The 63,459-nt window shown below is 47.9% G+C and overlaps 6 protein-coding genes across 6 annotated transcripts in view; 3 read left to right on the top strand and 3 right to left on the bottom strand.

Annotated features, from left to right (window-relative positions):
* Positions 1–5,227: 5,227 nt before the first annotated feature.
* Positions 5,228–6,373, bottom strand: LOC101756957 (BTB/POZ and MATH domain-containing protein 2). Its single transcript, XM_004974258.1, has one exon. The coding sequence runs from the start codon at positions 6,371–6,373 to the stop codon at positions 5,228–5,230; it is 1,146 nt and encodes a 381-aa protein (XP_004974315.1).
* Positions 6,374–10,435: 4,062 nt separating this feature from the next.
* On the bottom strand, positions 10,436–12,986 carry LOC101761268 (G-type lectin S-receptor-like serine/threonine-protein kinase At2g19130). Its single transcript, XM_012846719.3, has one exon. It carries the CDS (start codon positions 12,942–12,944, stop codon positions 10,539–10,541), a length of 2,406 nt encoding a protein of 801 aa, XP_012702173.1. The 5' UTR covers positions 12,945–12,986; the 3' UTR covers positions 10,436–10,538.
* Positions 12,987–16,611: 3,625 nt separating this feature from the next.
* Positions 16,612–20,395, bottom strand: LOC101760448 (putative wall-associated receptor kinase-like 16). Its single transcript, XM_004972472.3, has 5 exons — positions 20,263–20,395; positions 18,557–19,459; positions 18,312–18,455; positions 17,005–18,216; positions 16,612–16,868 (listed from the first exon to the last, which is right to left on the bottom strand). Exons 2-4 carry the CDS (start codon positions 19,440–19,442, stop codon positions 17,027–17,029), a joined length of 2,220 nt encoding a protein of 739 aa, XP_004972529.1. The 5' UTR covers positions 19,443–19,459; positions 20,263–20,395; the 3' UTR covers positions 16,612–16,868; positions 17,005–17,026.
* Positions 20,396–35,401: 15,006 nt separating this feature from the next.
* LOC101756540 lies at positions 35,402–35,968 on the top strand. The gene has a single exon (XM_004974257.1). It carries the CDS (start codon positions 35,402–35,404, stop codon positions 35,966–35,968), a length of 567 nt encoding a protein of 188 aa, XP_004974314.1.
* A 16,160-nt stretch (positions 35,969–52,128) lies between these two features.
* LOC101759914 lies at positions 52,129–56,448 on the top strand. Its single transcript, XM_004972471.3, has 3 exons — positions 52,129–52,701; positions 54,322–54,413; positions 55,883–56,448. Exons 1-2 carry the CDS (start codon positions 52,215–52,217, stop codon positions 54,387–54,389), a joined length of 555 nt encoding a protein of 184 aa, XP_004972528.1. The 5' UTR covers positions 52,129–52,214; the 3' UTR covers positions 54,390–54,413; positions 55,883–56,448.
* A 4,898-nt stretch (positions 56,449–61,346) lies between these two features.
* Positions 61,347–63,459, top strand: part of LOC101759508 (uncharacterized membrane protein At1g16860) — a 4,953-nt gene continuing 2,840 nt past the window's right edge. Inside the window, exon 1 of the mRNA XM_004972470.4 lies at positions 61,347–61,503. The gene's annotated coding sequence lies outside the window, so the exon portion shown is untranslated. The remainder of the gene's footprint in view (positions 61,504–63,459) is intronic.

Here is a 63,459-nt window from a genome sequence, read left to right as displayed (position 1 = left end):
GGATCCGCCGCCCCCGAACCCCGCCGCCCCAGGGATCCGCCAGCCCCCGGCCCTGGATCCGCCGCCCCCCAGCCGCCCCCGGCCCCGGATCCGCCGCCGCCCGAGCAGGAGCAGGTGGTGGCGGTGGCGGTGGCGGCGGCGGTGGCGGCGGCGGCGGAGCAGGAGCAGGTGGTGGCGGTGGCGGTGGCGGCGGCGGTGGCGGCGGCGGCGGCGGCCACGACTACGACTACGGCGGCGGCCACGACCACGACTACGACTACGACTGCGGCGGCGGCCACGACCACGACTACGGCGGCGGCCACGACTGGTGGCGGTGGCGGTGGCGGCGGCCACGACTGCTGGCGGCGGCGGCGGCGGCGGCCACGACTGCTGGCGGCGGCGGCGGCGGCGGCCACGACGCGTCGAGAGCCGAGGTGTGGATGGCGGCGGCGGCGGGTGTGGATGGCGGCGGCGGGTGTGGATGGCGGCGGCGGCGGCGGTGTGGATGGCGGTGGCTGGCGGCGGTGTGGATGGCTGCGGCGGCGGAGCAGGTGGCGGCGGCGGCGGAGCAGGAGCAGGTGGTGGCGGTGGAGATGATTTTTTTTTATTTTTTTCAATAATGTTCGCCGAGTGTTTTCTGGGCACTCGGCAAAGTCTTTGCCGAGTGCCCGACACAAAACACTCGGCGAACCAGTGTTTGCCGACATGAAATTTGCCGAGTGTCGTTTGCCGAGTGTTACACTCGGCAAACGTTTCGCCGAGGGTTTTCTGGCCTTCGCCGAGTGCCCCAGGCACTCGGCGAACTTTCTGTTTCCCGTAGTGAACACCTCCACCAAAATCAAAGATCGTTTGCGGCGAAGTTGCTTGTAGCCTTCACTTGCCATCACTTCCTTCATTTTGTCCAAAGCGACCATAGACTCGATACAAGCATCTATGAACATGCATGCTGCAGTGCTGATCGCCTGCGAAGGCCAGCATATTCGCCACGTTATCCACATTGAGCATCTCGGAGAGTGTGTGTTCGCACATGATCCTTAGCCTCTTCACTTCATATCGGTCCGCAGCCATGAGTAAGCCGCACATCATCTCATTTACATCTTCATCGTCGCCCCCGCCATCTGTGGTAGGCAAAGTATCGGTGTACATGTAACGCAATAGGCCGGGCCCCGAAAACATCATGCCTCATGTCCTTAACCTAGATGAGCTGCGCCATGCTCTCTCCACCGGCAACAACGAACGGCGCGGTCAATAATGAGCTTGTCTCCTGCTGAAACTGGCTGACGTTGATGTCAGCTAGCTCCAACATCCTGTTGCACACGCTGTCCAGGCGCATCCCCGGCCAGTGCGTCAGGATGTGCTCGAGACCCTCCACCTAAAGGTGCTCAGTGTCTCAACATCCATCAACGCCATGGAAGACACTGTAAAGTGCGAATATGATCTCTACACATGGTGAAGTAGATCATAAGGGTTACTTTGGTCCTTTTGATGTGTGTTATATCTCCCAGGTTGGAAATGAGTATTTCAAAGGAAAGAGGTTTCAGAAAATATTAAAACTTTAAACTCATGCAGCACATCATGCTGCTGAGACCGGCTAAGAAAGTATATATTACCTTAGCAATCTCATAGGTCGTCTCATACATTGCTATGTATGATTTTTGCTGATATGGAGGAGAGAGAAAGATGCCGTTGTTTCGCGAAACAATCGCCTCATAGGCTAGATTTTAGGACTATGAGATGACTACTCCACTATTATACAAGTTTTGGTTGCCATGCAACTCATAATATTTTTTTTCTATGCCCAAACTAAGGAAATAAAATTACGTAGTTATCCTAATTCTGATGGATGGACTCAATGCATGGAAAAGCAGCATAGGGCGCACGCAATCCTTCCCCCACCGTGGGGCCCAGCCCACTGCTGCCAACTAAATCGTAGATATCCTGATCGAGTTCCTGACCCATCGTATATACGAGATGCGTATTTGGCTGTCCAAGCTATTTAACCGATCGATCGCGCCGCGAGGAAGTCCGCCGGTTGGCCATCAGGGCACGTACAACGGGCGTCGTCGTAGATATAGGCGAAGGTGTTGCAGCCAATGACAACGAACTTGTTGTGGACCTCTTACGTCGAACGACCAACGATTATCCTCCATCTGACCGGAGGAGTGGTCGTAGCAGTATGTCGAGATGTGGTTGAGCACCCTGATCGTGCCTTGAGCCACGGAAATGTTGAGCACGAACACCCAAGGCTCAGGGCGTGTTCCGCGTCGACATGGATCATGCTTGTGCACAACGCAGCGGCAAGGAGAGGTAAGAGAGGGAGTTCAGGGAGCTCGCCAAGGGTGTAGGCTTCACCGGGTTCAAGGCCACATACATCTTAACATATACGCCAACGCATGGGCAATAATATCCCACGAAGCTGAGAGTAAACTGATCATTTGAAGCAACAATCGGCAAGAAATAAATCAACAACCTTTCATTCTCTACTCCCTCCAAAATTATTTGACTTTTTTCCAAACGGATCAGTTCACAGACAACAATATTCGCCGCCGTTAAGGCTACACCATTTTACTGTGGAGAACAGCAGCAGTACTCCCCATCGCCACCCTTGCCGGGTGGAGGATGCCCACATCGCGCGTCATGATCGGGGTACCCCTGCAGCTTGCAAACTTGGTTGCACACCTGAATGTCGCATGGCTTCCCTTCTGGCGAGGGGTAACAAAGGCTATCTGCACAGTAATAGCAACAACAATAATAATAAGCAATAAAATGATGAGAACAAATACTTTCACATGGCCGAAAAACCCAAGTAAAAAAAAAAGAAGAAAGGCACCAGTAAAACCTTTGTCGGCTTGCGCAAGATAGGGTGATGATAAGAGCACGGCCATTGCTAGGATGGCTGTTAGGAATATAGCGATGTTATTGTTATTTTTGAGAAGCGCCATGAGATGAGCGATGGTGTTTTCTTGTCGGTACTCTGGCTCTTGTTCAGCTGTAGGGCTGGAATGCTACACCTCTGTGACAATGCCTCTTTTTATATATAATAATAGCGAAGGCATATTCTTTGGTCGTATCAAATCAATAATTAATGACCATATCTTACCAGATGATCATAGGATGCTAGCTGTCTACAAAACATTTATATCAGTATAATATCTCATCTTGCTAATAATTAGTACCTAAGATACGATATCTTGGTAGCTGCATTAGGGGATCATCCTCGGATACGCGAGGCCTGGGAAATAGAATTTCTAAGCATCTCTCTGTTGATTCTGTTTTCTATTTTTCACCCAGTTTTTTATGGCTGGGATTGTTTGAAGATGTGTGCTATTTTTGTGTTGTCTACTTCGTTTGTGGGCCGAAATTGTTACTTTGGACCACCATCGTCCTTCAACGCAAGAAACACTTCAGTCGGTTCCATGAGAGGTCATGGTGATGGAAATTTCGGTGATTTCCTTGTTTATTTCATTCAATTTTTTATCTGTGCTATTTCTTCCCATTTTCTATTGAGAAGTCATCTTCCATCATTGAGTTTCTTTCTTTCATTGTCTTTTTCCGTATTTTCTGATATGTCATTTTTTTCATTGGTCTAAAATCTGAGTAAAAACTAAATGCAAAATCATCCGGACGACGAGCAGTCACAGGAAAAAAAGCTCACAAACAAGAAAAGCAAGAAAATAAAACTGGGTCAAAAGAAAACCGGAGCCTAGAGAAAGTAGCCCACGACGTCAGGTGGAGGCTGCAGCAGCCCAGTTCCGGCAGAGACTTTTAGCCCAATTCCATTACCAGAATGCCAGGAGCGAGCCGCGAGCTGACCATTTATGCATCCAACATGCTCTCATGGACATGGAGGTACTGCTTGTTGGATTTAATCTTGGTTTAGTCGTAGGTTTGGGAAGTCAAGTTCGTGTTGGTCGATGAATTAGGAAGTTGAGTCCGTGTGCATGCTGGTTAGTATTACGTTGCACACGTAGGAAGCTAGCTAGGTTAGTTTAGGAAACGGAATTACATTGGTCGGCAAGCCTGATGGAAGCTAGCTAGCTAGGTTAGTTTAGAAACGGAGCGTCAGACGGGTCAGGAAGGGATGACCAGACGGAGCGTCAGACGGGTCAGGAAGGGACCTGACCAGATGGAAAGATGCTCGCCGTACGGTAAAAAAAGAAAGAAAGATGGAAACGGTAAAAAGAAAGAAAGATGCTCGCCGTACCGCTCAGGCTCATGCAGCACATGCATGGGAACGCCACGCAAAGTACATTCTCTTGTGAAAGCTAATTCCTGAATGCATGTCTAATTTGAGTACATGTATGACGTCCGTGATTTTTCCTATGGATTTGCCATACATGAAATTTACAATTTTCAGTGTTATTGAACATTTTCCATCTCAAATGCCTGAATACATGTATCATATATACCTAATTTCCATTAGAATCACTTTTAGTTTGATTACCCAGTAGTAGGTTACAATCGCATACCAAAATAGAGCTGTGTATATGAGCTATCTTTCAAGTTTAATCATGACTTATCATTAACTCTTTTTAATGAATACTGGTTTGTGCCTTTTTTCTGGTCATTATCATAACCATTAGTACAAGGTTGGCTTTTAAATGACCACGGTACGACATTTACACCTCTCGGCAAGTTTTGAGAAAGCACATCACAAGCAAATACTGAAGGAGCTACTACATTAAGTTATTCCTGGTTCTTTTGGACAAACTTTTTTATGGTTTATGACTTCAACACTTCCACTAGAGCATGCTAGCATTGGTCTGGATGTATCTCGTGCATAGTTCTTTTTAGAATCAAATAGCTTTGATTTGTATTCAGTTTGCTTGTGATATTTTTTCGAGGTGGAGTGAAGCTATGTGTTGATAGAATGGATTGCTAAGTGCTAACTCGAAGATGCAATACTGTGAATGAGTACATGATCGATGTGGGCTTTAGACTTTCATATCTCTTTTTTCTTACCATTCAGTCTTCCATTTAATATAAATATGTTCTTTGGTTAAATATTTTTTTACTGTTCATGTTTATTTTCACGTCATTATCTTGTTGAATGCTCCATGGAGTGCACTATAAATATTTTGCTGTTCGTAGCAACACATGGGTACAATCCTAGTCAGAAAACAAAAGCCTACGTATGAGTCTTTTGATAGCAAGAATTAACATGCATCAGTATCAAGAGATCGACACTATAGAATATTCAAATCCCTAAAAAGAAACCTTACTCCCTAATCACTCCTTTTAAGATGTTCTAGTACACATTGTGAAATATCAAAAACTTCTCTAGCACATCCACCAAGATCAAGGGGTGTTTCCTGCGGAGCAGCTGGTAGCCCGGGCTCTCCACCACCTCCTCCATCCTGCCCGAGGTCACCATGAACTCGATGCAGGCGTCCTGGAGCGCGCAGCAGTAGTGATCGTCCGCGAAAGCCAGCATCTTCGCCACGTTCTCCACGTCGACGATCTTGGAGAGCTCCCGCTCGCACAGGAGCTTGAGCCTCTCCAGGTCGTACCGATCTGCGGCTACGAGTAGATCGCACATCATCTGGGTTGCATCATCGTCCTCATCGGATTGACCCTCTGTGTCGGGAAGAGCATCGGTGTAGATGTAGCTCAGAAGGGCCTCGAAAACATCAGGCCGCATGCCGTCGACCTCGATGATGGCCGCCGGTGCTCCGATTGCCTGCTTCTTCTTCATTGCTTCGGACAGCTCCGCCTTGAAAACCGGTGACTGCGCTGCGAGTATGGCCTTGTGGGCGTGGAAAAGCAATCCCCAAACCGAGTATGTCACGTCCGTCGCTGGGACCATGGACAACGGCGCCACATCTGGGACATCGGACATGGGTTCCGGCACCACATCTGCTGTTGGGACCTCGGGCCTTGGCTCCTGTACCGGCGTCAGCTCCGGCTCCAGCATCGGCATCGGCATCAGCTCTGGTACAGGGATCATCAGCTCCGGCTCTGGCACATAAATCACGGTGATTGTCCACTGAAACAAGAGGCCGCTTTGCCCCTGCAGGTACCCGTGGCGTAGGGCCTCTCTCAGCACCCTCTTGGGCACCCAGTGTGTCACCATCCTTCTGTCCTCATCCTCGGAGTCGAACCTCAACGGCGGCGATGGCTTCACCAGATTCAACGGCGGCAGGGTGGCCTTGGGATCGAGGAGGCTGACGCTGGACGATATCGTCACCTCCGTGCCCCTGGACTCGAGCTGCAGGCAGAGGTCGATGCTGTCGCTGTCGTAGAGGCTGTCCGGGTAGTAGCAGATGGACCAGTCGTAGTAGCCGCCGGCGGTGAAGACCGCGGACCGGTGGAAGTGGGGCCATATGACCAAGATCCCGTCGGAGGTAGCTAACCCAGGGACCTTGAAGGTCGTCCTGGATGTTGTTGTAGCCATGGATGATCTATGCGATCGGTGGCTGCTGATCTACGCACGGCGGCGGCGATGACGAGAGCGCGTGGATGGTTGGGAGCCCTGGCGTGGGAACGTGTAGACGGCTAGACGTCGTTGGTCCTTGGTGAGTTGGGCCACGGCCGAGCTGAGTCCCACGTATATATGAAGAGATGAACGTAACCTATATGGACATGGACTCCGATCCATATAAGTTTCTTGGCAAGTATGGTTACAAACTATAACTCTCTACGAATTAAGTTCGATGGAAAGTTGTAATCGTACCAAAGGGAAGCGAAAATATTAATCAAGGAAAATACTTGCTTTTTATTATCCACAAATAATATGCTGATGGGGATCATCAAGAAAAAAAAACTTTCCTCATCGTGCCCTCAGAAGTTTAATGTCATTGCGGGCACGGTCGGTCTATTTTGAGAATTATTTTTGAGTCATTTTAATCTACGATGGCAGCAAATTATTGGGCTCGGCGCAACAAGTTAGGCCCAAATCAATCTATGATGACAGCAATTATTTGGATCGGTCCAATAACAACTAGGCATAATTCAATCTATGATGAAACAGTTCGTCACAACGGTCGTGCCACATGAGACTATGGTCTGATGTAGCATGCAACGCACGAGCCAGTTTATGAAGACTTGTGGGACGAATTTTCATTCATTATTATCTCAGTGACGCACCGAAATAAGGAACGCCACTAGTCACGATTTATGACGCTCGATTAATGACAAATGGTGTGTGAAACTATGAAACTTTTTTCATTAATTTTTTGCTGTGATATGGGCTGAGCGGGCTGGCACACGCCCACGGGCTCACAGGTTGGAACAACATGACCAAGGATATACCTTGTGCTATGGTTGTGTCCTAGTGGAAGCCTATGGGATGTCATGGTATGGCTCGGTAAGTAATCGTGCCTCACCGGTTGGGTAGGTTGACGAGCCGTTTGTTAAGGCTCGACTCATTATTCATCATGGGTTGTTTAATAACGAGGCAAAATAAAGGTGGCATGTCCGTCTGATGCGCTGATAAAAATCTAGATCAAAATGCTTCTGTGTGGGCTGGGCGGTTATCTTAGTTACAGTTGTAGGGGTAATTTAGTCTTTAGCCATGGACCTTATATACAATGGGATGGCTGGTTGATGGGGTAGGTGTAGTGTTCTGGTTGCATGCCTTTTCTTCTTCTCGTTGCTTTTTTCTTTTGGCCGGGCTAGACAGGTGCTTCATGTGAAATCAAGAGTGGGAGGATGAGGGTGGCTTCCTAGCCTTATATTAAGATCTTGACTTATTTGCTTAATCCATGATCTAACTAATTCGTCAAGTCTTGCCTCTCCCATCTTATTCTTAGATATTTCCCTTTTACTCTATTTTCATGAGATTTCCTTGTGTTTTTCTTTCATTGGTTTGGAGCTTGAATCTCGTGAAATTGGTTGAATCTCGTGAAATTGGTTGAAGGAAAATGCTGCTAGGACCTTAGGGAGCATCTTTGATATGATCCCCCTCCAAATCCCTTGAATTTTGAATTTCCCCCAAGATCGTGTTTGAGTTAGGGTATTCGGTTTTCATGTTGTCTTCTTCTCGTTGCTTTTTTCTTTTGGTCAGGCTAGACAGGTGCTTCATGTGAAATCAAGAGTGGGAGGATGAGGGTGGCTTCCTAGCCTTATATCAAGATCTTGACTTATTTGCTTAATCCATGACCTAGTTAATTCGTCAAGTTTTGCCTCTCCCATCTTGTTCCTGGATATTTCCCTTTTACTCTATTTTCAAGAGATTTTCTTGTGTTTTTCTTTCGTTGGTTTTGAGCCTGAATCTCGTGAAATTGGTTGAGGGAAAATGCTGCTTTGATATGATCCCCCTCCAAATCTTTGATATGATCCCCCTCCAAATCCCTTGAATTTTGAATTTCCCCCAAAATCGTGTTTGAGTTAGGGTATTCAATTTTCTCCAAATTTTGTGATGAATACTTGAAATTTTTTTGATTTGTCTCATAGATCTATTTGCCCTTGGGGTATTGCTCCCTTATCTCAAGTTTCATTTTGATCCGTGAAGTATGGAAGGAGTTCTTGTGATTCGAAGTGAAGGGGTTGTTCTTGGTGTTCTTGTATTTCTTCTGTCCGTTCGTGCGCAGGTGGAGGAGGAGAAGCCAGTCGCAGAGTGCATGCGGAGTATGCAGGCTGAATTTTTTTTTATTTTTTATAATTTTGTAAAAATATATAGTCGAATCAAAAATTTGTAAAAATAGGCTTATACCGCCGGCTGAAATGACGGTATGGCCTTACCGCTGTTTCAGCCAGCGGTATGGTGCCGGCCGACGGCTACGTGAGGGGACATTTCAGCTGGCGGTATGGTGTCGATGGCTACGTGAGGGCACGCCTTACTGGCTGAACAGTGGAAGGCTCTTTGCCGCCGTTTCAGCCCGCGGTAAGGAAGCTACCCCTACGTACGGGCGCCGAGCCACCGATGGATCAGCATCTGGCGACCATGCTGAATTGGAGCTGCTGCAGGTCAGCCGATGCAGCGATGTCGTTCTGTTGGCGTCAGTCAGGCACGCCCCGCCTCTGTTTGTCGTATGCCCGTCGGCCCGTGCTAGTGCGTGCAGGAGCATCAGGATAGAGTTGTGCTTGCTGCTGCCTGCTGGCTCCCCTCCGGCCGGTGCGTGATAGACTCTGCTAGTGCTATACGCTGCTTCTGACAAGCGACAACTAACACATACCGCTACTGTACCAGGGCTGCCAAAGACAGTTTCAGAAAAAAAGAACACGTGGGAGGGGGGAAGCAAGGTGCGTACCTGGTCCGTGGCATTATTGATCGATTCCCCAAGTTCTTCATTTCTCTACATTTTCATGCGGTTTCGTGACCAAAGTTGCACCGGATCACACAGCTGCACGACACTTGCATAGCCGCAATAATTGACCGGCCATGAACGAGCACGGTCTTCAGGGTAGGACTGGCTACCACGACACGACACGATGGGCAGAGGGGCTTCGGCTCTCGTCCAACACGATGGGCAGGGACGCGCCCGCGACACTCACGCCTTCCGCGCAGGGCGATGGAGTGGGGAAGCCGGCTGAGCCGGCGGTAAGGATCTTCAAACGGTATGATTTTCTTCGTACACGATCTGGTGGACAGCTGTTTAACGGTAAGGTACTACTAGCTAAAATGGCGGTACGGTGGTAGGGATCCTACCGTCGTTTCAAATGGTGGTAAGGATTCTACTGCTGTTTCAGTCAGCGGCGTAAACCTATTTTTGCAAAAATTTTATTTAACTATATATTTGTGCAAATTCGTAAAAAAAATAAAAAAAAATCCAGCTCAAGTGGACGCGCGGCCCAAGCGAGGTGGCCCAGCAAGCTGACAGGGAAGGCTGGCCAGCTGCTGGTCACGGGCAGGCCACTCTCCCGGCCCAACGCGAGCGATACGAGCGCCAGCAGCAGGCCAAGTCCAGTAGCAGCACGCGTCAGGCGGCCCAGCACAGCACCCGCAGTGGTCCAGGTGACGCAAGGCCTAGGCTGACTCACAGCTCGGTCCAGCAAGCATGCATGCCCAAATCAGCAGGCCAGCTAGCCGGTGGTGACTGATGAGCAGCATCAAGCAATCATGGCCAATGTCATTAGCTTTTGCTTGAGTTCATCACTTGATCTGGCATCCGTGGCCGGCTGGAGTTTTTATTTAGTTAATCTTTATCACCTTGTCTAGCTTAGTTCAGTAGTTTGTCACATGCTAATCTTGGATTCTTGGTTTGTCTTTAATTAATTAAATCAAGCATGCTTAGACAAGCGAAGGTCTAGTCGTATCTTTATTTTGCTCTTGTGCCTCATTTTGCTTTGCTTTTGCGCTATACTTTGAGCATTTGTAATCGTTTATAAGGTGAGCTTATTACGAGTTGACTTCGTGTCATCTCGACGATTCGATGCGAGATGTGTTTGGGGTGGCAATTGGGACGTAGGCCTTGTTCTTCTAGAAGAATTTTAAAGGCTCTCATTCAACACCCCCGGTCGCCGTCCCGGTCCTTCACATGATAATATAAGTCAATAATTTTGGATAATATAGATGTTTAGATAATCAAAATAGACTTAATTAGTATCAAATTTGAATTACAAATTGAATGACCCAAACAAAAAATAAATGGAGACTAAACAAGAACCAAAACTAGACATCATACTATCTTCGAATTTGGCTGCTGACCTGCCATAGCTTGAAGCAATCTTGGCACAGGAGGTGTCTCAACTTCGCACAGACACTCAAGAGACTGCACCACCTCACTCATTGTAGGTCGATCAAGCTCAACATCCTGAATACACCAACATGCGACTTTGCAAAGTCTTTCAACCTCCTCCAGGTTTGCTTCACCCAACAAGTTCGCATCCACCAGACTAGCAATGTCTCCATCGAGAAGACTGCGTGCAACTTGCACCGGGAAATATGCTTGATGGACGACGCTATCAAGGGTAGATTGCTTAGTTGAGTTCCTGCTGCCTGATATGATCTCTAACAAAACCATCCCATAGCTGTAAACATCGACTTTAGATGTGATAGCTGTACCGCTAATCCACTCCGGAGCAAGGTACCCTATGGTTCCTCTCATTGTAGTCACAACATGACTGAAATCCCTTCCCAAAAACTTAGCCATTCCAAAATCAGCAACTTTCGGAGTGAAAGACCCATCAAGAAGTATGTTCTCTGGTTTGATATCACAATGTATAATACAGTCCCGACAACTCGCATGCAAATAGGCTAGTCCTCTAGCAACTCCGACTGCTATTTGGTACCTGGTAGTCCAATCCAATACTGTGCCATTACCCTGGAAGAGATGGGCATCCAGGGAGCCATTGGGCATGTGTTCATACACAAGTAACCTCCTATCACCTTGACAGCAAAAGCCAATCAGTTTAACTAAGTTGACATGCTGAATGACCCCAATTGAGCTCACCTCAGCCCTGAATTGCTTCTCTCCTTGGCGGGCTCCGTCCAGCCTTTTCACAGCTATGTTAGTTGAGTCATTCAACGACCCCTTGAATACTGAACCGAAACTACCGGCCCCCAACTTGTCTGAAAAATTCTTGGTTGCATTCTGTAAATCGACATATCGAAATGCAATTAACCCCATACCACCCTGGACATCGTCACCATACCGCCCCCCTTTTCTCATCCAAATAATCAGTAGAAAGATTAAAACCAAAGTAGCAGTACTTGCACCAACAGCAGCACCAATGATCACTCCCATTCTATTACTACCTTTACTACTTTGTAATTCTTTTGCAGCGAGGCGAAGGAGAAGAACACTGTTACCTTGTTGCCGTACATTGAGCAGCTTATCATGCCAAATGGAGCAACCACCTTGATCGTAGGAATATGCAGTGCAGGAGCAGCTTCCCAGGCAAGCAAGTGAGCATTCTCCTGCACTTGTAGCTGTCCCAACATTTTGGGCATCAGCAGGAAGTTGCACAGAAGACATAGGGTAGAACTTATCTGCCATGCCGGCTGCACTAGTGTTGCCTTCACAGGACAGTGGAGTATTCCTTGCGCATCCACCTGTTCGATCGTCAAGCTCCCAATCTTGAGGCGATTGTATGGAGTAGCCCTTCATGCAGGTGCAGGAGGGGAATGGTACATCGTTGCAGACTGTGAAAGGGCCACAGGAAGCATAGACATCGCACTGAGATTTTGGTGCCGTGAAGATGGCCTGCCAATCTCGCGATCCCTCAAACCACACGAGCACCTTCAGTTGCCCGGAGACATCCATTATGCTGCGTGACAACACTGTTGGATCTTCAATTGTGTACACGACGTACTTCTCTTGCTCGGTGCTAGTGAAATTAACCGAGAGCCAGGTCTGCCCTACCGTCTCTGGCATGTTGCTGAAGTGTCGGCCATCCCAATCCCCACTGGACCAGTATGTTTTGGACGAGTTGAATGTAGAAACCACGGAAGTATAGCCATTGTGACCAAACAACTCGAAATAGTACATGCCGGGAGCTTGGTCAATTGTGTTCTTGCTGGAGACGAGACGGCGGATCAAGCCGGTGGAATTGTTCCAGCCGAACTTTCCACCTTGAAGAAGGGTATCGGTTGGGTGGTCGAAGCTTTGCCAGAAAACAATGGATTCATTGGAAGCGCTGCGTAGGACAAGGTTTCCATTGTCCAGGAGAGCAGCTATGGTGTTGTTGGTTGTGGTGTTGGCTTTGCTGGTCCAAATCATGGATCCGAGGGCCTGGTGGTCGTTGGCTAGGATGACAAGGTTGCCATCATGGGAACTAAGCAAGAGCTTGCACGATGTGAGGTTGGCGATTGGGTTTTCGCGATTGGCAACCCACACGGGAGTGAATTTGGGGATCGTATGGAACCAAATTCCAAGGTACCATTTTGGAACGTTGTTGGAGGAATTACGCTCGGTTTGGAAGAAACCGAGCGCGAACCTGCCGTTGGTGGACATGAGCTTGTCGCCGCTGGCAAGCTCTTGGCCAGGTGAGATGGTGTCCATGGCAGCATGGCATGGGAGAGTGTGTAGGTGCAAGGTGAGGAGAAGGCCGCCCATGATCATGAGAGACTCGGCTGAAAGCATGGCTATTGATGGAACAATGGGAAGGAAGACTACTGCTGTTGAGTGCTGCTTCAACGTTTTGCAAATGGGTATTCCTTTAATAGCACTACTAGCACCCCACTAGGCGTTCAATGATATTGCAATTGGATGAGAAACGACACATCCATCAGTCTAGTGGACACAAAAGGACATAATGCAAACGATTTTGTATTTGGTAGGAGTCTAGTAGACTCTAGACCAACACGCATGCATGTGTATGCATGACCGGGACTTGAGGAGAGATAATGGTGCACATATATTAACAGCATGCATGGATGTGTATGACCGGGTCTTGAGGAGATAATGGCGCTGAGATTTTTTTTCTTTATTTTCTAATTGATTTAATTCACATCTTACCTTACCGTAGCTAGCATTGCCCTCCATTTTATTTTTTTGGAATTTGCTTCCTGCATCCACGAGAGTGTGTAGCTGCAGGGTGAGGAGAAGGCCGCCCATGATCATGAGAGACTCGGCTGAATGCATGGCTATTGATGGAACAATGGGAAGGAAGACTACTGCTGTTTACTGCTGCTTCAACGTTTTGCAAATGGGTATTCCTTTAATAGCACTACTAGCATAGCACTCCACTAGGCGTTCAGTGATATTATATTGCAACTGGATGAGAAACGACACATCCATCAGTCTAGTGCACCCCACTGTCTGGTTTAATTTCTGTGAAGTCGGTCAATGCAACGCCCACAAGCTGCACACACAGGGTGGCCACGCGACGACGTCGAAGTTGGTCAAGGCGTTCCAACGTGGCCACAAGCTGCAGACAAGACGCGGTCTTTTTGCACTAGAAAATGAGAGCAGTCTTGTTCAACGATTGGAACTGGTTCCAGTCATCAGTCCAAGTTCTCGTGGCCCTATGGATCACAGGAAAGACAAAGGTCGGGAGGATAAATTCTGGTTTAGACCGTGTTCGACATGGCTCCAACTCTGGATGGAGCTGCTTCACTCAAAACTTCAGGTGGAGCCAGCTCTGAGTGGAGTTGGAGCTGTCTGATGGAGGTGTTTGGCTGGGAGGGTGTTCCCAGCTCCAAAAGAGGAATTTGAAGGTGAATTGTCATTCTTACCCCCAACTCATGGTCCCACCTATCATCCTAAGCAGCTCGTTGAGGACATGCGGTATTTTCAGAGAACGGCGCAAGCTAAAAGCATGTACCCAGAAAAATGGATTTCAATGCAACAGATAATTTTTCAGACTTTACCCATTGACTTGTTTTTAGTACGACTTCAAGTTGGAATTTCAGTGTCTGCCTGCTTGCCTCTAGCAAAGAGCTTGCCGGTGGATAAATATGTTGGGCAGGATAGCTAATAATGCAAAAACTTAGGTTCTCATTTTTTTCAGATAAAAGGAATGGCATAATTTAGCCACTCATTTTGTGATGACCTTAATAAACACAAGGCAGCAGTTTCTCTGTTTTGTTTTAGGACGCCAGCAGCTTCTGATTTTTAGGACTCTTTTGGTGCGCACTTATTCACAAACTTATTCAGTCATACTAGAAATATAGATGTTTTCAGAGCCAATTCTGTAATGGAACAAAGTTCATCCTGTCTTTTTCTTGTTCATCATAGAGAGTGGATGGCTAATGTTCTATGGACTACCTTTTCCCCACTTGTTTTATTGAGCGCTCTTGCAACGTTTCTACTATTTTCCTGAGGCCATTCCTGTTGTAATAATGCGGGTTACCTTGTATCCATTCGCAGGTTCAGAACTGTCTAATTGCGTTTGACATGACAATGGCTCCGTAAGATTGTACATGTTTAGGAAAACCCCCTGTAGTTTTAAGTAGCTTTGTATGTGGATTCACCCGCTGAAGGCAGTAACTTGTAGGTTCCGGGGTGTACCGCCTAATAAGACTGGGCTTGTTGCTGACACTCCCTGTCACTGTACACCGTTGTTGCTAGGAGTCCCCTGGCTGGCTCAGTAGTCTGTACACTAGCGGCATCTTAGTTTTGTTTAGCTGTGTTGATTGAAGGATGTAGGAAGATGGTTGCTGTCTTGTGCAGAATAGCAGGTAATGCTCAGCTCCAAGTCATTTTGATTGACGTTGCTGTGAATTCGTATGTTGATGCTGGCTGACAGAGTTTGTTGGTGCAGCTGGTGTTAGCATCATGATTTTATTTTGCGGGTGGTGTTGTTAGCATCACGTTCCAGTTTCAAATGTTACGGAGTGGGGTTCTTTTTTCCTTTTTTTTTTCCTTTGCGGGCAAATGCTGCGGAGTTTTTGTTTGAAAGATGATAAGAGATGATGGTTGAGCTTCATGGGTCGGTAACAGGGAGGCTCATTGTGGGCCCTAAACACATGCTGCTCATTGTGCAGTAGCCCAACGTGCAACCCGGGCCAACCGAGCCCATACCACACGGCGCGCACGCTACGCTTCCCATCCAAGCCGGCGGGAAGCCGTCGGCCGCTGCAGACTCGCCGCCCCGGGGCGGAAACATCCCCTTCGCCGCTCTCTGGGATTCTCTCTCAACTCAATTCCACCCCGGGGGCGGCAGAAGCGCACCGCGCCGGTGGGATTCGCTACCACCAAGCGGCATCCTCGGGCTGCAGCTAGCTGCAACAGCAAGCGAATGCCTCAGTGGATTAGTTGAGTCTACGCTGCGCCGGCGCCGGCGGTGTGGGATGGGGAGGATGGTAATGCAGGGGTGATGTTTCGTTTATGGCGGTGGCTCCAACTAACAATGGTACCCGGAGTTCGTTTACCAGTGATGTTTTTTCTTTGAGGTGTTGTGTTGTTTCTTCAATTGTAACGAAGTAGCTTTTGCGAGAGGGGTAGAAGAACGGGGTACTGCAAACGGTAGCCATTCTTTTAGAACCCTCTCGAACAGCAAGGTTCCATGGCATATTCATCCTCTCGGTCTTCCTCCACTTTGATTTTAAATTTCTTCATTTAAATGTTGGGTTTGTCTTGGTGGATGATCCTTTGCTAATTTGCTGCTTGAATTCATCCAGCATCATCATTCCAAATTTAGGGTTTATTTAGCATGGTTGCGGCTGTGGCTAAAATAGTTGTGGCTGTGGCTTCTTCGATGAAGTAGTATTTTTTAGCTTCAGCTTGTCCGGATCCAAAAACGTTTGGCAAAACGGCTTCTCCTAGATGTGTAATATGGATAAAAATATAAAATGTTGATAATACTCTTTTTTTTCTTTTTCTTTTTTCTCCGTTCCTTTTTTTCTCTTTCCTTCATTTCTTTATCTCTCTTTCTTCACGCAACGCCACCCCCTACGCTTGCATCCTTATTTTTCACCGCTTGCCTTATCTGCTCACCCTACGCTCCAGCACGCGCCGCCGGCCACCTCCGCCTCGCGCCCGCCGCCACCGGCCGTCCTCCGCCCCCGCACCAGCGCCGCCACCGACGACGTCCTCCGGCCTCCCTGTGCTCGCACCCGTGCCATTCTCCGACCCCGTGCGCCCATGGCCAAGATGGGAATTTTGGCCCCACGAATGGGACGAAGCTGCAGGGAGCCCCTTTTTTGACTTCTCCTCCCTCTCCTGGCTCCTCTCAGCGAGATTTTCGGGACTTCAGGTATGAAGCCGTTTTGTTCATCACCATTTGGTAGGGCTTCTCAAGCCGGTGGTGAAGCTAGTTGAGAAGCCCTACCAAAGGGGCTTATACTTTCAATTCTGAGAAAGATGGTGCACATCGTCCAGCCAAGCTGCATTTCATTTACTAGTTGCAGATTGTGTTCGTCAAAGCCTACATTCAGTGTCCAAATTATACCACACTGTCGTTTCAAAAAAAAAATTATACCACACTGCACTCGCACTGCCACATGTCATTGCATGAGCAAGCAGGCTAATGAAAACAATTCAGCTGCATTGTCTCAACTCAAGAATACAGAAACGTACATCACTCTGCTTTTTACTCCTTGGTCCTTCCAGGCTTACAGCAGGCTGGGAAAAAAAATAATACCATGTGATGTTCGATTAGCAAACATTAAGCACATCACTACTTTCTGTAGAATATTCATGGAAAGAGCTATGCCAAAATATTTTCAGGACAATTGAGAGCAAAATCATGTAAGCTCACCATTGTTCATGACTGCATAAGTTCATCGGGGGTAGTTTGCTGACAAAACTATTTCGTCTTCCATTGTGTATTGTCTGCTTGCTTCCTTGTTAACCCTTTCAATTGACATGCAGTGAACCAGAGTATTATGCTCATTATATTCCCTTGGTGCCGTAGTATATGGAATCTGCTTCTTCTTAACTAGTATGTTTTCAAGTCTCATCTCAGCTTCTCTCATTGTAGGTCGGTCTTCTCTCCTCAATTTAGTACACATTGCCGCTAGTATTGCTACTTCATAAACTACTGCAACTTCATCCTCCATGATTTGAGGGTCTATGAGGCCAACCAGTTTGCCTTCCTTGAGTAGTGAGACAAAATGTGAAACAAGACCATCCCCATCATCGGTCTGATAGCCAAATGGTTTCTTTCTTGTGAGTAGTTCTACAAGAAGTACACCAAAACTGAAGACATCACTCTTATCAGTTAGTCGGCCACTATAATAGTATTCTGGATCAAGGTAACCGATTGTTCCTTGAACTGCTGTAGTGATTCCTGTATTGTCAAATGGTATATATCGAGAAGCTCCAAAGTCGGATACTTTTGCAACTAAACTTTCATCAAGTAGTATGTTGGAAGACTTAATATCTCTATGAAATATTGGCATTGAAGTAGCTGAATGTAAATAGGATAGTGCTCTGGCAACTTCCATCGCAATCCTCATTCGATCATCCCATGGTAGTGATATAGGTCCTTCAACATGAAGATGATGATAAAGGGTTCCATTTGAAATGAACTCATAAACTAGTAATGGGACTTCTGTCTCAAGGCAGCATCCTAAGAGCTTCACCACATTTCTGTGGTTTACTTGTGAAAGAACTGCAACTTCATTTATGAATTCATCGATTTCTCTTTGTACCACTATCTTAGACTTCTTAATTGCCACAACATGCAGATCTAAAATTCCTTTAAATACAATGCCATGCCCTCCACCACCAATCACATGAGCTTTATCAAAATTATTTGTGGCCTTCTCTAGCTCTTCTAAAGTAATTATCATCCTTTCACCAATGTCTGCCTTATGTGTTAGCAATTGCTGCAATAGTAAGCCATGATTTTGGCTGAAATATTTCTCTTTCATCTTCTTCACCTTCCTCGCCTTGATTTTTCGAATTATGAAGGGACTACCAAATGCTAGAAGCATGCCACTAGAGACTCCTAGCCCGATGCCTAAACCTGTCAGAAAACGTGCTTTAATTTCCTTCTTATATATATTGCCATGTGGTATTTCTCAAATATATTGGTCCAGCAAGCTGATCTCGGCGTCCTACCTATTATTAAGCCAGTATCAAGGTCGCATGTAGTTCTTTTCCCATTAAACTTCCTTCCTGCTCGACAAGAACACCGGTAGCCTCCTTCCGTGTTGTGGCAAACACCGCTTGAAGGGCATGGGCTGCTTCTACACTCATCAACATCTGCAGTAAGATGAGCAAAACCAAGAACTTAACGATAAATTAATACAAGATTAGAGATTGAATATTGTTCAAAGATATTGTTATCTTAGCACACTCCTTACCTTGGCATCCACCTTGAAGATACGGGTTGCCTTGGTACCCTTTGGAGCAGTTGCACAGGTACCCTAGCCCGTTGGCTGAATCCACGCACCCGCTGTTGGTGCTGAGGCATGCATAAGTGCCCGTCATGTTATGTTTGGCGACCTCACATGTCATTGTCCCGTTTCTTATCGCCCAGTCCATCACCACTGGCGCTTGCCCAATTCTTGTGTCATTGAATGTGGTCGTGCTGATGTACTTGGTGCTGAAATTGAACGCCTCCGCCTCCATCAGCACGGCGTAGCTGCAACGGCTGAACCTCCAAACTTTGCTTGTGTTGAAAGCATAATTGAAATAGACGTTGTAGTAGTTCATGTTCCTAGGTATGGCTGTCTGGCAGCAGCCAATTCCGGAGCAGGATCCGTCCACTAGGTCTGACAGATTCTTGCAAGTTGAGACACACCCACTTTGGTAACCGATGCCGGTGTTGTCGTAGATATAGGCGATGGTGTTGCAGCCAATGACGGTAAACTTGTTGTGGATGTCTGAGAATCGGTACGGGCTACCTCCTGTTTCTAATAACCAATGATTATCCTCCATCTGACCGGAGGAGAGGTTATAGCAGTATGTCGAGATGGGGTTGAGCACCCTGATCGTGCCTTGAGCCAAGGAAATGTTGAGCACCTCCATGCCACTGAGCAATGCCTTGTAGACGCCATCGTGGATCTGGCAGCTGAGGTTGAAGCCGCTTGACAATGAGCAATTGTCACCGATGCCGAACGGGTACGGAATCTCAACACCGCCACACTGCGCCAGGCATTGAGAGCTAGGAACCGCAAGACTGGGGTCGTGCTTTGCTGCCAACAGAAGTAGAAGACCAAGGCCAAGTTGCAGAAAGCGCACTTCCATACTACTTGGCTGGATAACTAGAAAGTAGAAACCATGATGTTGCGAAGGTAAGATAAATCAGTGGGCGCATTGTATACCTAATAAGTTCTGCTTTGTGTACTTCTACACTAAAAGAAAAATCTCATTATGCACGCTTAAAAATTATTGATAAAAAATCTTCACATATGCTTTGGGGTGGTAAAAGACCGTCTAATTTAGTCTAGCAAATTTAAGGATCGGGCTCAATAAGGGCCGGACTATAAAATTATATGATTTTGAACTAAAAATAGATATGGCTAAGTTGGATTGTGAAGAAAGTATGAAAGTCATGATCCATTACCACCCCTATACTCCGTGAAAAGAAACAAAAAGATAGCTGAAAAGGTACTTATGGGTTATGGAACCCCAAATAATATCTTCATGTCGAAGAATATTAGGTTCCATGGTCAGAGGAATATAATGTTAGGTAAGGACAAGACAATTCCAACAAATTTCTCGCTAATTAAAAAACCGTGAAATATCTCTCATGCATAATCAGCATGTAACGAGTTCCTGGTGGCCGGATTGGTTTGACTTGCTCAAGGAAATGCTAGTAAAGCATGGTTTTGCAAAGCAGTCATGGTAATTTAAAGCCGGTTTAGTGTCTTGCACTGGGAATATATGAGCGTTCATCTCATTGGCGTAGCATCTAAAAGAATCTAAAATCAACCTTCACATGCAGATAAAAGAACTAAAAGGGAAGAGGGCTGATAACTAAACAGTTGATGAGGATAAACTTAGTAGAAGAATCAGCATGAAACAGCAAGGGAGTACAGCGCTTTCATCGAATTAGTATATGTACCTTAGCTTTGAGGAGAGGTTTTTGAGCCTATCTTCCCCGGAACGCCGAGAGTCGCCAAGAGAACTGATTGACTGAACCTTTGGAGATTGTTTCGGTTATTTGTTCTAACAAGAGCAGACAACCCTATGTGTGTTGGAGTATATAGGAAGTGCACATCCGCGTCACGGTACGGGTCGTCGGGAACGAGTCAATACACAGTGCACAGCACGCAGAAGACAAAGTCGTGGCAGACAGTGCCTGCAATTTATTCCGGCCTCAAGTACCCACCAGCGAGAACGCATCATCAACTAGAAAATGGCATAGTTAGACTTTGAAATTAATCTTTTTCGGTGGATAAAAATGTTGAGAAGGATAACTACTAATGCAAAAACTTAGCTTCTCATTTTTCAGATAAAAGGAAGACATAATTTTAGCCTCTCTCATTTTGTCATGACCTAAACACAAGCCAGCCGCCCATCTCTCTCGCGCGCGCGCGCTGCCACACACAGGATTCCATGAGAAGTGGAGAAATGGTATAAAATTATTCTAATTTTTGCCTGAGTTCTGAAAGAAGTCACGATTCAAACGATCTTGGGAATGTTTTCTGCCTTTTGCCGGACGCCCGGACTCTTGCTTCAGCTGAATAATCCATCTTGGAGTGGTAAAGGTAACCTATATCAAGAATTATTATTCCCACCACACAAGCCACTGCAAGTTGCAAATTAAGTTTGAAATGACAAAATTGAAATCTTCTTTGCTCTGAGGGTGACAGTGCTGGAACTTGGAAACAGTCACGGCTCGCCATGCGAGGCGACAGCGTGTGGTGCATTTCTAACGCTGTTTTCTCTTGGAAAAACGAAACTTCCTCTCGTAGAACAAAATGCCCATCTGGTCATATTGTCACAAGTCCGGAACCTTGTGACGACAACCGGTTGACGCGACGAAAGCCCTGCAGGGGCCGAGGAGCGCATCACAAATTCATACGTCTGCAAGCGACGCGACCTTGTGTAACAGTGATAGTCAGCTGCCCAGGTCTTCGCCCCAAACAATGGGGCTGGTCCCGGTGTCCAGTGGCCAGTGCCTCTTGGAACCAAACCGCGCCGGGTCAGTCAGCTGCGAGCTCCTGCCTGCACCGCAGCGCAGCGGGCACTTCCGAATGGGAGGTTGGATTCGTCACGCCTGCTATTTTTTACTAATTACTTGACTCTGACCAGTAAGGCCGGTAAAATTGGCATTTTGTCATAAATGCGCAACTGTAGCATTTCGTTTGTATTTGTGAATTATTGTCTAAATATTGACTAATTAGGCTCAAAAGATTCGTCTCGCAAAGTACAACAAAACTGTGCAATTAGTTTTTGATTTCGTCAACATTTAGTATTCCATACATGTACCGCAAGTTTGATGTGATGGGGAATCTTCTTTTTGCATAGTACCAAAGTTGGAAATTTGGGGTAACTAAACATGGCCTAAGTCAGCAGAATGCCAGATTGCCAGTCCCAACTTAGGGCCTGTTTGGCTCCAGGGTGTTAAAGTTTAACATCCATCACATCGGATGTTTGGATGCTAATTAGGAGTATTAAACATAGGTTAATTACAAAACTAATTGCACAGATGGAGTGTAATTTGCGAGACGAATCTATTAAGCCTAATTAGTCCATGATTTGACAATGTGGTGCTACCGTAACCATTTGCTAATGATGGATTAATTAGGCTTAATAGATTCATCTCGCGAATTAGCACAGGGTTCTGCAATTAGTTTTATAATTAGCTCATATTTAGTTCTCCTAATTAGCATCCGAACATCCGATGTGACATTGTGAAAGTTTAGCCTGGCAGGCGAATTTGCAGGGTTCCATCCCCTTGGCCTTGGGTTATCGCTCGCCGTCTGGCAGAAGCCCGTGCCAGAGCAGGAGCCAACTCCGACAGCTTGCCGGACGTCGAGACGCACACGCGCTCTTGTACCGCGTGCCGTTGGGGTTGGGGTCGAGGATTATGCCCAGCATGTTGCATCCGAAGACGATGAAAACTTATTGTGGACGTCGGAGAAGTGTACTTTATTGTACCAGAAACTGCCCTTTCTGTACCACGTGCGTGCAGGTATTGACGAACAAGTCAGTACTACGAAGGAGTAATCGTCCACTACAACCTTTCTGTGGGGTTCACATGTCAGGTTTGTTCAACCTTGGATGCCGACCGGAGGGGGAGATTTGGAGGGGCAGTGGTTGTCGGGCATATATCCCTGGGCCTACAAGAAGGCATGTACAGATCCACATACGGAGGAGTACGCCGAAACCTACCAGGACACGCAGACTACGGTATAGGGTGACGTAGTCTACGTGGACTCCAAGGGACTAATCAAAGATAAGAAAACTACTCTACCCAGTTAGAGTAGGACTCTACAGTCGAATCCGACTAGTACTCCTGTAAAGCAACTACCCTGTAACCCTGCTCCCCAGCCATATAAGGGTGGGCAAGGACCTCCTCCAAACAAGTTCAACTCAATACGAACATACAACACACAAGACGTAAGGTATTATGCGATCTAGCAGTCCGAACCTGTCTAAATCGTGTTTCTGCGTCACCATCGAGCTCCTAATTTTGGCGACACCCACCAACCAAAACTCTACCTCGAGTACTCCCTTGGTAGGTTGCCGGTTAAAACACCGACAGCTGGCACGCCAGATAGAGGAAGTCGCCAAAATTCGCCACGCGAGTTTGATGGCTCAAGTCATCATCAAGCCCGCGGTCGTGCTCGAAGCTGGCACAACGTTCGTTTTTGGCTCCTGGATCTGCATCGCTGACGGTGCCGGAAACTTCCACCGCTATATTGTGGAGGCTTTGAAGAAGAAGCAACTCGACATCGTCCTGCGTCAACAAGCTATGGAGGATTTTGTCAAGAGATTCAACAAAATTTTCATTCTATCCAACTCCAGGATTGAGTCCAACTCGAACTCCACCCACACTCGGATGGACCCCATGAGTAGGCAACGCAGCCATCATGCGAACTATTTTGAACTCCAAGTCAATTCCCGTTCGGACTCCAAAACACGGCCCTGGTCCATCAAGCAGCTTTATCCAAACTACAATCCAGATCGGAAGTGATTGAGGACCACGACCTCGACATCAACTTGGATTCCATCGAGGAGACTCCTTTATCAGGCCCTCAACAAGACCTAGTCATCACTTCAACACCCCAAGGCAAATTCGTCTACTGGCCAGGCATGAAGCCATCTTTCCTTGACCAAGATGATGAATCACGCCTCATCGCCCACCTAGAGATCCTACCATATCAAGAGGGAACGCCATTGTCACCAATTTATGAAGAAGGTGGTTCTACAAAAGTCATTATGTCCAGCTCTGGCAGCTACTCACCTGACAGAGAACTCTTCACTATCATTGTGGACGGAACAGAGGGTGATTAGCACCAGCTAGAAAGAACTCCCCAACAACACCTACGTCACGCAGCTAAAGTCTCGCAAGATGAATTATCTGCCAACATCACTGGGAATGAAACCAATAGCCAGAGAGTTCAACGATGAGCGAGAAGCGCACAAAGAGAAAATCGACGTCAACTACTCGAAGCCCAATTCCCAGTTGCCAACTTGGAAAGAGCTTTCGAAGCAGTCCTAGGATGACAACACAACACACCACTCACCGTCGTTGCTTCCATCGACATGCTCACTTGCATCATGCCCCAAGACAAGTACAGTGACTTGATGGGGCAATTGGCAGAACACGCCTATGTACTACTCGATAAGCAGAGCCCAATTCCTTCAGTATCTCGCGCCCTATCGGGGAGAAGCCAACATGGGAGCAGCAGAGGCCATGCAAGTCGATCAGCTCAACCCCACGAGGACGCCAGACAACACTGAGGTGAGATTGAGGTGCCTAGACAAAATCGAGTACTACTCGAAGGCCCAAGGCAAAATCGAGAAGTACTCGCAAGTCCAAGACAAAATAGAGACATACCTGAGGGTAGTCGCTCAGACTCCAGGGGAGGTGGACGCAACCTTAGAGCCAACCCAGAACCTCTACACAACATTGTTGACCTCAGAGACAGGCTAAACAACAATCGTGATGCGGGTAATATCATCAACAACATACGCCGCGAATGCAAAGTTGATGAAGACTACAGAGGGGACGACAACGACCACTTCCCTACCTTCACAAGGCAGATCAGAAACACTACCTTACCAGAGAAATTCAAACCTCTGGGTATCTCCAAATACGACGGCAAACAAGATCCAGTTCAGTGGCTCCGCTGTTATCATTAACAGTTCAAGCTGCAGGGGGCAATGACGATACAAAGGTCAGCTACTTTTATGTATGCATGGAGAACACGCCATGACCTGGCTCAAGTCCTTAAAACCTAATTACGATTGACTCCTAGCATGCTCTGAAGAAAGCCTTCACCAGAAACTACGTAGGGGCAATGCAACGCCCAGGCAATAGGATCGACTTAGCACAAGTCAAGCAACAGCAGGATGAGACCCTACAAAGCTACCTTCACCAATTTTTTGACCACAATCGTGGACATCTCAGAGCCAAAAGTGATAGAGTGCTTCCAGAACGAACTATATGATCATCGCATGTTCCAAGACTTCGGTAGGCGTCACCCCACGGATGTCAAAGAACTCAAGATCATGGCTCAGTCATGGGTAGATGAGGAAGACAAAGAGCATGAAAGGTTTGACTCTAACCGCAACCGTGGTTGCGACAACAACAACAATCAAAGTAATGGTCAGGATTGTGACAAGAATCACAACAACGATAACCAAAACAACTACTTAGGGAACCAAAACCGCAAGCGTAAACCAGACAATACAGTCGCAGCGATGACTCACTCATCCAAGAAAGATGGAAAGAACTTCGAAAGGCCCAACTTTAATGAGCTCTTGAAGACGTAATGCCCATGGCACCCAAACAGCAAACACACTGCCATTGACTGCTTTGGCTTATGAAGCACAATGAAGAATCTACCGGAATCCTCGAGTAATAATGACAAAGGGAAGACCAAAGTAAACGAGGACGAAGATGGAGAAGACAAGTTTTAGACACCATCCAAAACCATCAACTTCATCTTTGGCGGGATCCTGGGCAACGCTTCAAAGCGATCCCATAAATTAACATTACGGGAGATCATGTCTATTGAGCCTGCCAACCCCACACCTCTCAAATGGTCGGAAGTGCAGATTACTTTCTCAAGGAAAGATCAATGGACAAGTTTCTCAAAACCTGGACAATTCCCCCTTGTTCTGAATCCAGTCGTCGCCGGTTCAAGGCTTACAAAAGTACTCATCGATGGCGGCAGCGGTCTGAACGTCCTGTTCACCAAAACTTCAAAGAAAATGGGCCTGGACATCACAGAGATGCTCACCCCAACAAATTCTTCTTTCTATGGTATCATACTAGGCAACGCAGCCATACCTCTCGGACAAGTGGTCTTGCATGTTACCTTCGGGACAAAGGAATAATACCGAACTGAGTACATCTGCTTTGAGGTGGTAGATTTCAAAACCTCTTATCATGCCATTCTTGGAAGACCTACGTTAGCCAAATTTATGGCCATTCCGCATTACGTCTACCTGTTACTGAAGATGTCAGGACCCAAAGGAGTACACTCCCTCTGAGGAGACCTTCGAAGATCCTACGAATGCGACACAGAAGCTGTTGAGCTGGCTGCAATTTCTTAAGTACCCAGTTCGATACAACAAGTCTTCACCGCTTCAAAGAAACTCTCTCCGACAGAACTCGAAATTCCAGACAACAAGTCGGGGGCAACCAAGGTCAAGCCGGCAAGTGACGTGGACTTCAAAGCCATCGATCTTGAAACAAGTGATTCCTCCAAGATAGCCCTGATAGGCACAAGGCTGGATGCTAAATAGAAAACCACGCTCATCAGTTTCCTTCGAGCAAACCGAGACATCTTGGCGGTGTCGACACTAGAGCTTGCGAGTGAAGGATGATGAACTTCACGGTCTTTATCCAACTGCCTGGTTGAAGATGGAGGGGTGGCACGGATTCTCCTCTCCCTTCCCAATGTCCCTAGACCAGACTCAAGTACACGATGTGTACTTGTCGTTCTGCTCCGAGTACTGGTGGGGGGAAGGGGTGTTAATGATAGGTGAATTGTGCTAGATCAGGAACAAAAGCACTGAGAAGGAAGAAGTGCACTCAAGCAAGCTGCTCCCTGAACAGCTTCACCACACTACTCCTCGACAGCAAGGGCAGGGTTACAAGTCTAGGTCCTAGTCGAGTACTACTACAGAGTTCTACTTGGTAAGGCCCGAGCACTTTTCCATATACATACTTGACTAGTCCGAGTGGGATACGCCTATCCCTTGTCCTGATCGTGTCCTAGTATGCCCCTTAGTGGCTGCGCCTGCATGTAGGACACACGACCTGACCACACCATCCTTATCCACACCGGATCAGGACTGCGCCACACTTGATCCCATGGACCAAGCCCACGTGAACCATAGACCCACCCTACCATGAACCGTGTCCACCCAAACATGATGTCAGCCTTGTGTCAGTGACACATGGACCGCCACGCAACCTAACAGCCACCTTATAGCCATCCCCTCTTACAGCCCTTGCGTGGTAGCTGGCATAGTAGCCACATAGCTAACACGTAGGCGCCACCTAATGATAACAGCTAGCCTATAGCTGGCCTAAAGCTAACCTATAGCTACCCTATAGCTACCAATGTGCCACATCAGCACGCCCGTGGACCCGTTAATCGTTGACTTAGACCGCTGACCGTTGGCTCTTTGACTGAGGCAACGCTGACATCATCTAGGCCCACTGATGATGTCAGCAAGATGCGTGACGCACTCTGGTGCTGCCATGTGTCACCCCTGTGATTTTTCTCATTTTCGCAAATTATTTAAAAATCCAGAAATTAATTTAAACTTCAAAAATTCATAACTAATTCATCTTAACTCCAAAAATTATGAAACTAATTTCATAATTTTTCTAAAATGATGAAGCACACTATAGACTAGTCCTTGTTCTTATTTGGGTGAGCTTTACATAACCCAATCTTCGGATTGGGGCTTGGGGGTCCATTCTCGGACGTTCCCTGTTTGGTACTTGTTGCGAGTACACAGTTAAGGAGCATAGGAGTTTGTTATGGGTGCAGATGTGAACCACGTTGTGGAGATGTTTTTGGGAGTGAGGAGCTCGCCACGGTCTGAAACCTAGTGGGTCGCCATGCTTCACAGGAATATGTTAAACGTGCACGCCACTCGCCAAATTATGGGTTTAGGCCCACGTCGAGACTGGCAAGTGCGGTACCATACCTACTGTAGGATAGAGTATCAGTGTAGGGGGAGTGGTGCTAACCTTTTACCCCCGATTGGCCTCGGTGGAAGTGCTTCACAGTTCCGGGGTGGTCCTCTATGGAGGATCGCATCCGAGCCCGGATGCAGGAGGGTATCATGACTCCCAAGTTCTTCGCTCGGTAGAGTGATGTTCAGTCGGCTGATCACCGGTTGTCTCACTCCAAGATGGGTCCAGGTGTACATACTTTACAGAGTTAAAACTGTACGTATAGCCGCATCCTCGATCATGGACAACCCTGTGACATCATGACTCTCCATTGTTTTTGGATATCTCTACCCCCCCATTAGCTACATGTGAGTGTGGTGAGCCGCAATTGCAGTCGGGGAGAAGAGAAGTTGCTCCCTTCTTCCTTTAGGATCCGGCTGTAGTTGTTGAGAGGCGAAGAGAGGGAGTCTTCGCCTCAACCCTAGTTTTGAGATAGGGTGTTGGTGAAAGGGATCTTGTCAAGGCAGGTGTACCCGATTTGTGGAGAGATTGGGATGAAGGATGTGGAAGTTTATTCTATATGCTTGCTACTGCTTAGGAAACCCGAGCCTATTTCTTGATTACTTTTGAACACTGGTATTCGGCCACATGAAGGTTGCATATGTCCCATTCCTTGGGGACAGTTCGTGAGTGTGCATGTACGGATTAGGAGAGAAGGTCCGATCACGAAGAACTCATGAAAGAAGGGTTGCATTGCTACGCTCAAGGATGCCTATGGGATGGTAGTGAAGATTCAGAGATAAAGACTAGAAGCCCTAGCTACCACTGCGTATGAGTTTTGCTTGTCGTTTAGCCCAAGGGGCATGTACAACATTCGTATTTCGAGCTAATTCGGATGTAAATATCTACTATTGTACTCTGATTTTGTTGTACGAAAATAATATTATGCTGAACTGAGTTATGTACGTGATAGCTACTGATTCAGTGACGGGGTATAGTAAGTCGGATTCTCAGAAATAAAAATTCGGTTCGCGGTCTTGTTTTGCACTAGAAAATGAGAACAGTCTTCTTCAACGATTGGGGCCATGTTTAGTTACTCCCAACTCCCAACTTTGACACTATGCAAAAAGAAGATTCCCCATCACATCAAACTTGCGGTACATGCATGGAGTACTAAATGTAGATGAAATTAAAAACTAATTGCACAGTTTTGTTGTACTTTGCGAGACGAATCTTTTGAGCCTAATTAGTCAATATTTGGACAATAATTCACAAATACAAACGAAACGCTACAGTGTGCTACAGTGCTGTAACAGTAATTTGGCACCTTCCAAATTCCCCAACTAAACAAGGCCTGGAACTGGTACCAGTCATCAGTCCAAGTTCTCGTGGCCCTATGGATCACAAGAAAACAAAGCCCGGGGGGACAAGTCCCACTGTCTGGTTTAATTATTTCTGTACAACTCCAGGTTGGCCAAGACTGAAGTCGGTCAATGCAGTGCCCACAAGCTGCACACACAGGGTGGCCACGTGACGACGTTGAAGTTGGTCAAGTTGATGAGATGATGACGCGGCGTGGCCTGAGGGGTCTATGGTGTGGAGCCGCCGATGAGACTCAAGTCGAGAGACAGGGTGTCCAATTAAAGACCGAAGTCGGTCAATGCATGCGCACACGCTGCAGACACAGGGTGGCCGCCACGCGATGACGCGACCAGATTTGAGCTAGTCAAGGGCTCAAGGCGTTCCAACGGGGCCACAAGCTGCACACAGGGTGGATCACAAGAAGATAGATCAAGTTTTTGTTTTTTGGAAACCAACACTGAAAACTTAGACCTCGTGGCAACAGAGTTGTTTGTCAATTGTAACCACTCCATTCAGGCCTTGTTTAGTTCGCAAAATTGGGAGGTGCTAAATTACTATTACAGCACTGTAACACACTGTAGCGTTTCGTTTGTATTTGTGAATTATTATCCAAATATTGACTAATTAGGCTCAAAAGATTCGTCTCGCGAAGTACAACAAAACTGTGCATTTAGTTTTTAATTTCGTCTACATTTAGTACTCTATGCATGTACCGCAAGTTTGATGTGATGGGGAATCTTCTTTTTGCATAGTGTCAAAGTTGGGAGTTGGGGGTGAAGTAAACAAGGGGTCAATCGTAATCATCTTTGCTTGCCGAATAGGTCCAAATTCCTATTACTCTCTCCGTTCCAAATTGCAAGTCGTTTTGACTTTTCTATATTCATAGATATTATTATGCATCGCATAATAATATCTATGACTAAAAAAGCTAAAACGACTTACAATTTGGAACGAATGGAGTATTTGTTAAAGCCAGGGTGCACTTGCCATTGATGGGAAGTAGCTCGTCTTCGTTCAATGCATAAGTATTGCAAATTCATGTTTGAACTTTGCTTTATTTGCAGGCAAAAAATCAAAATACTTAGTGTTTCAGTTGGGGTTGGGGATTAGCCGAAAACGGACATAACACAACTCTGTGGTGACTGTATAAGTCAAGTCTGGCGCTTTAGTCCCGCAAGTATGCCCTTTAGTCACGCGTCGTCTCCCGAGAGGCAGCTTGGGGTTGACCCCGTGCCCGCCCACAGGGTCGGTCCTAAGATTTTAGGGGGGAGGACGAATTAGGAAGGAGGCTCTTAATCTAGGGGCCCAGGACGAATTAGGAAGGAGACTCTTAATCTAAACATCTTAAAATAATCATATGGCATTTGTCTTGGCGTCCATTTTTTCCTTCCTCCGGACGTGACAGGGTTTAGGGTCGTAGCCAACATGCCCCCCGACCAGTTCCCCACCCCCGTGTCGTCGCCCCGCCACCGGCTGGCGTGGCTAGATCCGGCCGCGTCGACCGCCACCCGTGCCAAGCCCCACTAAATCAGCCAGCCCCACCACGGATCCATCCCTCCACAGCGTCCTCGTGCCCGTCACCATCCTGCAGCTCATGGGAGAGCTTCTTCTTCAACACGCTGCTGTCACCACCCCACTGAGGCCACCCACGTCTGGATGAGGTGGACTGCATCCCGGAGACGCCGGATCCAATCCCCACCTACCACTAGTAGAAAAATGAGCTTCCGTTCTCAACAAAAATCTCAGTTGTTTTTGGTTGGTGTTACAAAACCGGACTAAAGCTACGAGTTACTACAAAAGGATTGCATTCCCTGCTCAGTCAGATGCGTTGTGTAGGTGAGATGGTAAGGAAACTACGTGCGAGGGTTGAGGTCATGGGTTTGAATCCTATGCACCGCGCACGCGCATATTTTGCATGAAAAATTGCGTAACTTGTGACTTGCAACGTGCACGTGTAGGGGGGCCTAAAGGCCAGCACCTTTAGTCCAAAATGATTAGTCCCAGTTGGGAAAACCAAGATCTATGAGGTTTTCCAACCGGGACTAATGCTCGTTTCTCTACAAGTGTACGCAGAGGTCGTCCGGCATGGCGCATCAACTACCAGCCACCAACCACCTCGGGGTGACCACAAAGATGCATTCAATCCTCCACGCTGCTCCCCATCGTGAAGGCACATTCACTCCCCCAACCTCGCAAGGATGACGACTGCAACGGCTGCCAAGTATGGTGTGCCCCCTACTGTGGAGCCAGGGTGGACGTATGTCTCAAGGAGAAGGAACCGCAGCAGCGACACGCCAGCCAGCCCACGTCAATGGGATGACAGATGGGATAACTCTGCGTACCGCCACAGGGGAGCTCCCCTACATTCAAGCCGGTCAACCATCGAGGCCCTTAGGAATTTCCAACGCATTACTGCAGGGTGCTGCTTCAGGTGCTAGAGCTGGGACCATCGGGTCGCTTCCAGTAGGAGCCATTCCGTTGCTTTCGCCGCCACCGCTCACGGCACCGGGAGCGCGACTGTCAGGCGCCTCACTACCGATGCAAAGCTCCTCCTACTACGACCTCACCACCGCTGCCACCACCTCCGCCTCCCCTACCTCCACCGCCACCACCACAACCACTCCATGGGGGACCTATGCCAATGGTGATTGGAGACCCCAACACCAAGCCGGAAGAAGAGACGATCATCGTCCCCACCTCGTTCAACCTCGAACGTGATTTCCAGGATTTGGAGAGCTGCGCTCTCTTGCCATGGGCACTTCACCTGCACTGCGATGTCGAGGCCCTGCTCTGCAAGGAGCTCAACCTCCAGCGGTGAGAGACTTGGAGACAAAGCAGGACACGATGGGCCAAAAGGAAGGCCCATGTCGATCGGTCTGGGGGATTCCTTCATCCCCTCGCCTTTCAATTTTTATCACACACTCTCTAGACTAAAAATACCCCAAAAATCCACCGAGCCCCATATCCAAGATGATTTATGACGGGTCCACAGACCCAGGGTCCCCAACGCGATCGTTTCCCGTAGCACTCCGCCCATCCGAATGGTGGGGTACAACAAAGGGCAACCCGGCTGAGCATAGCAAGGCCAGGGTCACGGCCCAGCCACCGACCAGGTCTCCCGACCTAAGCGTCCACTTGCCGACCAACAGGATGGGCCCCACCTCTAGTGGGACCATGGTCCAAGCCCGACCGGGGGTTCCCGACCAACTTCTCACGGCAAGGGACCCCTAGCCAACATTCCCAACATGGTCCTCCATCCAGGCCTTCTCCGTAACACAACGTTGACCCCCGACCAGGGACTGCCACCCCAAGTAGGCCCTGGGAGCAGGTGGGGCGGACAGCGACGCAACACCTGGGTCAGCGGGTTGTACGCTGAATCATACCATGTCATGCCACGCGCGTGCCCGCACAGTGGTGCCGTAAACCTACCCTCTACAGGCGTCGTACCTAACGTTACGGCGTCATGACCCGTCATAGCGGTATGATGACCTGACAAGAAGAACAGGGACTGAGGATGGAAACCATACCATGTCCGTCGGATAAAATATTCGACAAGACTAGGCAACGCCCGTATACCAACTCTCTGCTTCCCCCCCCCCCGACCTGTAAGGGATGCCCCCTTGGACTATAAAAGGGCATGTACCCATTCCCTCTAAAAAAAGGCGCCACATACAAACAACAGGCTATAGGATACATTGCCATCTGACTCCAGAAGGCATACGATAGAGGCTACCTGGTCGAACAACACCAGGCAGTCGGCCGAAGAATGCCTCTGGGCAGCACCTGTTGCGCAGCTCCCACACTTGTAACGCACCACACTCACAACACCAAGCTCACGCTGGGGCTCCACCTCTCCAAGGACTCAAGCACCCCCCCCCCTCTTCTTCCTCCTCTCGTTTGTACCCCCACTGCAAACTCCAAGCAGCTGGCCTGAGGAATAAAGTCACCAACTGACCCTCTAACTTGACGTAGGGCACGTTGCCCGAACCAATATAGATCCTATGTCATTGAGTGCTAGGCCATATCTGATATAACGCGCAGCAAAACTACATATATTTTATTGTCGACCATATATTTCATTGAGTGTTCGCACCGCTCCAGGCCCTCCACTTTGGAAGCTTGGATTTCATTGCTGACCAGTTTGGTACGCTTCACCTCCGCAAGGAGGCAAGCCTCCCAACATCACCAGAAAAGGTGGCCCGCATCACCATCTGCGAGCCATCCGATAGCCTCGATGTGGAAGCCCTTGCACTCCGCATCGAGTCCATGTTGGGCGCCAGCCCCAAGACCAACGATGTGGATACCATGATGTATTCACTTGAAGGCCCCTTCAGCCAGCTCAATGGAGGGCCCTCGTTGTCCCTACCATACTCCCTGCAAGGATTTTTTTCCCTTCGGCCTATCATGCCCAACGGACGTATACGTGTGGGGCCTCCGAGGTATCATGGCACCATATATTCCCCCGTGTGAGTACATGGGCATGGCAGACTACGCCCCATCTCGTTTGTCGAGCTCCTCTGTGATGAGATGCTTGAGAGCAATGGCTCCACGGATGGCGACGCGATGGCGCTCGATCCTCCTCCGTCCTGAGAGTGCGCCATGGCGGATGTCCCGGAACTGGCCCCCGAAGCGGCAGGATCCGCCAAGACTCACACCCCGCCGGACCACCGCGCGGAAGCGCTGGCACGGGCCCAGGCCCACGGCGACGCGCTCTGACAACGTCCAGATGCGCAGCCACCACTGTCGCCAGCGCAACCGGCACCCCACTCCACGCCTCACGTGCACAATCCAGAAAGTGGGGCTCGGGGCCGCGCGCGCCAGGTCCAGCGGAACATTGTGGCTGAGGGAGATGATCCCCCGCAGTTCACTCAGGCTGGGCAAAACATCGTTGCTGCTGTGATGCTTCTGCGTAGCCTTCCAGAGCCAGCTAACCCCGAGGAGCAGGCCATCCACCGAAACCTCTAGGCGCTAGTGGAAACTACTATTGTACAATAGGCGGAGAGCTCCGCCTCACGTCAGCGACACGCAGTCCCATGCCCCACTGGGGTGATAGGTGGTCACCAGCCAAATCCTTCGGTTCATTCTCCTCTGCCGCCACATCGCGCTGTGCGTGGCACCACTGCAGCACCTCAGCCAGCTCCTGCACCAGCACTGGCACCACAGCGTCAGCCTGTACAAGAGTGCGTCGGCCCAAACTGTGATGCGCGCAGGGTCGTTCACGCGCGATGCCTGGTGCGGCACAAAGCTGATGCCGATCATATGGCGGCGAGAGCAGCCGATGCGGAGCGCGACCGCTCCGATGAGGAGCACGATGATGCGCATCCCAAGCGTGCCCACTGTCAGAATGGTAGAGACAATGCTCGAAGTCCTAGTCCTGATGGACTGAGCCTTCAAGTGAAACATCCGGAAAGCACCTTTCCCGCAGCGCTTCCGCCCACCAACCAACATCATCCAGTACACCAGGGAGATGAACCCCAGTGTGTGGCTTGAGGACTACTGGCTTGCCTGTCAAGTTGGTGGCACCAACGATGACCTCTTCGTCATCCAATACCTCCCCATCTGCCTGGGAGAGTTCATTTGAGCCTGGCTTGAGTTCCTTCCACCCGATAGCATCCACGATTGGGCAGACCTCAAGAAGGTCTTTGTAGGGAACTTCCAAAGGACCTACGTCCGTCCCGGCAACACCTGGAACCTCAAAAGCTGCAAGCAAGAGCCCAACAAGTCCCTGCGAGACTATATATGCAGGTTCTCTAAGCAGTGTAACTCCCTCCCTGACGTCATCGACGCGGACGTCGTTAGCTCTTTTCTTACAGGGATTACCTACAAATCTCTGGTCCACAAGCTCGGCTGCATCAAGCCTCGAACGACTCGTGACTTGCTAGATATCGCCACCAACCACGCTTCCGGCGAGGAGGCGGCCAGGGCGGTTTTCAGCGATAGACGAGACAAGGGCAAGGCCAAGCGAGAGGACCAGGACATAGGTCCTTCCCCCCCCCCACCCCAAACAAGGAAAGAAGAACAAGAAGGAATGGCACCGAGCGGTTCATTCGGCTGAGGTCGCAGCGGCCGACTAACCGAGCCAGCCACCTCACCAGGGGCGCAATGAGCACTTCGAGAAGCTTATGGAGAGCCCCTGCACCAACCACCCCTTCCTAGTCAAGCACCTCTACAAGGACTGTGACCTACTCAAGCGATTCTTGCGGAAATCCAGCAAGATGAAGGAGCACAGGAGGAAGGAGGAGATGGCCGGCAAGGAGGACGCGGCAGGCAAGGATGGAGACAACTTCCCTGAGCCGAGACCTGCCTCATGATCTTCGGAGTCGACGCCGACTGCTCCAAGCACCAGCACAAGTTGCGCTGGCGAGAGGTATGTGCCGTGGACTCATCTATTTCAAAATTCTTACATTGGTCATGCCATCCTATTACTTTCGATCAAAGGGATCATCCCCCGAGCATTCCTCGGCCGGGCCAGTATCCGCTCGTTGTGGATCCCATTGTCGAGAACAAGCATCTCAGTCAGGTACTTATGGACGGGGGCAGTGGTCTCAACATCCTATATGTTGAAACTCTAGGCTTGATGCAAATCCCCTACCCTAGGCTCCGATCGAAGATCGCTCCCTTCCACGGTGTGATCCTAGGGACACGGGCCTACCCGCTCGGGCAGATAGACTTGCCCATCATGTTCGGGGACCGTGTGAACTTTCACACGAAGATCCTAACCTTTGATGTGGTAGACTTCGAGGGGTACTACCATGCCATACTCGGGCACCCGTGCTACGCGCAGTTCATGACCGTCTCGAACTACACCTACCTCAAGTTGAAGATGTCGGGCCCAAATGGCATCATCTCCGTGAGCAGTCCCTTCCCGCACACCTACACATGCGACCGGGAAAACCTCGAGCATGCCATAGGTCTCGCCAACTCCAAGGAGCTCCAAAGGCTCCAAAAGGAGGTAGTCCCGGCCATACCCGACTACAACGAGCCGACCGCCACAAGCGCGTTCAGCCCGACCGACGAGATTAAGGTGATGGAGGTCGACCCAGTCGACCCGACCAAGACCGTGTGGATCGAGACCAAGCTCCCAACCAAATAGGAAGGCGAGCTCATCGACTTCCAACGTACCAACCAGGATGTCTTCGCATGGAAGCCAGCTGACATGCTAGGAATCCTGAGGGAGGTCACCAAACACACGCTTCGCATCATTCTGGGTTCAAAACCAATCAAACAATGCCTACGCTGCTTCGACGACGAGAGGCACAGAGCCATCGGCGAAGAGATCGCCAAGCTCCTAGCAGCCGGTTTCACCAAGGAGGTGTACCACTCCGACTGGCTCACCAACCTAGTTCTTGTTAAAAAGAAACATGGGAAATGGAGGATGTGTGTTGATTATACCAGCCTGAACAAGACGTGCCCTAAGTACCACTTTCCTTTACCATGTATAGACTAGATAATCAACTCCACCTCAGGATGCGAGATCCTCTGCTTTCTGGATGCCTACTTGGGCTGTCACCAGATCGCAATGAAAGAGTCCGACCAGCTCGCGATCTCCTTCATCACCCCTTATGGTTCGTATTGCTACGTGACCATGCCGTTCGGTCTAAGGAACACCGGTGCCACCTTCAAGAAGTCCGACACATTCGTCTAGACAGAAGAGGCCTAGAAGGCTCTCGAGAGCCTCAAATCCCAGCTGACTTCAACCCTGGTCCTCGTCGCTCCAAAACGAGAGGAACCCCTCCTCCTTTACATCGCGGCGAGCGACCATGTGGTCAGTGTCATCCTCGTCGTGGAAAGGTGGGAACCCGGGCACATGCTGAAGGTCCAACGACCAATGTACATCGTCAGCGAGCTGCTCACTGACGCCAAGGCATGCTAGCCCCAAGTGCAGAAGCTTCTGCACGCCGTATTAATGGCCAACCGAAAGCTCTTGCACTACTTCACCGAGCACGAGGTCACGGTTGTCACCTCATTTCCGCTTGGAAAAATTGTTCAAAATCGCGACGTCGTGGGGCGGATCTCTGAATGGGCGCTCGAGCTCATGGGACACAATATCAAGTACGCCCCCTGAATTGCGATTAAATCTCAGGCCCTAGCCGACTTCGTTGCCAAGTGGACGGAAGTCCAAACCCTGACCCCCAGACGTCGCCCACGAGTACTGGATGATGGACTTTGATGGGTCGGTCATGGGAACCGGCGTGGGGGGCTGGAGTGGTCTTGATCTCTCCAGAGGGAAACAGGCTCCGCTAAGCTATCCGTCTCCACTTCAACACCTCGAACAACACCACGGAGTATGAAGCCCTCATCAACGGGCTATGCATCACCATCGAGTTAGGAGCCACCCGGCTCTACGTTCGCGGCAACTCAAAACTCGTTGTCAATCAGGTCATGAAGGAGTACTCCTGCAAAATCCCACTCATGGCAGCATACTGCCAGAAAGTGCGAAAACTCGAGGACAAATTGCGAGGTATCGAGCTCCACCACGTCCCACAAAAGGATAACGATGCAGCCAACTCCCTGGCAAAAATGGCTGCCAAACGAAAGCCAGACCTAGATGGGGTCTTCGTGAACCACCTCCACGAGCCATCTGCCCGCATCCGGGAGGATCCGCCACAAGCACAGGTCGGTCCCGACCAAACACTCGGGGACTCGGACCCCGCGTTGCAGCCAAATCCTGACCAAGCGCATGAGGGTCTCGACCCCAACATGGGGGTAATGCTGCTTGACCCGACCGACTGGAGGGCGCCATTACTCGCCTACATCCTAGACGCGGCCCTTTCGCAAAAAAAAAAACCAAAGCGCGACGGATCGCCCGCCGCACCAAAATGTTTGTCGCCATTAGTGACAAGCTCTACAAGCGAAGTCCGTTGGGAGTGCTTATGAAGTGCATCCTGATCGACCAAGGCAAGCAACTTCTCCATGAAGTCCACGCTGGAATATGCGGACATCATGCCGCCCCGCGCTCGGTGGTCGGGAAAGCCTTTCGTCAGGGCTTCTACTAGCTTACGGCGTTACACAACGTGGAAGAGGTAGTCTGCAGGTGTGAAGGATGCCAATTCTACACCCAACAAACCCACCTGCCAGCGCAGGTACTCCAAACCATCCCCACCACCTGGTCGTTCGCGGTTTGGGGACTCGATATGGTCAGACCCTCAAAAAGGCACCAGGCAATCACACCCACCTGCTCGTGGCTGTGGGCAAGTTTACAAAGTAGATCGAAGCGAAACCCATCACCAATATCCGCTCACAAAAGGCTATCAAGTTCATTCTCGACATTGTCTACCGGTTTGGCGTCCCTAACTGTATCATTACGGACAACGAAACGAATTTCACCAGAAAGAAGTTTCTAGATTTATGTGATGGGTATGGCATCAGGGTCAACTGGGCTTCGGTCGGACACCCTCCAACCAACGGGAAGGTCGAGCGAGCCAACGGCATGGTCCTTCAAGGACTCAAGCCATGCATTTTCGACCAGCTCAAGAAACACACCGGGTGATGGGTAGCTAAACTCCCGGCAGTCCTCTGGAGCCTGAGAATGACTCCAAACCGATCGATAGGGTTCACCCCTTTCTTCCTAGTATATGGCTCGAAAGCAGTGCTACCATCCGACCTCAACTACGGTGCCCCAAGGGTAAAGGTGTTCGATCCTGACAAAGCCACAGAGGCTCAATAGGACTCGATCAACTTGCTCGAGGAGGCACGAGAGACGACGCTCATCCGGTCCGCGCACTACTAGCAAACTCTTTGCAGGTACCATAAAAGGAAGATTCAGGGAAGAACCCTCGAAGCCAGTGACCTTGTGCTTCGCAGGACCTAGACGACTAAGGATAAACACAAGATCTCTCCACCATGGGAAGGACCATACACGGTGGCCGAAGTAGTCCGACCAGGCGCATACCGGCTAAAGGATGAAGACGGCAATGTGGCGGAACCACCTCGGATTAGCTTGATTAATCAGAGTTTAGCCGCCTAACATGCGACACCCTGGTTAACTCCAGCCAACACGAAGCGCCGTCGGACTTCATCCGATTTAACCACTTAAACATGATCGAGTTCAGCAACCCACACAAGGCGAGCGGTTACAGAGAATACAACAAGTCCACAGATTTAAACAAGTTTTTACCCATTTTAGTTCCACCATAAAATCCAACATTTGGGTTTACAACAAAGATCAACAGAGAAAGCTAGCGGAAGACTTCGTCGGGGTCGGACGTCCGGGCGAGGCCAACCAGAACATCACTGAGTCCTCTCCTCGCCGTCCGAGGAGGGGTCCCACTCAACCGTCCAGCCTGGCGGAAGCTGGGGCGGCCAAGCGCCAACAAGGGAGGGGTCGGAAACTGCAACTTCACCTGAAAACAGAAGCCACAACAAGGCTGAGCTACTAAGCTCAACAAGACTTAACCGGGGAGGAGCCAACTACTCTTCCAACTAGACATGCAAGGCTTCTTGGCTGAGGGGTTTGTTTTGCCAAAAGCACTAAGTAACCTACTTTCAAGTTTTAGCTCCGATTCTAGATTTACTTACCAGTCTAGGTTGTGCAACTTATTCTAAGCAAACATCGAGCCAATCAAGTGTGTAGATAAAACAACAACATTTCCATTACCAGATTCCTCATTTACTCAGGGTGACATAGCGATCAAGTAATCTCAAACTGTGAGAGGCAGACGAATCGATCCGAGTTCTTTAACCATGCATGGTGAACCTAGCCCCACGACATTCGCGCACCCGGAGGTCGCTTCCTGTGTCGGCCTTCCCCATCAATCCCCTAACCCGTGTCGGGCCCATTTCCTTTGGTGCAAGGTTTCACAGACCCGGTCTCTGCCGTTCTGTGACCATGCTTTGCCACCACGTGCGACAACCACCAGGGGAAACTCCGTTCCAAGAACAATGGGGCAACCGCTCACGTCTAGGTTCAATCCGGTACTAGGCTTCCTCATCCCATACTAAGTATGAGGCTAGTACTTTCAAACACTTGATCACGAACACCACCACTGTCGGGCCTTAGCAAGTTTTCATAGACAGACGGGGCAACCATCCGACCACCAAAGTGTTACCCAAACCCTGCCCCGTCCATCGTCCTTATAGTTGTAACAGGAGAGTAAATCAAGCAACTCCTACAACTCGCGAGTGACAGGAGATCACTCGGCTTTTACCGTCTCCTATTTAAGCAATGCAACTACTCGGTCCAACAGCTAGTGCTCATATCAAGGGTTACTAAGTCTTGCATCTAGGGTTTCATACAACTCCTAGACGTAAATGCACAAACATGCTATTCGGAAGGCATGCACAAGTTTGGCAAGAACACGTAGGATTTTCATGCAACCGGGGCTTGCCTGCAAGCAAAGGAAAGGGAAGCTGCTCGACTTCGGGGGCGACTTCGACTTCCGCGGGCAGGATCTCGGCTACAGCTTCTTCTTCGGGCACCGGGTGCAGCTCGTAGAAGCCGTCAGCGAGATGCAGCTCTACACGAATGCAATGCAAGGGTTAGCTTAGACAGTTAGTTCAACAGCAACACTGGCTCGCCTGAGCCCAGAAACTTGCGACAAAGAGCAGGAGGTTGAGGTTGTTGGAGAGAGCTGATGATGATCAACAGGTAAGGGTAGGAAGGGAACTAGTGGTCTGATCCTTGAACTAGAGGATGTGATAACTGGGATCCTCAGGTGTAGGCGCTGAAGGGTTCCCACGTTTTACACATACACCCTCGAGTTGAAGAAAAAGATCACAGCCAAGCCCTCGGACGAGGCGGACAAGGGTCGGCGAACAGACAGGGTCGGACGAGACGGAACTGGGGTCGGGCGGATAGGAGGGGTCGGGCGAAGCGGACTTAGGGTCGGCACTCACCTTCTTCCTGAAAGGAAAGCTTGGGGTCGGGAAGAGGCAGACTTGGGCGGGGAACTAAAGCTTCGAACAGGGACTAAGACCGGCGATACTCCGGCGGCGGTGCTTCTTGCGGATCACAAGAGAGCTCTACGCAGCACAAAGGAGCACGCTGCTGGTGACTTGGATGAACTGAGAAGGAACTGGGAGATGAACTCCTCAAGACTGGGCGGATGGCGCTAGGAGCTTGAGCAGGGAGCTAAGAAGGCTAAAGGTAACAAAGGCGGAGGGAAACTCCGGCGACAGGGGCATTCCTTTTATAGCTGATGGAGCAGAGGAACGGAAACATCGCGGAGAGAGAGAAGGGGAGCGGCGCGAAGGCCGGGGAGAAGCAATGGAGTGCTCTGCCGTGGCGGTGATTGAGCAAACCGGGCGGTGCTGCAGAACTCCGGGGGTGACGCCAGCGATCATTGCGCTACTCCGTCAGGGCGGCGTAGGCGCGGGTAGACCGGTGGTTGAGATTTGGCGGAGAGCGGGCATCGTCGTGCGGAAGAGGTGATAGAAGCGACCGGTTAAACGGCGCTAGGATCGAGGGCGCACAAGTGGGAGAACAAGCGGACGCGGCACGGGGGAGAGCGCGGAACAACAGATTGTCGGGCGGCTTCTGACAGAGCGGGGAAAGGAACTGTCGCGGCCGCGGTCGGGGTTGGCGGTTGGGGAATCGTCGTGTAGCGACGACCGGGCGGCGCAACTGTTGCTGGAAGGGACGGAAAAGACGGGCGACATCGGTCTCCGGTGCCGGTATCTGGTCTCGCGATGATGGGCGCGGGAGACGAGGGTCTGCAGAAAGGGGTGCAGAGGGCTTCCGCTGCCATTGGAGAAAAGGGCGCGGGAACCCACTTGGTCGCTTGCCAGAGACAAAACTGAGCGGGGGCGTCGGAGAAGACGAGCCACGCGGCAGGAAAGCTCCGAGGCGGCCATGCAACTCGAGTGCGGCTGACGCGGGGGATCTGGAAAAAGGATCTCACGGGTCCACCGGGGAAAAAGATCGGACGGGTGAGGAAGATCAGCCGGATCCGACGGAGGGCGGAACTCGCCAGGGTCGGGGAAAGGAACGAAGCGGTAGGGGTCGGATCTCAGGGGTCGGAACTGGCGGAAGACTGAGCTCTTAGGTGCGGTCAACAGAGCGACTGACCGAGGTTAAGGGCTGAGATCAAACCTAACCGGGAAAGGTTAGGGGTCGGTCGTTACAGGCAACATCCTACCCAACACCTGGAACATAGAACAGTTACGTTGCTTCTTTCCCTAACTCAATTCTTTACCAGTTGCATTCCTTTCACGCACTTGCTCCACCAGCGCCCTGGCCTGATCACACTCAGACCGAGTCGCTCAGGGGCTCCACGAGGGTGCACTACCCCTCTAAAAATTTTCACATAATTAAACCATGCATCTCGCCCGAGCAAACGAGGTGCGCCCGAGCAAAAGGGCTTCCCATCCTCTAACTCACTCTGAAAGCAACCGAAACTCTAGCTTCCGGACTAATCGGACCCCGCCACAACTACGGTACGAGCAGCTGAACCTCAAGGGCCACGCCTGGGATTTTAAGCCTGCAAACCTACATCAATGGGCAGATCTGAGAAGAAACGAGCGAAGAGGCAGAGGTTGCCTGAGGATGAAAATGAGGACGGGTGGAACCAGTTCCTCACCTCTATCTATCTATTGTTATAACTTACAAATGACAGCTCGGCCCCCGCACCCGAGAAAAATGCAAAGGGCACAACACCTGAAACAACCGACCAAAGTAACCTTACCAAACCTTTATCTTTGTTTTCTATACGCATCATGAATCATTTTGCATTACATTCTGCATCATCTTGCATTCATTCATGCATCATTCCGCATTGCATTATGCATCATTTTGCATCCATTCATGCATCATTCTGCATTACATTCTGCATCATCTTGCATTCATTCATGCATCATTCTGCACTGCATTTTGCATCATTTTGCATTCCTTCTTGCACTTTGCATCCTGCATTTTTTTTCAATTGCTTTGTGTCACATCAAAAGCAATAGTAGCTCGTCCAGAACAAGCCGCGACCGACCAGGGTTCGAAGGCCGACCTCTAGAGGGCTTCAAGGCTGCCTCGTGTCAAACAGAGCTAGGGGAGAAAACGCAGATGGAGCCCCAGCGGCCTCCGCCCGATCCGCCCAGTGCGAAAGGGACCATCTCGACCTTCTCGTTCAATCCCGACCTCGAGCCATGCCCATAGAATCTCCATCGAGGGGAGGCCAGCGGGCCACCTGAGTCGGTCTCCACAACAACTCGAGCATCTGCTGGGAGATGGGTTGAGGAGCAGTGGAATGCTCCAAGCGGGCTATGACGACTCTGTTACGAACGACGGACCCGGATTCCACTTGAACAAACCCGTTAGCAAGCTCACCGAGCGCACCATTCAAGCCAACGAGGCAAGCGGTGTTAGCTCAGCCCCTCCGGTTGCGGAGACCGAGGATAGGGTGATGCATGAAACCCGACCGACACCACCCAAGTCCGGCTGGGCTCGAGGGCTCGAGCCAATAAAATCCCGACCTAAGGGCAAAACAAACCACGCGAGTCATGATCGGGATGGGCGCGGGCCAAGGCCTCCCAACCAGCGGACAAGGACGCTAGATCTAAGGCCCCTGATAGAGAACACCCAAGGGAGTTCGGCCCCCAACCAGCCTCCTAGTTGGCCACAGGCCCGGGGGCTACAACCACTGGATGCGCACGCATCCAGCCAAGGTTAGGTCTATGGTAGTCATTCTCCCTGGTTGGAGACCGCCTGCATCCCATTCCACTCGTGTCTATGAAATGCCCAAGTGTTCAACTTCCGACTGATTCTCCAGTCAGCCGCAGGCTCGGGGGCTACACCCACCGGGTTCGCTCGCGTGCACCCGGCGGAGACCAGATCTGAGGGAGTCCTTCCCCTAGGAAAGAGACGACCTGCACCCCACTCAACTTACCACCGAGGAATGCCCAAGTGTTCAGCCTCTGACTAACTCCCCAGACAGCCACAGGCTCGGGGGCTAGACCCACTGGGTTCGATTGCGTGAACCCAGCGGAACATGGACTCAGGGTGAATCTTCGGGAACCGACATCCCAGGTATAGCACGGCGCGCCCATGCGGCCTCAGCCAGCTAACTCCCCGAAAGATTGGGCATCAAACAAGTCCGACGCGCCCTCTGAGGCCTCTGCCGATTGTTTGGGTGGGAACTGGACGCCGATGCTTGCTCGGGGGCTAAACGCTCCTAGTCTAACTCAACTTCCTTGCGCAACGCGAAAAGGAAAAATGCATCTGAAGTCTCGGTGCCACCCCAAGGGCACAACAGGCACACAGATCGCATAACACAAACAAACTTTTCATTAAGATGAAAACATAAGCCAAAGGATTTCATAATATCATGCAAAGCGTGCAAGCTGGGGATCCCGAAGGCCATACAATATCACGCAAAGCGTTTAAGTACACCCTAGGGACTACCCTACAACTCGGGGTCAAAACCAATAAAAAGAGCGCATGCAATACAAGAAAGTTGTGCTCGAAGCCTTACCCGACGACCAGATCTCTTCCGTTCTTCATCACTATCCTCCCGCCAAACAAAAGGCGTCAGGGGAAGAGGCTGGTAAAAGAGCTCTGGATACATTAGGTGCTACCTCCAGAAGTCCCCCAGCACCTCTTCCCATGGCCGAAATAGCAGGGGGTAACGAGGAAGGAGAAACGCGAAAGGTCGACGAGAATCGCGCGTCTGATTCCTAGAAAGAGTGACCCTCACAGGCCCTCCACCACCGATGCCTACATTTCGTGCCACCTCAACGATCACCTTTCTACGATACTGTTGAGCATAGCAGAGGGACGAAGAGGAGGCCGGATCACTTCCAGCAGTCGGAGGCTCAAGAAACGAGCGCTGCATGGAGGATGAGGAAGCCCTGTTTACCTCATCTCCCGAGGAGGCAACCCCTTCCTTCCACCCACCTCCGCATCTTATGCCGGAGCCACGAGACTATGGTGGGAAGGTGGATTGCCTCTTACAAGAATTTTTCTGGCAATCATGTGGAACGGACGAAGCTGCCTAGGGCAAACAGCAGTAGTCTCAAACCTACTAGGTCTACGGCCTGAGACATGGCGCCTACAACTTGGGCCATGAGGACTGCAGACGTGCAGACACCCCTATTTATAGCCGGGTGAATGGCCACGACCCAAGGCAGTTTCCATCCGCACCCATGGACACGCGATAATAGCACCTAACACGGAGGTGACCCCTCAGTGACCCGCGATAAAGGTGTCGTAATTTGACATGACGATTGGTACTTCCCACATCGAAACCTGAGGGAAAAGAACCGAGCCACGAGGCGCCGGTACAACTTCACGCGGGCTGCATCCTTATCACCTTGGATAAGGAGCTGGCCCTCTCAACGTGAACCGCCAGCTCCTCACAAGAGACAAAAGCGGATGACGCCCCTTGGTGATCATTTTTCTTCGGATGACCAGCCCCTTCACAGCTTCAGTAGAAGTCCTAAAAGGGCTCAGGGGCTCCTGACGGGTCCATAGACCCGAGGTCCCCAATGGGACCGCTTCCTGTAGCACTCTGCCCAACTGAATGGCGGGGTAACAAAAAACAATTGGATCAGCCCGGCTGAGCATAGCAAGGCTAGGGTCGTGGCCCAGCCACCGACCAGGTCTCCCGACCTGAGCGTCCACTCGCCGACCAACTGGATGGGCCCCACCTCTGGTGGGACCACAGTCCAACCCTAACCAGGGGTTCACGATCAACTTCTCACGGCAAGGGACCCCTAGCCCACATTCCTGACCTGGTCCTCTGACCAGGTCTTCTCCGTACCACAACGTTGACCCCCGATCAGGGACTGCCACCCCGAGTGGGTCCTGGGAGCAGGTAGGCGGACAGCGACACAACACCCAGGTTAGCGGGCCTTACACTGAATCATACCATGCCATGCCACACGTGTGTCCGCACAGTGGCATCATAAACCTACCCTCAGCGGGCGTCGTAGCCTGACGTTATGACGTGATGACCCATCATAGCATAATGATGACCTGACAAGAAGAACGGGGACCAAGGATGGAGACCATACCATGTTCTCTAGATAAAAGACTCGACAAGACTAGGCGACGCTTGTATACCAACTCTCTACTTCCCCCCGACCTTTAAGGGATGCCCCCTTAGACTATAAAAAGGCGCGTACCCATTCTCTCTAAAAAAAAGGCGACACATACAAACAACAGGCTATAAGATACATTGCCACCTGACTCCAGAAGGCATACGATAGTGGCTACCCGGTCGAACAGCACCAAGCAGTCGGTCGAAGAATGCCTCTGGGCAGCACTTGTAGCGCAGCTCCCACACTTGTAACGCACCACACTCACAACACCAAGCTCACGCTGGGGCTCCGCCTCTCCAAGGACTCAGGCACCCCCCTCCTTCCTCCTCTTGTTTGTACCCTCACTGCAAACTTTGAGCACCTAGGCTCAGGAATAAAGTCATCAACCGACCCTCTAATTGGACGTAGGGCACGTTGCCCGAACCAGTATAGATCCTGTGTCATTGAGTGCTAGGCCATATCCGATATAACACGCGGCAAAACTACATATATTTTATTGTCAACTACATTTCGCATCGACAACTTACTTGATGTGAAGTGGCAGAGAAGCAAGAGGAGCTTGAGGAACACCACTTCGGAGAGTCGAGGGTCGTGTAGTTTTCGGCGGTTAGAGTAGGCAAACCTCTGCCGGTGTGATCACCCTGCGAGGAAGATCACGCTGGAGTTCTGTAGCTAGGAGTCATCAAGATCGAGATAGGATCCCAGTGGTGATCTGGTGATGTAATCATGGTGAAGTAATAGATGTGTTCATATTCTTAACGATCTAGATATCTCCTTTGATGGTTTTATGCTTTATCAGGTTTCCTTGCTTTTCAATCTATCAATCGATGATAGATTGCTTAAGATATTCTTGTGGTTGTGGTGATCGGATTTGCATGCCTGATCTACTGATGAGTATTACATGTTTTTTCGATCGTTCCTTTAATCTACCTATACTGATGGAGGGAATCGTGATGGGATCTTTCTTGTGTAAGATAGGGGGTTTTGGGAGCCGGACCAGAGGTGTAGATTTAAAGATGTTTTTACTAGGATCATATCTGTGCTGCTTTGCTATCCATTCTCAGAATTACAACATATGCATAGTCTAGGTTGCTCTACATTGATTACCTCTGCTCTATCAGTTATCTGTCTGTACATGCTTAGTAGATTAGATTTAAATCACCCATCAACACCAAGTCCATACTAACAATGCTAGTTAAAATAGATCTTGTACTATAAGTTCCACAGATTGATAAACCATGGGGGAATACTCTGAGGAAAGAGCTACAACTGATCCGTGCACTTGCGATTCATAACTTGTCATGCTAACAGCCATCAACAGAAAAAAAAAACATCCTCTTCAGCCTTGAAACTAGCGGAAAATATCTCAATACCTTCTGAGGAACGCGCTTCTTGTTGTCTGCATTTTTCCATCTTGAATCCGCTTCACAACACACTAGGCACACATCATGTTTCTCTAGCATCTTGTGAAACAATACACAATTATTCTTGCAAACATGGATAGATTCATAGCCGAGTTCCATGGCACGTATGTACTTCATTGCATCATCGTAAGATCTCGGAACACATGCTCCTAGAAAAGCAAGGGATCACACCATCAGAATCGCATTGAATGTGACATTGCTGATCCAATAGAAAGACTTGATATGAAGTAACTTCACAACAAATGTAAATTATGTATACTTAGATCCTAGTGACACTTTACGGTTTATAAATTCCTTTATACATTCTAAAATTATCCCTTTAAGCTCTTTAGCGTGGCACATGTCGGCTATCATTTCAGGAAGTCCATCTTCAGTGCCTTCATCCTTCTCCATACCCGATATGTGTTCATTTTCCTAAACCATTTCCTGATCACCATGTTCCTGCAGAACTGCATTATCCACAACCCCCTCATCCGGCAGAATTGCAATTTCCTCAACCCCATCATCCTGCAAATTGCATTTTCCTTAACCCCATTATCCTGCAGATTTGCATTTTCCTGAACCCTATCCTCGAATGTTTCTCCATGATGGATCCACCTACTGTAGATGCTTGCCATCCCATTCATAAGTAAGTGCATCTTCACCACTTCTACAGTCCATCTAGACTGATTCAGGCATCCACAACATGAGCATAGTATTTGTTCATCGTCAGAGTATCTACTCTTAACAAATTCCATGAAATCATTGACCCCTTTTTCATGCTCGGGGTTAAATAGTTGACAACCGGATATCCAACGTCTATCCATCTAGGAAATTTTGGTGAATTCAACTTAAAATTACTGACCAGATTGAAAGACCTCAATGCGAAATGAAATTTTGACAAATTCAACTCAAAATTACTGACCAGATTGACGCGCCACAACAGGAAGCACCAGATTTGTGCTGTCGTAGGACTGAGCTGCATCGGGGGAGGCGTAGATCTCCGCCGGAGTGCTCCATCCTGGCCGCCTTCTCTATGTTCTTCTTTTTTCCCTATCACGGAAGCGCGACAGCGGGTAAACTACTTTTTTCCCTATGTGGGACCCGGTCATGGTAAAGACGTGAGGAGCATGTTTTTCATTTCATTTTACTACCCTAGTTATCAGCTTAAACTTACATGTGGGATCCTGGTTGGTTTATGACATTTTCGCGGACCTTATATCATCACAAAACCACCATGTAACAGCGAGTGATGATTTCTTTTTTGCTACAATGGCAACTTTTATGGCGTTCTGTAATTTTGTCACTAAATTTACTCGGATGTGAAACTTTATGATGTTTTCAGCTAGAAATATTATAGATCTACGACGAGAACAAATGTGTCATAAAATTTCCATCAAAGATCAACATATTTCTTGTTAGTATCCTTGAAAGCGTCAGTCAAATTGCCTTATTTCCCCTTATGCATTACTTGCTTCCAAGATGAACCAAGACCATATGGTCGGGCAAGGTGGCACTTGTCCATCACATCCCTCCTTGGAGACATCGCTTTGGAAGCTGCCTACCTCTCTCCATGCCTAGTTGTAGTGGGAGTGGACGAGGCATCCTGAAAAGGAGAAAAAAAAAGAAAGAAAAAAGATGTTGCTGGTGTTTTGGTGGTGTGCTGCTACAGTGGTAGCCAATGGTGGCAATAGAGTTGTAAATTACCGAACGGGAGCACCTATTTATCACATGGAAGGTGGAACCCTATCCATCGCACGGTTCAATAGGGTTCAATATGGTCCAATATTCATCTTTCTCCTCCCAATGCGTTGCCCACCGCTAGTTTTTCTTTCTCTTTAGCACTACCCCCACCCCGCCACCCTGCCGCTCCGTCTCCGTCCACTGCTCCGACCATCCTAATCGAACCACAACAGTTGACGACCCCGTCATTATCCTCCACCACCAACACTTTGCAGCGTTCCCGCCACCGACCCCGCCCATCCGGTTGTTTGCCCAAGTCGGCGGCTCCATCGCCCGACCTTACCACCATCTCACCCGCCTCCACCATCGGACCGACCAGCCAACCAAACTCCTTCCAATCCGGCCACAACTTGAGAGGCTCCACACCCGGAACCCGAACCCTAAGCCCCCATGGCAGCAGCACTAGCGTGCGTGATAGAGGCGGCACACTCGGAAGTGGAGAGATGACACACGGAGGAGGAAGGAAGAAGCAGATCCGACAGCCCACAGCTTATACACGAATCTCAAATTTCAAAAGATGAGTGAGTTTCCTACCTTCCGGCCGAACCAATAGAGTGCCTACCAATCATGCGGGTGATTTTAGTCTCAATTATCGACCACATTTTGGACCAATGACATAATGACACATCAATTCTAAAAGAAAAAGGAGAAACTAAGTGATAATACCAATATTCTGTATTCAATTTCCAGTTTTCTAAGTAATGAAAGGGAAAAGAACAAAATGAACACAACAATGAAATCATTCAGATTTCCGCTTGCATCGCTAGTCATCAGTCATCACTGGAAAGTGGAAAGAAAATCCTAACTGTTGAAACCCTCGCACTCCACGCGACACCCACAGAGCACATCCATTCTGCCGATACACCACACTGCAATCAGATCGAATCCCTAGCCTGCTGGGCAGTACAGTGGACGAGCACGGAACGTTCTAGGTCCTGGCGCGGAGGATGGGGAGGAACACGACACAGCTCTTGTGCAAAGCAGCTGTGGACGACACTGATGCAGTCGTGGTGGAGAAGAGAGAAGCACAAGCAGCAATAGCGTCGGGAAGAGGACGCCCGGAGCTCCGGCTACCGTACGCCATGGCCAGCGCTAGAGGAACGCGAAGCTGGATGAAGCGGGAAGCCCAGAACACAGCTAGCGTGCTGTGCTGGCTGAGAGCAAGGTGGGCCAACATCAATAACAAATAAACGGCCCATATCTATGCCCCTCGCTCGCCATACTTCCACGAATCGACAAACAAAAACGAGTCCCCCTCAAAAAAAAAAAGACAAACAAAAACGAGTGAAATCAGATGACAAAATCACGCGAGTGATGGATGTTTAGAAAGGCACTTCAAGTCGGCCCATTAGTGAGAAGCCCGGGAAAGAGGAAAGCAGCATAAAATCCAATTTAACTGCTGAGCAAGCCGAATTCGGCCTGCACAGCATTCGGGCCACGCTGGAAAGTACAGCACTTGGGCCACTCAGGAAACACTTCGATCCATTACTAGTTTGGGCTTAATACAGACGTGGTTGGTCCTCGTGATTCATCAAAACCTTATAAACTTTCTGCGCATGCCTCAGAAAATAGCAAGATGTCATCAGAATTGCTACGAAATGTACCGAGTTAAATGTTGGGTAGTTTGCGCATATTTTGTACTCATTTCGTGCATAGCTAATGCATGGATGATGTAGGATGTGACATGAAGTTCTAAGGAATGTAGCCAGTTAGATCTGCACGTATACTTTTCAAGCTAGCGACGTATTGTCTTAAGAATTATGCCAATTATTCTGAGTATAAATCCACAAGCATATAGAACATTAATGTCATCCTGTTGCAAAGGAAACGAGAAAATGAGTACCTCGAAGATGAGATAAAAGTTAAAAAAAAAGGATAAAATCGAAAGAGGCAGACCATTCCTTGAATATTTCTAGAGAAGATAATTCAGTTTTATGGATTACTCTGCAAGACAGTTGTTTGCGTATCCTCTGCCACTTGCCTTCTTTAATTCTTCTTTGATGAAACAGAGTCAAAACTTAAGCCAGGCAACAGTAAGTCAATGTTGACACAATTCCCAATCTAACTAATCCGGCGATTCACCTCTTTTCTCACTGAATTTGCTAAGGCCTCCTCCAACAGCAAGAGTTAACACTAGTTTATATGTCTATATAGCACACTCCATATCAATAATAAATGGTACAAGACAACCTACCCAATGATCTAACTTTTAGCACATAACTCAAACATAAAGTGACCCTACACATTACACTCACGTAGTCTAGAAAATGTGTACATGAGCAAGGGATAGTCCATATTTCTCTCCCTCTTCTCTCTTCCAACTAGACAAAATATGATGTGGCGCTCCTATAAGCTAGCTGGCATGTATTGTTGGAGGAGGCCTAAACCAGCTGCAAGTCCTAGCTTTGCTAAACCTCTGCTAGCCCTTTCTCGTCCACAAATTTTGAGAGTTTAATGAGGTAGTAGGAATATAATGGGATGATTTTTGACCTTCTGCTCTCAGCTAGTATGTGGCACTCCTGTGCTTAGAGTTTGTTTAGATAGAGGATTATTAGAGTGGAACGAAGGGGATTGGATCTAAAATGAACTAATTTTCCCTCCAGTCCCTTTCATTTCACTCCAATCCACTATTATTTAAAACGAACTTGAAAAAAGTCATTTCCTATGGGTCCCACGAAACCCAAGGAAAAAAGATCTATTTGTAGACGAATCCCACCGTCAATCGGTGTTCATATTGACATCGTTGACCATTTTTTTTCTGCATTCACCTTTGGGGAGCGCGACTCCACAGGCGCCACCAGACCAGAATCCAGTTTGAACTCATCATAAATTATATCTTGATAGTAAATTTTATTTGGTATTACAATTTTCATATTTTTCTGTAAATTTGAATATATATATATATAGTTTTTATAAACTTAGAGTCCTACAACTAAAACCTTTCGGAAAGGGTGGGAATATGTATTTTTAATCGGAAATGTTCTATGCTAAATCCCGTGACAGCTAATAAGGTGCAAGGTGGGGCCGGTGGACCGCTCGCTCGTCCACTGACATGTGGGGCCATGTAAGGATCCATCTCCCTGACATCCTGGCCCCACGTCGTCGGCCGCGGCAACCATCACATGAACGAACTACCGCAGCAGCGGCATCTCTCCCCGTCCCTATCTCTTCGGCCTCCGTCTCCGTCCCACCCGCATCTCCACCACCACCGTCGCCTCGCCGCCGCCGATGATGGCCCGCCTCCTCGCGCAGACCCTAACCCTAGCCCGCCCCGGCCCCTCCCCCTCCGCCACCACCGCCGCGTCCGCCTCGCTCCGCGGCCTCGCCACCAAGGTCGAGGTCATCGAGATCGACCTCACCGAGGAGGACCCCGCGGGTTCCTCCTCCCCCGGGTCCCCCGCCTCCTCCCCGTCGGTCGAGGTGGTGGGGATCCGGCGACTGGAGGAGGCCATCCACGGCGTCATGGTGCGGCGCGCCACCCCCGACTGGCTCCCCTTCGTGCCGGGCGGGTCCTTCTGGGTGCCCCCGCTGCGGCGCCCGCACGGGGTCGCCGAGCTCGTCAGCCGGATCGCGGCCGCCGGCGGCGCGGAGGGGGTCGTCGGGTCCGCGGGCGCCGCGGTCGAGGTCGTGGAGATCGACGCGCCCATGACGGAGGAGGAGGCGCTCTCCTTCTCCACCGCGCGGGGGTGGCCATCGGCATCCTACTTCGTCGATGGTGAGATCCGTCCGTGATCTGATCCTTGGAATTCCACAGCTTTCTGTCTATGCGCGTCATGTTTTGAAGGAAATTGCGGTGGATCTCGGGATCGTCGTGTCGAAAGACACACCTTCTCCATTAGTATGCCATTTAGACTGATGAAATGAATTGTGAAAAGGCAATCGGAATGATACTCCTCAATAGATGATGGGTATCCATCATGTGTGATAAGTTATGTCTGCTGTATTCGGGGAAGTTACAACTAATCTGTTTGGTGGATTAGGGAAAGCACGTTCAGATTTGCTTTTCGCTTGTGTTATCTACATGATTCTGTTATTTTTTTTCCATCTGCCCTCCATTTCCTTTGGTGTGCAAAGTCTCCATTGTTTTTTTCCTTGTGCTGCACATGTAGTGTTAGCATGTATGTAGTTTATACAACCCCCCCCCCCCCTCCCCTCTCTTTTGGTGGTGGTGGGGGGGGGGGGGGGATATTTTGGATCGCTGTCCTGGAGGGGAAATTGTGCAAATTGTTAGGTGGTAAGACCATCCCTACAAAAGAGGGTAAAAGTCAGGCCATCATGTCACGTTCTCATCACTAGAGTAAAATTTGTGTCTGATTCTTGTCTCTTATCTGGATCCGTTGAAACTGTTTGTGTAATCTTTTGGCCTTGATGTCCATTTAAGCAACAGTGCTGCGAAAGCTAGTTTTCTTGCCATTTCTCCTGGTGAGTATGGTAGAACTATAAAAAAAAACTCCTTGTCCGTGGCATTCAGTGACAATTGCATGCACAACAAAGGTTTATCTGGTGACTTCCACTCATTCCATGACTATCTGTTGCACAAGGTTTGTCCAGAACATTTTAGGTATAGACCACCAAGTCTCCATGGCTCTTTTTGGTTGACAAGCCTTTTTCCAGTTGATTCTCCAAGGATCTCCATTAGCCATTTCTTCTGACATGCAAATCTGCCATTTCACATTACTGTGTTTTCCTTATCGCCCATTTGATGGTTGTTATGCCATTTCACATTACTGTGTTTTCGTTGTCGCCCATTTGATGGTTGACTCAGTGCAATTTGATAGATAGGAAGGTCTTTGAGACCAACATAAGAACTTTGTTGCCACCTTTAGAGTTTAGTTTGGAATGGTGGAACCTAATGATTATTAGGACAACACTCTGTAAAATGCTGATTATGTCGCTATTGATGCTGTTTGCACCTCTTTGAAATCATTAGTTTCATCATCAAGTAAATTGAATATAAACCTGTTAATGAGTTTAGAAGAAACATGGAATTTATAAGAGGAGCATACGTGCACATATATATGCTATTGTAGTTGATTTATAGTTGTCTTAGAAGTTAGAACAAACTGTTATTGTGGCTGTGTTTCTATGTCACAGTTATCTCCTTTGTGTTTCATCACTCGAAGTAGACACCACTACAATATTTTTTATTCCGTATATTAATGCGTATTAGTTACGTTGAATTGGTGAATGTAATAATGTCCAGAGGATGAAGAGTATCTTGTTTGATTCTCATGTGTGCACATCTAAAATCATTATCGATGGTTATTAATTTCCTATCGTAATTTGGACATCATGCATTATTATTTGCTTATCTGCTTAGCCTTTCCTGTTCAAGGCAAATCTCAACATTCAAAGAAGGAATCGAGGAAAGGTGCAAATCAAACTGATGATGAAGAAAGCTGATTGGTTTGTGCTACATTGCCAGGGGTAAGGTCATTTATCTTTCATTGTAACTCGAAAGTGAATAACATGCAGTGTTGTATTGTTTTTACTTGCCTTAAGTAATAATTGTTTCTAGCATTGAGCTCTTTAGATGATTCTGTTATAACCTCCATGGTTGTGATGACATTTAATGCTTTTCAGGAAAAAGGTTATTTAGTTTTGGGTTTCCATGTATGTAATTAATACAGTTTGAGAAGGTGGTCTTAACCCAAAGTTCAAAATTGACCAACCTTGTTGTATTCTGCTTACATCCGTGACCTGTGGGATCTCCTTATTACCAAGGATTTCGTTAAGATATTATTAGATGGAGTATTTTACATTTCTATTAGTTCTGTCAATTATCATGGGAGGCATGCCAAAAAGTTACTTCTCCCTAAGCACATTCTCTTTCCATGTGTTTCTTACTGTGTTTGAGTTTTAAATATTAAACACATGTAGGGTTAGTGTATATTTAGAGTGCAGATTAATACACATGGAAATTGCAACAATCAAATTGGAATCATGTCTGGATGACAAAAAAAAAAGAAAGCCACCATGTTATTGGCTGAGATAATTGTTTTTTGACAGATTAATCGACTGATCTCTTTAGCAGCGATGTTTGTGGTTCCACAAAATGCCTGTGTCTCAATTGCTCTAGCTCAAGGGAACAAAAAAAATGAGCTGAAGTTCCACCAAATTGGTGACCATGTTTTCTGTTCGTAACTAGCCTACATTTAATTTGTGCTTATAGTTAGATTTAGTTAATGTGTATTTTATCATATAGTACTCCTTAATTCATGCTGTACCCCTCTCCTTTCTCCATGACACAGCCTTATGATCATAGCTGCAATGCACTAACTGCTGCCTTGTCTGGTGGTTATCATTGCTGCCTGCACCACAGGTTTCCTATGACATTTTTTGACATCCTGTTGGCCTATGGGAATAGGCCTCATGTGTATAGTAACATAGTATTTGTCTTGCAGGGTAAAGTCCAAATAAATGGATTTTACGATTCTGCCACATCACCTCATCATGCAACATGGCTGGGGCAAGAATTGTTGCTCCTATATGCTTGGATATATGGGGACAAACATCTTGCCTTAGGAACATAGAAACCATGCAAACAGTAAGGTTTTGGTCAACAAGGCCATGGATTGCAGAGGTGTAGTTATCCTTGCTGGTGAGCTGTTGTTGCATGTGAGGTCTAGCACTAACAGGATCTTGTTATTGTTGATGCCTGAAATGGACATGGTGATAATTCTCTTACATTTATTTTACCTTCATTCCTAGAATGTTGAAATCACAATCCTTTAGGAAATGCCACACAAATTAGCTGGTGACACGAAAATAAATTAGATCTGAACTGGCTGTTAGACTGATTGAGTAGTTGATAGTTACCCACCTTTGTGTAGTTGCCATTTATTACCATCTACGCTATAAAATGATATTTCATCCCATTACACCCCATTGTGCAGGGTCCTACAAGAAAAGGCAGTTCAGAGTTTCATGACTCTACCATGACGGATGTACATATGGATGGCAAGGACCCCATTGCTGATAAACTACTGCAACTGCTACCATTGATGTTGGCGCCACATCCATCCTGGAAGATAAACCATTGCATCCGCTATTGCTTTGGTTGCAATGCTGTAAACCTGGTCCGAAGCTCTAGTGTTTATTGTATCAACAAGCCCTTGCACCAAGCTTCCGATTGTAATAATAATAAGCACGGAGAGGGCAGCTGAATGTGTGCTATGGTACTGGACTTGGTAGTAGTCCAGTAGCTGGACTCCAGCATAGGCTCTAGATGGCTGTTGTTACCAACTACGACGAACAACGTTTGTAAAATTGATGTAAGCATCCTGCCCTCTGATCCTACGTGTCATAAACTGTGTTGTAGTGTTGTCGTGTGGACAAGTAAAGGAATAGGATTATCTCCGTTGCTTTTGTGCTCCTACCTGTATGATGCTTGATTGCTATTTCAGGAACATAGGATGATATTTGTACAAAATAAGAAGCGCATGCGATGACTATTTTGGAATTATGTGTCAGGAAGCTTTCTTCAGGACTGTGGAGGGAGCTTCTCCCTGAAAATGCACCGCCCCTTGTTTGTTTGCGGCAATCCATTGCTTGTTCGCAGCTTTGTTTGTGGAATAATCTTGCTCGCAGCACACATTCATCCCATGAACTGAATGCTCAAGAGGTCAAGGATGGAGAGAGCTGTCTCTGTGTGTGGTGGTGGTCTCCGGTCGTGCAGCAATTTCAGCTACTACTGCTGCGCCTACTGAGCTTGGATTTCACTGGAGTCCGGCAATCTCAGATTACTGAGCGACAGGGTTCTGGTTTGTAGTTCACCAGTCCCACAGGTGAAGTACAAGTGCTGAGGAAGACACAATGGGGATCAGATGGCTGCTAGCGCATTGTGAAGTTTAGTGCACGGTGTTCAAATCCATGGAGGAGAAAGATGCTCGGGCGAACTGTTGCGCTCATATACCAACCAAGTCGTGTGACTTGGTGCCAGAACATTTCACATTGGGAGGAAGTTCGTCCTGAAGGTTCACACTTGAGAGGTTCGTGCAAAGCGTTAGCAACTTAGCAGCCTTCTAAGTTAAACTACCATTGCACGGACCCAGTCCAGACAGAGACAGGAACATCAGGAGGTGTTCAGAGCAATTCAGAGCACACTAGCATCAGAGCTGAACTGAGTTGGACCGGAAACAATTCAGCATCTTTGGGCATCGATGCAAATGCAGGCACCGAAGCCAGCATTTTTCATCTCGGCATCGCGCCCCTCTACAGCGTGCAAAACGATGTTTCCTGCAACACCGCGGCTGCTCCAACACTACGACAAACATAAGGACTACATGCAGTTGGCAGAAGTTTGCATCCATGTGTATGCTGTTTCTAGCCCGTTTAATCCCGCCTGAACCTCCCCATGTGGCATGTTCTTACAGTGAATAGTACTAAAAACCCCCAGCCATCTAAGATCTTAGTCTTTATTATATAGTGCTTAGGGTTCCTACCTAGCTTAATGGATGTCTCTGATGTCCCTATTGTAGATGTTCATCAAGCTAGCAGCTAGGAACAGAGAATAGCAACCCCTACGTTCCCATTATCAGAATCAAACGAGTTTAGTATGCCATACACATGTCATATGCTGCTCCCTGCTCGTCACACAACATCCATTTCAAGGAAAGTAAAAGAGATGAAGCACAAAGAGCACTTAGTACCGTCCTGAGTGCACCAAAGACCCCACTAAATCACCATGTGCCGTGTACTTGAAGAAACAAAAGAGCTCATTAAGCTGTTTAGGAGAAAAAACCAGATCGTCGTGGCGAGTGATCATCATCATTATCATCTTACTCCTCATGATTTCAGACCGTCGCTTGCAATCTTTGATGTTCCAAATTGAGAAGCCAAAGCCAAAGTCCAAAGATCGTCTTGTTCTTTCTTAACACTCAAGATTGTCCTTTCTTCTTTCTTTATCCCCCTTCCTTTTCTTGGGAATACATGCATATCTTGTGCACTTTGCGAGAGTATATATCTAGTTTGTTGGGGTTGGCATAAGTTGATGCCAAATTAGGTGGCTCCAACCAAAGGCATGAGGGAGGGTGATGTGTAGGTGGCCCCACACCTAAAGCCATGTGATCTCAAGAACCCTGACCTAATGGCAGCTTGAACTACCTCATATGCCTTCTTTTTATTTTGCTGGTGTGTGCATGCATTACGTATAGCCAAGTGCATGAGTCACAAAAGGGAAAGTGTAGATATGTCTGACCAAATGAGAACATGATCTTGGCATTTTTTTTAGCTTTGTTGTTAGAAAAGCATATGGGTCTTAGTAGTTGTGTTGTCCAACCTCTGATTTGAGCAAAGGTATATCGTCCCCACAATCTTCCAGTGATATTTACTGGTAGCCTACATCTCTCTCTTCTTATTTTAAAAAATAATTCTTCCATTCGTTTATGCAATTTATTGTAATGGCTATATGCAGCCGACAGCCATTATGCTAATTAGAATAAATGTGCTAGTGTACCTTGCAACGGTTTGCTATAGAGAAAACTAGGCAAACAGAAATTATATTTTATTCTCTAGAGCTTTATTTTCCTTTTTTAACTCAAAATGACAAGGCTGGTGGAGTCTAGGCTCTCATGTATATCATATCTTTGGCCACTATTTCCAATTAAAATCCAATAGATTTATGAAAATATATTTCAAGAAAAATCTACACATGTTATGTGCATGTTTTGAAACAAAAATATTTTCATGTTATTGATAGTCAAAATCTTAGAAGTTTGAACAAATTTTGTCCAAAACACAAGTATTCTATGACTGGAGTGAGTAATTATGTAAGAGGTTATCAATAGATTTTTACTTCAAGTATGAATTTTTGTTCATTAGATGGCACATGAAGACTTCAAGATGATATGACCTTAAGCTCTCCTTTTCTACTCAACTTTAGAGTAAGAACACTGAACTCCAAGTAACGTGTAAAATTTTGCCCAAACAATTATGCTTTCAAAATCCGACATTGACTATATATGCTTCTTTAGTTTAGTACCGTGCATATCGGAGGATGTCACTATAATATTTTGTACCTCCTAGTTGGGTTTTTTTCCTCCCCTGAGACATCACACCTAATTGTTAAACTTATGATATTTATGGTTGGACCAAGGTAGTGAAATGAAGAGTGTTACCTCCACATCCCATTTTTTCCCAAGCCAAATACAGTACTATATGATTACAAATTGATACCCTCCGATTAGAACATACAAACTGCACTTTAGTACTACAACAACGTTAAGATATATTTGGTTCATATCCATACAGATACACTTATTGTAGGAATGAGGTGGTATTATTGGTAGTGGCATATACAAAATCACCATGCATTGAACATCATTTCCAGCATTGAAATAGCATAAAACTACTAATGCGCTAATTACTTACCAGCATGTAGAATGCTAAGAAATTATGATGGTTACATAAATGCTTTCTTGTTAAATAATATGATACGTACAACCAACGTTATGAAAACTTCAAATATTCCTTTCAGAGTCTTTTAGAGAATAAATGTAGAAAGATTATGGTTATACTATTATTCCTTTTATTTCCACTATTTGTTTTTCATTATCTTTAGTGAATAATGCACTATTTTGTTGATGCATCAAACTCCAAGTCTAAAGGTGGTAATAGCTGAAGGAAAACAAATAATTCTTAGGACCAACTAATTCATTTAACAACATCTTCGATGGCATGCCCCTTATATCACCTTACATCGATGGGATCAAAATAAAGACCTAAAGTTGCAAGTGGGAGCAATATGTAAACATCAACATGCAAATGAGCATATGTACATTTATACACATAAGTCATAAGGTTGTGGCTGAATATCAAGTATGTGTTGTATAGATGTATCCTACATATTTTTAGGCTCTACCAAATGAATTTTCAGAGTAGATCTATTGGGCGTAACAATTATTAATCTACATTGAAAATATTTATTTCCGATTCATTTGAGGGAAAAAGAATACAACCTTATACTTGAACTAAAATTTCTTATAGTGTACCCAGTTTTTATAGTTGCAACTAAAACTTCACATTAGAAAAAAAAAGAAAATTGAATAAATAATTAGGGCGTACAATTTGCACAATATATTTCTATTCATGAAGGTTTCACCAATCATCAAAACTAACGTAGAGCAGCTAGCAATGTTCTTTCAAGTAGCGACAAGAATTTGAATATTTCACTAGACGACAAATATAACATAGGCAACAATTCACCGAAAAAGATTTATAGCATACGTATTGCACATGAAGTACTATCAGCTGGTACAGTTCGCAAATATGATAGACTAGCACGGCTGTTACTTCAAAATGACAGCTGCCAATATACGAGACTTCCGTTACACTAAAGCGTTACTCCCATGCCAATATCTAAACTAGAATACATAACCTATCCTGCATACATCTTTTTAGAAGCAAAAGCAAATATAAATCTTCACGCCGAAGAAATTCAGCAAAACTGAAAAGGTGGTTAATTCCTTTCATTCCATCAATCTGCTCCCCTCATTTTGGAGTAGAAAACCATGGCAACAGGTATTACTTTCTCTCTAATCTCTAAATCTCCGGGGTTATAAATAGTAATTGGGATCAGTCTCAAGGATTAGTGGGCAGTGAACTGTTGTAGCACTATAACAATCATGGAATTCGCAAATATGATATGCTAGCATGGCTGTTACTTCTCAAAATAACAGCTGCCAATATACGAGACTTCCGTTACACTGAAGCGTTACTCCCATGCATTGCGCAAACGTTATAGTATTACTCACTCTACGGTATAGAAATATATTTTTTCGAGATCGAACCTAATATCTAAACTAGAATACATAACCTATCCTGCATACATCTTTTTAAAAGCAAAAGCAAATATAAATCTTCACGCCAAGAAATTCAGCAAAACTAGAAAGGTGGTTAATTCCTTTCATTCCATCAATCTGCTCCCCTCATTTTGGGGTAGAAAACCATGGCAACAGGTATTACCTTCTCTCTGATCTCTGAATCTCCGGAGTTATAAATAGTAATTGGGATCAGTCTCAAGGATTAGCGGGCAGGGAGCCGTTGTAGCGCTGTAACAACCATGGAATCAGCATTATCTGACAGACGAGCACGAGGCGGTAGAGAGAGAAAATAACTGCAGCGCTAGTATGAGACCATGTTGGACTGCTAGTGACAGAGAGAGAAAGAGGTCTGCTGCAGCTGCTGCTGTCTCCCTCTCTCTCTCTCCTACTGTATCCCATTTTATCATTGTTTATGGTGAGAAGCTAAACGAGGATAGTATTTGATATTTCTTGCCGGTCTCCACCTCCCTCTTTATTCTCTCTCTACCCTTTCTCTCTCTCTACTCCGTCTGTTTGTTGCGCCTGCCTGCGTGTGGGGGAACCCAGCGCCCCCCCCCCCCTCTCTCTCTCCTCTCTCTATCCCCCTCCCTCTCGCTTCCCCTACCCCCATTCTGCCATTCCACAGCCGAAACCCACCGTCTCGCGGTGGGGAGGAGGAAGAAGGGGGTAGCACCGTCGGCTGCCGCTCTCCTCAGGTGAGCGCCGGAGCCTGCTCTGTTTCTTTCTTCTTGCTGCTGCCGATGTGTGGTGCGCTGCCATTGCTGGGGTTGCTGGGATCTGGGCCGGGGCACTTGCCCCGCCGGTACGGTTTGGTTGCCTAGCGCCGTCCGCCGGTCTGAGCGTGTGTGCTGGGATCCGGAGGCCGGTTCTTGATACTTCTTGGTTTTGGTGCGGAGGAGTGGGGAGCAGGCGTGGGTGGTCGAGTTTGGATGGGTTTCTGTCGTTTCGCTCCGTTTCTTGGGATCTAGGCGTTCTTGGTTCTTGCCCTTCGCAGTGGGAAGCGGTGTGGCGCGAGGGTTTTGCAATGTCGGTGGGATTTCAGGGGAAGATGAGATCTCCATCAATTTGTCCCTCGCAGGCGGTAGATCTGTGCAAAGCGTGGGACTTTAATTGCTGCAAATTTTCGGTGGGTGTTTCAGGTTCTTCCGACTGTTCACCTTCTGCTGTGGTAGAGTCACTTGCCCCTTCCGATTCTAACTGAGTTTTGCAGTGGACAGTTACGGTTTTTTTTTTTAGTTTCGAACTCGGAGTTCTTCGTATGTGAGTTATGTACCTGGATCTGGTGCCGTTTTATGGATCTGGACTGGTGGCATTGCTGCGTGTAGGTTGTGATTCCTCTCGGGGCCGAACTGAAGCTTGTTCATCTCAGTTCAGTGAGTGAGCAGGATGTGTGCTACTTTGCGCAAAGATTTTTTAGCTCCAGGTTGAGGCTGAAAGCCTAGAGAAATCGGGCTTTTGGCGAGTGGTAGAATTTTCTTCCGAGGTGGTGGTGGGACCCTGGGAGTGGGTTGTAGGTTGTGCATGTGCTGCTGAGTTTGCTTCATGTTGAAATTATGTTGGCATGTACCTGTCAAGTTCTTTGCCCAAGCTTTAAGCTATGCTCGTGATCTAATGGTGTCGGTGGCCTGGTTGTTGTTTAATCCACTGCCTGTGTTGCATGAAATCATTTGGTAGGCACTGTGTGCTCTTAGCGTGGGATGCACTTTGAGACACAGATGTAACCGTCGCTATCAGTTTTTTTTGCGGGACATTTAGCCCGTTACGTTGCTAGGACGGGCGCCGTTTCCATTAATTCTGCATGTTTTGGGGGTGTTTGTCTGTACTCTTTAGCTTCTTTTGGAGGGAAGTGGATCTTACTTTATCGCAATGATGTGTGTTACTCCGTACTTGTTGCTGAAACCTGAAACGGTGCTGCCAAAGCTATAGTTTGTCTCAATGAGTGCTTGCTGTGTCTACTTGAGTCTATATTTCTGTTTGTGCTATATTATTGTACCATGGAAGTAAGGTTTGGGGGTCAAGTGTGTAGCTTTCACGCGTTTAATCTACAGCTTGAAGAATCTCTTCTGTTGTCAGCACAACTATAGCTTTCCATTTTTGCAAAAGCAATTTGCAGAATTATGTCGTTGCTGACACTTGAAAATGGATTAAATAATTGTCCAATTGTTTAGGCCTGCTAAACCCCAATGTGTTAATCAGAGTTAACATAACCCAGTCAAAGCCTTTTAGTGCCCCAAACCGACAATTGTGCTAGGCTAAAACACCACCTTTTCTATTGTTATCCCAGTTAACACCACCAAATATAGCCGGACAGTATTTAGGCCAAACATCAAAGCTAATCCAGCTTTTAGCAAGATACAGAGGGTATCAGCAACAGACTCATCAATTTGCTAGCACACAAAGAAAAGTTTTACTGTGCTAGTGCTCATTTTTTGCTCTTCATTGTAGCAATGGTAACATTTTAGCTTAGCTACTTTATGTAGTATCATTTATTACCTACTTAGCTGCAACATGTTTTGGTAGTATTTGCGCTGGCAGCTGGATGTTACCTATGTAACTGCTGATTCCTAGCTAAGGCTAATCTATATTCGTTGAAGCATGTATGCAGGGTGATATTTGTTTATTTTATTTGTGCCTTTTGTTGTAAAGCCGTT

This window comes from Setaria italica, chromosome VI (assembly GCF_000263155.2).
Source record: "Setaria italica strain Yugu1 chromosome VI, Setaria_italica_v2.0, whole genome shotgun sequence".
Taxonomy (NCBI): Eukaryota; Viridiplantae; Streptophyta; class Magnoliopsida; order Poales; family Poaceae; genus Setaria; species Setaria italica.
The sequence above is the reverse complement of the archived record's forward strand: the minus strand, read 5'-3'. Positions and strand labels throughout refer to the sequence as shown.

Excerpts from the sequence above, each read along its gene's own strand:
- LOC101756957 (XM_004974258.1), bottom strand. The coding sequence starts at position 6,373 with ATGGCTACAACAACATCCAGGACGACCTTCAAGGTCCCTGGGTTAGCT.
- LOC101761268 (XM_012846719.3), bottom strand. The coding sequence starts at position 12,944 with ATGCTTTCAGCCGAGTCTCTCATGATCATGGGCGGCCTTCTCCTCACC.
- LOC101760448 (XM_004972472.3), bottom strand. The coding sequence starts at position 19,442 with ATGGAAGTGCGCTTTCTGCAACTTGGCCTTGGTCTTCTACTTCTGTTG. Across the intron at positions 18,456-18,556 it reads TCTTCAAGGTGGATGCCAAG|ATGTTGATGAGTGTAGAAGC; the intron begins GTAAGGAGTGTG and ends ATCTTACTGCAG. Across the intron at positions 18,217-18,311 it reads TGATACTGGCTTAATAATAG|GTTTAGGCATCGGGCTAGGA; the intron begins GTAGGACGCCGA and ends GTTTTCTGACAG.
- LOC101756540 (XM_004974257.1), top strand. The coding sequence starts at position 35,402 with ATGGACGGGGGCAGTGGTCTCAACATCCTATATGTTGAAACTCTAGGC.
- LOC101759914 (XM_004972471.3), top strand. The coding sequence starts at position 52,215 with ATGATGGCCCGCCTCCTCGCGCAGACCCTAACCCTAGCCCGCCCCGGC. Across the intron at positions 52,702-54,321 it reads GGCATCCTACTTCGTCGATG|GCAAATCTCAACATTCAAAG; the intron begins GTGAGATCCGTC and ends TTCCTGTTCAAG.